This window comes from Schistocerca serialis, chromosome 1 (genome assembly GCF_023864345.2).
Source record: "Schistocerca serialis cubense isolate TAMUIC-IGC-003099 chromosome 1, iqSchSeri2.2, whole genome shotgun sequence".
Classification (NCBI taxonomy): domain Eukaryota; kingdom Metazoa; phylum Arthropoda; class Insecta; order Orthoptera; family Acrididae; genus Schistocerca; species Schistocerca serialis.
This window is the reverse complement of record NC_064638.1, coordinates 350,122,520-350,194,608: the sequence shown is the minus strand read 5'-3', so window position 1 is coordinate 350,194,608 and position 72,089 is coordinate 350,122,520.

The window sequence follows — 72,089 nt, the reverse complement described above, 5'->3', positions numbered from 1 at the left end:
CCATGTGAAGTTTATTTTTCTCCGCTATGCCGAAATACAGTGGAGATTTTAAATGGTTCCAGGACAAAAACAAAATTCGGGTGGAAAGCTGTGTTCGAAACCGTCATCCATCGAGGAAACAGAGCATCGCATTCGTAGGAGATGAGGCCTTTCTATGCAGTAGGTGATCTTCTCCGCTGGTGATCGTGGTGATCAGTCGCGATCACTGAATACTGAATAACAAACTACACTGCGAGACGTTCCCCTACGGTCCGTTTGCTGCCGAAGGGGTGCTCTAGTGTCAGGCACCGGCCCTATAACGTCGACACTCTGTAGCGTCGTTGGATGACGCTTCCAGACACTGGTTCCTATCCTCGATTTGTTCCTCGAGACTCCCTCTAAAGCCCCCCGAAGTTTGTGGCAGCATTTGTGGGACACCTTGTAAATTCATGTTCGCATTTTGTGCTTTTGTTCCCAGAAAAGAGTGCCATAGCTAAGAACCGAGTGTTCTTATGGATAATACGTAACTCAACGGCACTATTTCTTTCTTACTCACACGTCTAGTTTGAAAAGGACGGGACAGGAACTATCCTGGCATATGTCAGAAGTAATTTCGGAAAACAACGAAAAATCAAAATAAAGAGGCCCAGATAAAGATTGGAGCGTCCATCCCCATGAACACAAGGCCAGTCTCTTTAAAACGGGGCTGCCACATTCTCTTTATCCCTATTCTACACTACTGTTTTACAAAGAACTTATTGAATACTACAAAAGGTTAATGGAACACTGTTCATTCATTTCTCACTCCCAGTCACTGCACGTATTACACACATTTTTTTTTCATAACATAACGCTACACACATTGAAGATGATGTCAGGACCATAGCGACTAAGTCTGGTTCCAAATTGTGTACCTGCCTTCGCCTTTGATAGTCTGAAGTAACTGAATCAGCATCCCTCTATAGCTACTGAGCTGTTGAGTTCAGAAAGAGGATAAATTGTTAGTATAAAAATTGCGCAGCCTTAGGAATAAGTAATTCCGGTAATTGAATGGAAATGAATGAAAAATGTGGGCCGGACGGGGGTGGCCGAGCGGTTCTAGGCGCTACAGTCTGGAACCGAGTGACCACTACGGTCGCAGGTTCGAATCCTGCCTCGGGCATTGATGTGTGTGATGTCCTTAGGTTAGTTAGGTTTAAGTAGTTCTAAGTTCTAGGGGACTGATACACCTCAGAAGTTAAGTACCATAATGCTGAGAGCCACTTGAACCATTTTTTGAAAAATGTGGTATGCTGTGAAAGTAATGTGTGAAAGTTTGTACGTCTTACTATCGCTATTATTATTTATAGGTGACTTTTCTTACAAAACCTGTCGTCTGGGGTATCTAAGCAATCATTCAGTAAATACAATGTACTGCTTAACAGGTATTTTTTAGCTTATCTTTTGAATTAGATTGTTTTAACAATCTCTGTGATCTCCTTGGGCAGTTTATCGTACAGTATTATTGTTAGCAGGAAAACTATTTTTAGTGTTATGTTTATTCTTTTTTGATTAGCGTAAGTTCTGTCAAGCTATCTTCCCATGATCATGGACAAAGCTGTCCGTGCGTAATTATCAATGTTATTTTTGATGCGTAAGACTGACTCGCAAATGTACTCGCATGCTGTAGTTAAAATCTCTAGGATCTTGGACAGATGTTTCAGTGAGCTTGACTACTATATTTGGTTATTATTGTTATGGCCTTTTTCTCTATTTTGAATACTGTTTTCATAGTTTTTGGATTTGTTCCACAGAATAAAATGCCAGAGCTAAGAGCTAAGTATAATTATGAACAGCATGTAACTAACAGACACTGGACATTGCACGCTGATGGAAGGACTCTAAGGACATGATACGCTGACGACATTCTGTCTGCAAGTATCTTCGTATGTTCACTACCTGCTCACAGAAAAGGTCGAATGGGCATCTGTTGTTTAAAATTATTAGTTCAAGAAGTCACCACAATAAGTGCACTGATATCGCTTATGCGACGACGATGAAATCTGTCTCAGATTTTATTGGAGTTCTGGTGTCACCGCCAGACACCACACTTGCTAGGTGGTAGCCTTTAAATCGGCCGCGGTCCGTTAGTATACGTCGGACCCGCGTGTCGCCACTGTCAGTGATTGCAGACAGATCGCCACCACACGGCAGGTCTAGAGGGACTTACTAGCACTCGCCCCAGTTGTACAGCCGACGTTAATAGCAATGGTTCACTGACAAATACGCTCTCATTTGCCGAGACGATAGTTAGCTTAGCCTTCAGCTACGTCATTTGCTACGACCTAGCAAGGCGCCATTACCAGTTTATATTCAGTGTAATAATGTCTAACAAGAGCGATGTTCTCCAGTTGTGGATTAAAGTTAAGTATTCCAAGAACTACGTTCTTTTCTTTATAGGATAATTACTTTACCTTGTTCCAGACCTCACGCCAATCTGCGTGAGCTTAACGCGTGCCTTTCGGCTACCTCCGAGTGGCTTGGCTGTCTTGCCACGCCACTACAGGAGTGATGGTGTATTATTTCCACTGAAAAACCAAAATATTAAACCACTGTAAACAGTTCGATGGATGTCATTTTGCGGCGTTAAGGGCACGTGAAATGGTGAGGGAAGTATATAAACGGGGCAGATGCAAATGGAGAATCATTGTAACAACGATACAGGTGGCAAATGCTGAAATCCAGTGGCATAAACGACTTTGACAAAGGACAGATTATTATGGCGGAGTGTCTAAGAAAGTACGAAAATCAGAAACGGCGAAGCTGGTCAGCTGTTCTCATGCTGCTGACAACATCTGCGAAAAATAGTTACAGACGGTGAAACCAAGAGCAGGCCACAAGATGGTGTACGTCCACGTTTTGTACAAAACGTGTAGATCAGATGCTTGTCCTCTCTGTGTAGCAGGTTATGCGGAGGTTAACAGATATGGCGACAGAGTACAATGCGGTGGAGGTAAAAGTGCTTCGGAACACGCTGTTTAATGCACATTGTTGAACGTGGTCTCGCGGCAGCGTTCTCGCTTCTCGAGCGCTGGGTCCCGGGTTCGATTCCGGGCGGAGTCATGGATTTTCATCTGCCTCGAGATGACTGGATGTTGTGTCACCTTCGTCATCGTCATTTATCCCCATTACGGTCGGAGGAAATCAATGGCAAACCACCACAGCTGGGACCTTGCCTAGTACGGTGGTGCGGGTCTCCCGCATCGTCCCCTACGCTCTGTCAAGGAGTATGGGACATCATCATTGTTGAACGTGGTGCTCTGCAGCAGGCGACTCCTGCGTGTTCCCACGATGCCCAAAGATATCATCAGTTCCGTTAGAGGAGCATAATTGTGAACTCACATCTTAGTCATCAAATTAGCTTGATACGAACGCAATGCAGTACGTCCGCAATGCCGTAGGAAACATTCTAGCGGCCTGTAATTTACTGCAATTGGCTGAGCTATGCGCAGACTTATGGTGCCAGATATCTCCGGAAACCTATCTTAGAGCTGTCGAATTCGCGACACGTCGAATCTCTCCTTTGTTACTTAGAGGTGTAGGTGGACTAACCGTCTATTAAGCACGTAGTCGCAATATTTTGGCCGATCAGTCTATGATGTGGCAGGCCAGAAGCCTTCAGGAAAGTGGCGTGGCTGCCTCCAGACGCCAGAGAGCTCGTGTTGAGAGTTCAGACATTTTTCTGTCGCGGGCAAGTAGCTGCAGTAGACGGCCAGGGTGACGTCACTCATTTTGAGCGGGAGTAACGGCAACGGGCCGGAGAAATGTCAGGGAGGCTGGCCGGGCAGCCAGGAAGTCCTTCACCGCCGAGATTAATGTTTTCGCGCACAGCCAAAAGAAAGTCGTTACAGTGTTGCTCCAAGGAGTCGATTAACGCGCCTGGTGTAAAGTTCAGCGACGCCTTTTGTGGAAGCTTGCTGACACGTGTCCTCTGGTGTACACTCGTTCATTCCAGGCCGAAGTAGCCGACAGATCGAGGACAGACTGGGGTAGGAAAGAATAGATAATCGTCGCCCAGTCACTTGCTAACGTATGGCTGTGATGATGGGGATGAGTTTCCTAATGTGAAATATTGATGTTTATGTCGGTATCTGCTAGACAAAGGAATTAAATACATATTACACTTATTACACACGAGACAAAGGAGAATTTTATCACTGGAAAAGAGCTGATAGTAAAACAATGTGAAAGGTACAGTAACTCAAACTCCCATACAGAGCTGATAAAAAATTAGTTGCAGAGTGTGGTATCAAAGTTCGATACCACAGTTGTTAGGAGTTGTAGATATCAATCGCGGTCCGTAGTAGATATTGCTGGACCCGCGAGTCGCAGACTAGCGCCGTTAACGCCGCTCCGTGGCTTGAGACAAGTATCTAGCGAGCTCTCGTCCACTCTCGCTCCGGACGTCAATTAGAAATATAGCGTAGCCTTCAGCTTATAGGAAGCAACCTCTAATAAGACGCTTAGGCAAGTATGCCGTAAGTAATACCTCTCTAGATATGTTGTAATTATAGTCTGTATCTGCACCGACTGAAATAATTAGTAGTCGTAGGTAAAAAATAATATATATTGCCCTTAACATGTGTTACCGACTTCTTCATATGCTGCATACACATAATGACAAAGGAAACCAAAAGTAATATATCGTCAGGAACAAGAAGTGAAGAAGACAAAACATCCAGATGAATAATCAATAGACTTAGAAACAACAGGGTTCTCATCACAAAAGTCGACAAAGATTGGAGAACATTACTGTGTATTGGAAACCTGCTTTCAGAACAAGAAAGTGTTGCAGTACTTAATGAACTCTCCTGATACATAGTTACATTTGTCTCCGAAGAACGCTCACTGTTCAGGACAATGTACAGGGTTCGATTTCTTAAAAAGTCTTCGATCCAATCGCATATTACCTGAGAACCCATTTCGTACACCGGTACACCCTTTAACTGTCTATAGTGTGACACTGTGTCAAACGCTTTCCGGAAATCTAGCAATGTGGAATCTTCTTGGTGCCCTTTAACCATATCCATGGGTAATACACTCCTGGAAATGGAAAAAAGAACACATTGACACCGGTGTGTCAGACCCACCATACTTGCTCCGGACACTGCCAGTGGGCTGTACAAGCAATGATCACACGCACGGCACAGCGGACACACCAGGAACCGCGGTGTTGGCCGCCGAATGGCGCTAGCTGCGCAGCATTTGTGCACCGCCGCCGTCAGTGTCAGCCAGTTTGCCGTGGCATACGGAGCTCCATCGCAGTCTTTAACACTGGTAGCATGCCGCGACAGCGTGGACGCGAACCGTATGTGCAGTTGACGGACTTTGAGCGAGGGCGTATAGTGGGCATGCGGGAGGCCGGGTGGACGTACCGCCGAATTGCTCAACACGTGGGGCGTGAGGTCTCCACAGTACATCGATGTTGTCGCCAGTGGTCGGCGGAAGGTGCACGTGCCCGTCGACCTGGGACCGGACAGCAGCGACGCACGGATGCACGCCAAGACCGTAGGATCCTACGCAGTGCCGTAGGGGACCGCACCGCCACTTCACAGCAAATTAGGGACACTGTTGCTCCTGGGGTATCGGCGAGGACCATTCGCAACCGTCTCCATGAAGCTGGGCTACGGTCCCGCACACCGTTAGGCCGTCTTCCGCTAACGCCCCAACATCGTGCAGCCCGCCTCCAGTAGTGTCGCGACAGGCGTGAATGGAGGGACGAATGGAGACGTGTCGTCTTCAGCGATGAGAGTCGCTTCTGCCTTGGTGCCAATGATGGTCGTATGCGTGTTTGGCACCGTGCAGGTGAGCGCCACAATCAGGACTGCATACGACCGAGGCACACAGGGCCAACACCCGGCATCATGGTGTGGGGAGCGATCTCCTACACTGGCCGTACACCACTGGTGATCGTCGAGGGGACACTGAATAGTGCACGGTACATCCAAACCGTCATCGAACCCATCGTTCTACCATTCCTAGACCGGCAAGGGAACTTGCTGTTCCAACAGGACAATGCACGTCCGCATGTATCCCGTGCCACCCAACGTGCTCTAGAAGGTGTAAGTCAACTACCCTGGCCAGCAAGATCTCCGGATCTGTCCCCCATTGAGCATGTTTGGGACTGGATGCAGCGTCGTCTCACGCGGTCTGCACGTCCAGCACGAACGCTGGTCCAACTGAGGCGCCAGGTGGAAATGGCATGGCAAGCCGTTCCACAGGACTACATCCAGCATCTCTACGATCGTCTCCATGGGAGAATAGCAGCCTGCATTGCTGCGAAAGGTGGATAAACACTGTACTAGTGCCGACATTGTGCATGCTCTGTTGCCTGTCTATGTGCCTGGGTTCTGTCAGTGTGATCATGTGATGTATCTGACCCCAGGAATGTGTCAATAAAGTTTCCCCTTCCTGGGACAATGAATTCACGGTGTTCTTATTTCAATTTCCAGGAGTATATATATATATATATATATATATATATATATATATATATATATATATATATATATATGCGTATATCGAATATACTTAATTTTTAGCCGCACTTAAAATCTAGTACATTTTTTAAGAAAAGGAATACCAATTTTCAAATAAAAATTCTTCCATGGAATTGAATGAGTCATCCGAGAAGAAATGATTGGAGGTTAGAATTAAAACTTGCTTTGCTACCTGTCAGGTTTTTATGTTGTTGGGCAAATGAAAATGTTATGTTTCTGTGCATCGAGCTCCTATCTGAGCTACTGACAGTTTTAATCACAGTGAATAAAGTCTTTTCTTAACCCTAGTGTTGTACGTATGCTTTATTTACTCCAAAATTCATTAGTGAAAATTCGTTTTGTGTCGGTGCAGTTGAAACGCCTATATCCGTGTGAACCTCACGTATTATTCTTATAGCTCGCTTTTGCAGCCTATAGAAGTATGGTATATACACGGTGAGTCACCTAACATTACCGCTGGATATATTTCGTAAACCACATCAAATACTGACGAATCAATTCCACAGACCGAACGTGAGGAGAGGGGCTAGTGTAATTGGTTAATACAAACCATAAAAAAATGCACGGAACTATGTTTTTTAACACAAACCTACGTTTTTTAAAATGGAACCCCGTTAGTTTTGTTAGCACATCTGAACATATACACAAATACGTAATCAGTGCCGTTTGTTGCATTGTAAAATGTTAATTACATCCGGAGATATTGTAACCTAAAGTTGACGCTTGAGTACCACTCCTCCGCTGTTCGATCGTGTGTATCGGAGAGCACCGAATTACGTAGGGATCCAAAGGGAACGGTGATGGACCTTAGGTACAGAAGAGACTGGAACAGCACATTACGTCCACATGCTAACACCTTTTTATTGGTCTTTTTCACTGACGCACTTGTACATTACCATGAGGGGTGAGGTACACGTATACACGTGGTTTCCGTTTTCAATTACGGAGTGGAATAGAGTGTGTCCCGACATGTCAGGCCAATAGATGTTCAATGTGGTGGCCAACATTAGTTGCGCACAATTGCAATCTCTGGCGTAATGAATGTCGTACACGTCGCAGTAAATCTGGTGTAATGTCGCCGCAGGCTGCCACAATACGTTGTTTCATATCCTCTGGAGTTGTAGGCACATCACGGTACACATTCTCCTTTAACGTACCCCACAGAAAGAAGTCCAGAGGTGTAAGATCAGGAGAACGGGCTGGCCAATTTATGCGTCCTCCACGTCCTATGAAACGCCCGTCGAGCATCCTGTCAAGGGTAAGCCTAGTGTTAATTGCGGAATGCGCAGGTGCACCATCATGCTGATACCACATACGTCGACGCGTTTCCAGTGGGACACTTTCGAGCAACGTTGGCAGATCATTCTGTAGAAACGCGATGTATGTTGCAGCTGTTTGGGCCCCTGCAATGAAGTGAGGACCAATGAGGTGGTCGCCAATGATTCCGCACCATACATTTACGGTCCACGGTCGCTGTCGCTCTCTCTACCTGTCTGAGCCAGCGAGGGTTGTCCACGGACCAGTAATGCATGTTCCGTAGATTCACTGCCCCGTGGTTTATGAAACCCGCTTCATCGGTAAACAGGTAGAACTGCAACGCATTCTCTGTTAATGCCCATTGACAGAATTGCACTCGATGATTAAAATCATCACCATGTAATTGCTGATGCAGCGACACATGAAACGGATGAAAGAGGTGACGATGCAGTATGCGCATGACACTACCATGACTCAGTCCACCGTCTCTCGCAATGTCCCGTGTACTCATGTGTGGGTTCATGGCAACAGCAGCTAACACACCAGCTGCACCCGCTTCTCCTGTGACGGGCCTGTTACGGACCCGTTTGCGTACTACGACCATACCTGTTGCATACAGTTGGCGGTAGATGTTATGCAATGTGCGGCACGTTGGATGCTCTCTGTCCGGGTACCGTTCTGCATATACCCTGCAGGCTTCAGCTGCATTTCGTCGACACTCGCCATAGATGAGTATCATCTCCGCCTTTTCAGAGTTCGAATACACCATGGTCACAGTTCCTACAACACTACACTATCACAGACGTCTGGTAACACGGTGTACTACAGTTGGTCAGCGTGCGGAGACGAATGCAGAATAACGATAGCAGCAAGCGCTACATGCGGACACTGCGACAGCTAGACCAGACCACAACAGTGAACTACAGCCACACTCGTAAACACGGTCGTCATCATAAACATGTCCCTGCAGATGCTGCTCGCCGACCGTGGCCCGTGTTGGTTACAACACGCAACTGAACGTCGGAGGTTTCAAGCGTCAACTTTAGGTTACAATATCTCCGGATGTAATTAACATTTTACAATGCAACAAACGGCACTGATTACGTATTTGTTTATATGTTCAGATGTGCTAACGAAACTAAGGGGGTTCCATTTTTAAAAAAGACGTTGGTTTGTGTTAAGAAACATATTTCCGTGCATTTTTGTATGGTTTGTACTAAACAATTACACTAGCTCCTCTCCTCACGTTCGGTCTGTGGAATCGGTTCGTCAGTATTTGATGTGGTTTACGAAATATATCCAGCGGTAACGTTAGGTGACTCATCCTGTATATACTTACGTGAAGTTGCTGCATTGGAGACGTACCGTACCTCGGTCTGTATGTGTGTACTGGATTATAACAATGCTGCGTCTTTAACAAGTTATAAAATTTGGGGCCACGCGTCTGCGAGTATAACTGGATAGAGCCTGACACTGATTCACGGATTCGTGTGCGATGTGCAGTTTGTCAGAGCGAATACTTGTGACACACATGGTAAGTACGATGCAGAGCCAAGTGGGTGCGAGACGATGGTACGGTCTTCATACATGACATATAAAATAAATAACAGCCGGAAATGCTAAGTTTATTTTGCAGGACGGCAATCTGGTTAGTTTTCTAGAGGAAACTACTCTCTGGCCGTGGATAGTTTCAGCGCTGTGTAGTATTGAAGTTTGCTTATTATTAACGTGTGCGGTGTCCGAATTAGTTATGCAACACACAACTTATCAGTGTAAAATGGACGCGTGTGCGGAGCCTGCGGTTTGCTTAGTATTTTGAACAGGATGGTAAAAATAATCATTTTGCAAGATTTAATCTGTGTGTGGAAATTCATTTGTGCACTGTGGGATGTGAAGTCGGAGAAAGGTTAAACAACTCGAGAGAAGTGTCGCACTTTGCAGTACATTACGAGACGTGTAGCAAACTTGCATCTCTAATGTGATTAGAGGGGGTCCATCGGCGGGTTAGAGGCTGACAGGCATTGTGAAGTGAGTGGTGTTATGCATTAATTATGTCAGTCGCGGGGTGGATTTGTGCAATAAGGTCTTCACCTTAAGTTAAAGGAGTAGAATACGCCGTAACCTTCACAGTAACCACAGGAATCAATCGAAGGATATAATTTCTGGTGACAATGGTGGCCATGGAACAAGTCTTCCTCAAACAAAGAATCGATATGTGCCGTCTTGGACGTTCAGCACGTTGCTGGAATCCCAGTCCATGTGTACAAACTAAACCTGTGTTTGATACGTCTAAAAATTTGCGAATGATCGATTTCCACCCAAATATTGTGTAGCGCAAATTCACAGCACCGTCTCCTGTGAGAATGCATTCGTCAGTAAGTAGCTTCAATATCATGAACTGTGGCAGGAGCATGCAACGCTGTATATACCGTCACAGACAGTATGCTAGTCGTGGGACTTGCAGCAGTAGTTTATTACTTGAACTTTCTACGGTTTGTACAGATGTTCGTTTGCAGCTCTTGTTCACAGACAACTGTCCACACGCGTACCTTGGCAAGTGCTGGTGGACGGTTCCATCTTCGAAGTGTTGCGGAACGTCAGCTTCAGAGGCAGACATTTGATCTGGGTGTGGATGGCTGATAATCGCTTTTAAAACTTAACACTGGACAAAAATGCAAAATAATAAGGGCACTTATCTATCTTTTCTTATACCTACTAAAGTACTTTGCAGTAGTAAGGAGGTGGCTCTGACCACTATAGGACTTAACATCTATAGTCATAAGTCCCCTAGAACTTAGAACTACTGAAACCTAACTAACCTAAGGACATCACACACATCCATGCCCGAGGCAGGATTCGAACCTGGGACCGTAGCAGTCGCACGGTTCCATACTGAAGCGCCTAGAACCGCTCGGCCACACCGGCCGGCGTAAGTTGTATAGTTCTTTGCTTCGCTTTACTGAGGTACTAAAAGAACATTCGTCACATGCTGGTGCTACCTTCAGTATTACATCACTGAAACTAAAAGTGTGTGTGTTATGCATATGAATGTGAAACAAGGATTTAATAGGTACAGAATGAATGGCACCTTCTGCCTTCAAAATGACGACGACAACAATTATTTTGGTGAAGATATAATGGAATTTATCAAACTGACCATGGGTGAGAACCAGAAACTATTCGTGGGAAACATAAAGCTATATTAAAAATTTCCTGGTTGCTATATTTCTTCGAGTAAGAAAATATTGCGTAACTATTTTGAGCTATTGTTTGACTATGCTTTCGTTAAGACGTCCGTAGCGTCGGTAATCACTAAGAAGGTAAGTTCTATAAACGAAGTGTTAATTGTTTGTGTCCTCAATGACAAACTTGTTCCTGTCAGAGTACATACTCATAATACTAACGTTTTACAGCGTAGCAATCAATACTGCGTTCTGATTGCCTACAGTGGTCGTGGTACTGGAGACTGACCCCAAACTGAGTGCTCCCACAGCTGTGTCACAGTCGCAAGGAATGTTAATAATCCCACCAGTACAGTACTAGTACCCTTGTTTCTCTGTTCGTGAAGGCAACGAAGGACAGACTACCTTAACAGTCGCGCGTGCTCCACATCTCGTCAACTCAGCTGCGAGCAGTTTCTGTAACGCATGTCTTGGCGCTCCGAAGTCCCTTCAGGGTGTTACTAAATAATGCAATCTTGTATGTGATCACGATTCAGCAGCATAGACATGGAGTAGTGAATTTAAGAAAATGTTATCTGAAATTATACAGTATACATTTGCGACAAGTTCTGAGATACAGTGGATCTCATCGAGAGAACCATTTCATGTCAAATAATCCTTATTATCCAAGCAATAGCGTTGATACAATGGTGTCTGGCACGCATGTTCCCAAAAAGTTTAGATTACATTATTAGGAACTGAATAAAACCGACAAAGTGTCTTGCCTTCAGATGTGTATGAACACTTCGGGCAAAGCACATACCTTGAGTGGCAGAGCTTTGCTTGCGAATAATGTGTTAAACACCACTTGAAATGTCACTGTAGTGTTTTGATGTGCTGCATCTTGAAAATAGCGTCCAAATTAACACTTCACCAGTCACACTACGGCTATTTACAGATATATAAAACGAAATCAGATGAAAACGAGACAGATGGAAAAAGTAAGTAAACTGTTGTTTCAAAAGTAATGGTTGTAACTGTTAATTCATTTACCACGCTGTGAGACGAGATAGTCAATGCCTTCATCGAAAAATCTTTTCAATTGTGTACGGAACCAAGATCGTACCCAGGAGTGCACCTCTTCGTCGGAGACAAGTAGGCGGCACGAATGTCTTTCCTCAAGGCTCCAAAATCATGGACATCTTAGGAGGAGAGATCAGAACTGTACGGAGATTGTGTAAGGGCCTCCCAGCGAAACTTCTGCAATGTAGTCGAAAAAAAACTTGACAAGATATCGTCGCGCCCAGTTTCGCCGGGAAGCCTTTACATAATCTCCCTGCATTTCCGATCTCTCCCCATGCGACTTCAATAGTTTTGGAGCCCCGAAAGAAGACATTCGTGTTCGGCTATTGGCTTCAGACTTAGAGGTGCACGCCTCGATAAAATAATGTTTGCATATGCAACTGCAGATATTTTTACATGAAGACACTGAACGTCTTGTCTCACAGAGGGATAAATGTATTAAGAGCTACGACGATTACTTTTGAAGTAATAAACAGTTTGCTTACTCTTTTTCCATCTGCCTCGTTTTCATTTGACTGCCCTTTATAGAATTAACTTTAAGCCACTGAAGACGAGAGCCTCTTTCGAAACAGACTTGGCACAGTACTCTGTGGAAATAAATGGGAGAATGGCTTAGATTTTTCTTCAGCACAAAAGCTTCAGACGGGGGCAAACTGCTACATTTCCATCATAGATGCGACTCTGCGAATTCAGGGAGGTCCGTGGCTTAAACCAGTGTCAGTACTGATTCAGCCAAGAAATTCAGTGAAAGACACCGTACCTCAAGCACTTCATATTATAGATAGTTCGTCGTAAAGGCATTTAACTACAGTAACTGAAGGTTGGAGTGGATATGAAGGGTCAGGTTGCCCATAATATTGCACCGTAGTCTACTGAAAATTTGAAATGTAGAAGTGACTGCGGCATCTGTCTATAATTACTGAAGTCTTGAGTTCAGAAAGGTGGTAAGGTGTTAGTACTACACATTGAATAGCTTCGGGAGAGCGGTTTCCCAGAAGAAAATAATGAAAGAAAAAAGAAGGAACATATCAAGGTATTATGTGGAGTGACAGATGTTTTATTTCTAATATCGCTGTTATTATTTACTCGAGTAACATTTTTTATACTGTATGTTACCTAAGTAATTCTTGGCTGTATCAATTTTTTTATCTTTCCTTTTTAACAGGCTTTTAAATTAATTTCGTTTTTGCAATCTCTTTAATTTTCCTGGGCAATTTATTCATTGGTAGACAGTATTGTTTTGTTTTCATGTTTATTCTTTGTTGTCTGTTGTAAGTGGAAACTTCCGTTGAGTGTCCACGCAGCTTCAACTGAAAACCAATATTCTTTACTAGAGATTTTGTGTTCGATAAGCAGTCTATGCAGTTACCAGTGTCATTTTACCTCCTCAGATTGAAATTCATTACATTTTTTTACTTCAATTTCAATATTACTTAACTGCATATTGATCATTTCTCTTCAAAGGATTTCTCTCGTTTTCGTAGTGATTATTGTATCAGCGAAGCGAATTTTTTCCACACTTAAGTGCCTGTCACAGGAGTCATCGAACCATATTCAGACTACTTGGCTACCATTCCTGGCAGCATGCGGGAAAAGCGAACGCTTAAATGTTTCCGTGCGAGCTGTGCTTTCTCTTTTCTAATTACGATGATCATTTCTCCCTGTGTAGCTGAGCACTAACAAAATATTTTCTGATTCGGAGAAGAAAGCTGGCGATTGAGATTTCGTGAAAAGATCTCGCTGAAGCGAAAATTGCCTTCGATTCAATGATTGCCACCCCAACTCGTCCATCATATCCACGAAACTCTCTCCCCTTTTTCGTTATAATAAAAAGCGAGCCGCCCTTCTTTGGTCTTCTCCGACATCGTCTGTCAACCCCCTCTGGTAAGGATCCCATACCGAACAGCAGTAGTGCAGAAGAGGACGAAGAAGTACAGTGCGGGCTAGTCTTGCTGCATCTTCTAAGTATACGGCTAATAAAACGCAGACTTTGGTTTGCTCTCCCCGCAACTAACTATGTTATCGTTCCTACATGAGACCTTCGTAGTTTCAATCACAGCATATTTAACTGAATTAACGTTCTTTATATACGTGTAATTTAAGTGTAACTCGCACTTTTCTTTATTTAAAGGCAGTTCCCACTCTTTGCACCAGATGTTGTTGTTGTGGTCTTCAGTCCTGAGACTGGTTTGATGCAGCTCTCCATGCTACTCTATACTGTGCAAGTTTCTTCATCTCCCAGTACCTACTGCAACCTACATCCTTCTGAATCTGTTTGGTGTATTCATCTCTTGGTCTCCCTCTACGATTTCTACCCTCCACGCTGCCCTCCAATTATAAATTTGTGATCCCTTGATGCCTCAGAACATGTCCGACCAACCGAGCCCTTCTTCTAGTCAAGTTGTGCCACAAACTTCTCTTCCCCACAATCCTATTCAGTACTTCCTCATTAGTTATAATCCAATTCCCTCAGCATCACCCGACTTAATTCGACTACATTCCATTATCCTCGTTTTGCTTTTGTTGATGTTCATCTTATATCCCCCTTTCAAGACACTATCCATACCGTTCAACTGCTCTTCCAAGTCCTTTGCTGTCTCTGAAAGAATTACAATGTCATCGGCAAACTTCAAAGTTTTTATTTCTTCTCCATGGAATATAATACCTACTTTTGTTTCCTTCACTACTTGCTCAATATAGAGATTGAATAACATCGGGGAGAGGCTACTACAACCCTGTCTCACTCCCTTCCCAACCACTGCTTCCCTCTGATGTCCCTCGACTCTTATAACTGCCATCTGCTTTCTATACAAATTGTAAATAGCTTTTCGCTCCCTGTATTTTACCCCAGCCACCTTCAGAATTTGAAAGAGAGTATTCCAGTCAACGTTGTCAAAAGCTTTCTCTAAGTCTACAAATGCCAGAAACGTAGGTTTGCCTTTCCTTAATCTAGCTTCTAAGGTAAGTCGTAGGGCCAGTATTGGCTCACGTGTTCCGATATTTCTACGGAATCCAAACTGATCTTCCCCGAGGTTGGCTTCTACTAGTTTTTCCATTCGTCTGTAAAGAATTCGCGTTAGTATTTTGCAGCCGTGACTTATTAAACTGATAGTTCGGTAATTTTCACATCTGTCAACACCTGCTTTCTTTGAGATTGGAATTATTATATTCCTCTTGAAGTCTGAGGGTATTTCGCCTGTCTCATGCATCTTGCTCACCAGATAGTAGAGTTTTGTCAGGACTGGCTCTCCCAAGGCTGTCAGTAGTTCTAATGGAATGTTGTCTACTCCCGGGGCCTTGTTTCGACTCAGGTCTTTCAGTGCTCTGTCACACTCTTGGCGCAGTATCGGATCTCCCATTTAATCTTCATCTACATCCTCTTCCATTTCCATAATATTGTCCTCAAGTACACCGCCCTTATATAGACCCTCTATATACTCCTTCCACCTTTCTGCTTTCCCTTCTTTGCTTAGAACTGGGTTTCCATCTGAGCTCTTGATATTCATACAAGTGGTTCTCTTTTCTCCAAACGTCTCTTTAATTTTCCTGCAGGCAGTATCTGTCTTACCCCTAGTGATATAAGTCTCTACATCCTTACATTTATCCTCTAGCCATCCCTGCTTAGCCATTTTGCACTTCCTGTCGATCTCATTTTTGAGACGTTTGTATTCCTTTTTGCCTGCTTCATTCACTGCATTTTTATATTTTCTCCTTTCATCAATTAAATTCAATATTTCTTCTGCTACCCAAGGATTTCTACTAGCCCTCGTCTTTATACCCACATGATCCTCTCCTGCCTTCACTACTTCATCCCTCAAGGCTACCCATTCTTCTTCTACTGTATTTCTTTCCCCCATTCTTGTCAATTGTTCCCTTATGCTCTCCCTGAAACTCTGTACGACCTCTGTTTTAGTCAGTTTATCAAGGTCCCATCTCCTTAAATTACCACCTTTTTGTAGTTTCTTCAGTATTAATCTACAGTTCATAACCAATAGATGGTGGTCAGAGTCCACATCTGCCCCTGGAAATGTCTTACAACTTAAAACCTGGTTCCTAAATCTCTGTCTTACCATTATATAATCTATCTGAAACCTTTTAGTATCTCCAGGGTTCTTCCATGTATACAACTTTCTTTTATGATTCTTGAACCAAGTGTTAGCTATGATTAAGTTGTGTTCTCTGCAAAATTCTACCAGGCGGCTTCCTCTTTCATTTCTTAGCCCCAATCCATATTCACCTACTACGTTTCCTTCTCTCCCTTTTCCTACTGACGAATTCCAGTCACCCATGACTATTAAATTTTCGTCTCCCTTCACTATCTGAATGTCCGCCCCAGTAGCTGAGTGGTCAGCGTGACGGATTGCCGTCCTCTGGGCCCGGGTTCGATTCCCGGCTGGGTCGGAGATTTTCTCCGCTCAGGGACTGGGTGTTGTGTTGTGTTCATCATCATTTCATCCCCATCCGGCGTGCAGGTCGCCCAATGTGGCGCCGAATGTAATAAGACCTGCGATATGGCGGCCGGACCTGCCCCGCGAGGGGCCTCCCGGCCAATGACGCCAAACGCTCATCATCATCATCACTATCTGAATAGTTTCTTTTATTTCGTCATACATTTCTTCAATTTCTTCGTCATCTGCAGAGCTAGTTGGCATATAAACTTGTACTACTGTGGTAGGGGTGGGCTTCGTATCTATCTTGGCCACAATAATGCGATCACTATGCTGTTTGTAGTAGCTTACCCGCATTCCTATTTTCCTGAATTACCCCTATTTGATTTTGTGTTTATAACCCTGTAGTCACCTGACCAGAAGTCTTGTTCCTCCTGCCACCGAACTTCACTAATTCCCACTATATCTAACTTACCCCTATTTGATTTTGTGGTTATAACCCTGTAGTCACCTGACCAGAAGTCTTGTTCCTCCTGCCACCGAACTTCACTAATTCCCACTATATCTAACTTTAACCTATCCATTTCCCTTTTTAAATTTTCTAACCTACCTGCCCGATTAAGGGATCTGACATTCCACGCTCCGATCCGTAGAACGCCAGTATTCTTTCTTCTGATAACGTCATCCTCTTGAGTAATCCCGCCCGGAGATCCGAATGGGGGATTATTTTACCTCCGGAATATTTTACCCAAGAGGATGCCATCATCATTTAACTATACGGTAAAGCTGCATGCCATCGGGAAAAATTACGGCTGTAGTTTCCCCTTGCTTTCAGCCGTTCGCAGTACCAGCACAGCAGGGCCGTTTTGGTTAGTGTTACAAGGCCAGATCAGTCAATCATCCAGACTGTTGCCCCTGCAACTACTGAAAAGGCTGCTGCCCCTCTTCAGGAACCACACGTTTATCTGGCCTCTCAACAGATACCCCTCCGTTGTGGTTGCACCTACGGTATGGCTATCTGTATCGCTGAGGCACGCAAGCGTTCCCACCAACGGCAAAACGGCAAGGTCCATGGTTCATGGGGAGGGTTTGCACCAGATATCGTGTCTAAATCACTTTGTAAACAGTTTCTATCTTCTCATTACTTTACTCGGCGGTGAAGGACAGCATTACCACCAAAGAATCTATGTGAGCTATTCATATTATCTCCCAAATCATTTATACAGATTAGGAACAGCAGAAGACCTATAACATTGCCTTGGGGAGCACCAGACATCGATTCTGTTTTACTCAGTGACTATTCGTCCATTTCTATGAACTGTGTGACTTTTCTGATAGAAATCATCAATCCAGTAGAACAACTGTTATGATACACCATAGCTACTCAATTTTATTTCTAGCTGCTTGTGAGGAACAGCATCAAAAACCTTCTGGAAATATTTAAATATAATATCAATATGGAATCCGATGTCAACACCACTTGCTTGTGGCAGTTTCTTTCCAAACTGTTTCATAATCTCTTTCTGGATTTAATATGCAGGTCCCAGTAGTCTGTCGTGTCTAATCCAAAATGCTGCGTTAAAACTGCAGTCAATATTCACTACTGTATATTAGTGCAATTTTAATTGTATCTGTTACTGTTTTCTTCTCGGTATGGTGTGGGAGTCTTGCAGTTATGTCAGTATTGGGGCTTTCAGCGGGATCGGCAAGTGGAAGTTTCATTAAGTGGAAGGGAATAGTCATAAAATTGATTTCTGCTGAAAGTCATTCTCCATGTAGTAATTTGGTGAAAAAGCAACAGTCTATATCGCAATGGAATTTAATTATTATGATCAGTTTCGATTTTAAGTTAGTCATCTTCAGATGTGAGACCAGAGTTACATCGAGTACTAAATGTATGGCGTGATTATGCAGTATTTACCCCTGTGGCTGTTATTGGAGGCTCCTCGACTTTTCTCGCGGCAGCACGACCGTAACTGAGACTCATGGCCGTAGAACCCCGGGCTAAATGGTGTGCAGTTTCCACGCCGAATACAGGTTACTTCAAAAACAGTCAATTGCACACGCTTCAAAAATGGTTCAAATGGCTCTAAGCACATCTGATGTCATCAGTCCCCTAGACTCATAATTACTTAAACCTAACCTAAGGGCATCACATACATCCATTCGAACCTGCTACCGTAGCAGCAACGCCGTTGCGGACTGAAGCGGCCGGCGCACACGCTTCACACGCAGTGAAATGTTAATACTGTGTGAAACTTACATCGTTCTCGTAGACCAGGTAAGAATATGCATATATGAAAAAAAGTTTTGCATCACTTCGGTTCCGAGAGTTCCGGAACCTGTATAAAAATTGGAATAGAGGTCAACATAAATATCATTTCCGCCCTTTTTATTACCCATGAAAACCACACATTGAATGTTGTCCCACCACACAGCGAGACCTTCAGAGTTGGTGGTCCAGATTGCTGTACACGCGGTGACTTCTAATACTCAGCAGCACATCCTCTTGCATTGATGCATGCCTGTATTCGTCGTGCCATTCTATCAAGTTCATCAAGGCAGTGTTGGTCCAGATTGTCCCACTCCTCAAGGCGATTCGGCGTAGATACCTCAGAGTGGTTGGTTAGTCACGTCGCCCATGAACAGCTCTGTTCAATCTATCCCAGACATGTTCGATAGGGTTCATGTCTGGAGAAATGCTGGCCACTTTAGTCGAGCGATGAGGTTATCCTGAAGGAAGTCATTCACAATATGTGCACGAGGGGGGCGCGAATTGTCGTCCATGAAGACGAATGCCTCGCCAATACGTTGCCGATATGCTTGCACTATCGGTCGGAGGATAGCATTCACGTATCGTACAGCCGTTACGGTACCTTTCATGGCCACCAGCTTCCTTCGTCTGACCCACATAATGTCACCCCAAACTGAAGAGAACATCCACCTTGCTGCACTCGCTGTGCAGTGTGTCTACAGCGTTCAGCCTGACCGGGTTTCTTCCAAACACGTCTGCGACGATTGTCTGGTTGAAATGACTCAAATGGCTCTGAGCACTATGCGACTTAACTTCTGAGGTCAACAGTCGCCTAGAACTTAGAACTAATTAAACTTAATTAACCTAAAGACATCACACACATCCATGCCCGAGGCACGATTCGAACCTGCGACCATAGCGGTCGCTCGGCTCTCGACTGTAGCGCCCAGAACCGCATGGCCACTCCGGCCGGCGTCTGGTTGAAGGCATATGTGACACTCATCGGTGAAGAGAACGTGATGCCAATCACGAGCGGTCCATTCGGCATGTTGTTGGGCCCATCTGTACCGCGCTGCATGGTGTCGTGGTTGCAAAGATGGACCTCGCCATGGACGTCAGGACTGAATTTGCGCATCATGCAGCCTATCGCGCACAGTTTGAGTCGTAACATGACGTCCTGTGGCTGCACGAAAAGCGAAGCGTTATTCAACATGGTAGCTTTGCTGTCAGGGTTACTCCGAGCCATAATCCGTAGCTAGCGGTCATCCACTACAGCTGTAGCCCTTGGGCGGCCTGAGTGAGGCATGTCATCGACCGTTCCTGTCTCTCTCTATCTCTTCCATGTCGGAACAACATCGCTTTAGTTCATTCCGAACACCTGGACACTTCTCTTGTTGAGAGACCTTCCTGGCACAAAGTGACAATGAAGACGCGATCAAACCGCGGTATTGACCGTCTAGGCATGGTTGAACTACAGACAACACAAGCCATATACGTCTTTCCTGGTGAAATGACAGGAACTGATCGGCTGTCGGACCCCCTCTGTCTAATAGGCGCTGCACATGCATGGTTGTTTACATCTTTGGGCGGGTTTAGTGACATGTCTGAACAGTCAGAGGGACTGTGTCTGTGATACAATATCCACAGTCAACGTCTATCATCAGGAGTTATGGGAACCGGGGTGCTGCAAAACTTTTTTTGATGTATGTATAAGGAGTTGAACCATTAGAAATCATCAGACAAGTATGTTTTTACGTTAAAAATAGACGAACTTACAGAATTAACAACGAAGCACTCTAATCTAATGACATTGGCGTGAATGAGGAAAACATCGTCCTACTCTATATTTTGCTGATAAACAAATGAACCAGAGAACAGTAATTATGTGCTCATGCAGATATAACATGAAAATATAATTAGGAAATAGATTACATTAAATTCAAAGGCCAAACTGGCCTTAATAGAATTAAGATACACCGATGGTATTTTTTTGTTTTTGTTTCTTTTTTGTTTTTGTTTTTGTTGATTTACAGGAATGGCAAGATGAAGGGCTAACTAAAAAGGGAGGGAAATATATGCTCCAGCTTAGGGACGTATGTTTTAATGCAATCTTCCTTAATATATTCTCACCTTATATCTGCACTTGCACATAATTAATTTTCTCTGATTCATTTGTTTCGCTGCAGAATATTGATGAGAACGATGTTCTTATCATTCACACCATTGTCGCTAGGGGACACTGAAAGACAGGAGAGAAAACGTGACTACAAAGTGCGGGAGTAGTCGTTACACCCAAGAGAGACAACTGGAATATTTTTTCAAATTTTAGTAAGGGTTTCTTTCATTGGCTCATAGCATCAAGTTCAGTAAAGGGAGTTCCCACATGTGTGTGCATGTATGTGTTTTGCTGAACGATAACTGGTAATTTCTAACGTTATGGGAGTGATTTTTGGCCTTATGCTGTTCACCATAAAAGAAATATACCTGATTCGGTAAACACGACAAGATTAACAAGAGTAGGAAATAACTGAGTTTGTTTATTACATATCAAAAAAAGGTTCAAATGGCTCTGAGCACTACGGGACTTAACTTCTGAGGTCATGAGTCCCCTAGACCTTAGAACTACTTGAACCTAACTAACCTGAACATCACACACATCCATGCCCGAGGCAGGATTCAAACCGGCGACCGTAGCGGTCGTGCGGTTCCAGACTGTAGCGCCTAGAACCGCTCGGCCACTTCGGCCGGCTTATTACATTTCCTTAGTCGGAACTTGCGAAGTCTGTTGCAATTCACTGGTGAAATTCCGATGCTGGCAGAACCAGCAAAGTTTCATAGAGGAAAGTTAGAAGACACTCGCTTCATGGAGACCGAAGAGAAGAGATTTATCCTTAGGCTGTTGCAGATGACACTTGTCCCTGCACTTGATGCAGTACACAGGGTCTTAGAGCTGCAGAGCGAGATGTCTCCAAATTCGAGCAGAATACAGAGGGCGAGCTAACTTAAAATTTTCATCCACCACTGCAGCCATCCTATATTCTTGTACAGTTTAGAGTGGTAAGCATGCGCCGTCATTGAAGCCACTGCGACGAGACGAGTACTAATTCAGTTAATTTACATCAGGATAACTGCATCTCATTAAATATATATATATATATATATATATATATATATATATACAGGGTTAGTCACCTAACACTACCGCTGGATATATTTCGTAAACCACATCAAATACTGACGAATCGATTCCACAGACCGAACGTGAGGAGAGGGGCTAGTGTAATTGGTTAATACAAACCATAAAAAAATGCACGGAAGTATGTTTTTTAACACAAACCTACGCTTTTTAAAATGGAACCCCGTTAGTTTTGTTAGCACATCTGAACATATAAACAAATACGTAATCAGTGCCGTTTGTTGCATTGTAAAATGTTAATTACATCCGGAGATATTGTAAACTAAAGTTGACGCTTGAGTACCACTCCTCCGCTGTTCGATCGTGTGTATCGGAGAGCACCGAATTACGTAGGGATCCAAAGGGAACGGTGATGGACCTTAGGTACAGAAGAGACTGGAACAGCACATTACGTCCACATGCTAACACCTTTTTATTAGTCTTTTTCACTGACGCACTTATACATTACCATGAGGGGTGAGGTACACGTACACACGTGGTTTCCGTTTTCAATTGCGGAGTGGAATAGAGTGTGTCCCGACATGTCAGGCCAATAGATGTTCAACGTGGTGCCCATCATTAGTTGCACACAATTGCAATCTCTGGCGTAATGAATGTCGTACATGCCGCAGTACATCTGGTGTAATGTCGCCGCAGGCTGCGACAATACGTTGTTTCATATCCTCTGGGGTTGTAGGCACATCACGGTACACATTCTCCTTTAACGTACCCCACAGAAAGAACCCCAGAGGTGTAAGATGAGGAGAACGGGCTGGCCAATTTATGCGTCCTCCACGTCCTATGAAACGCCCGTCGAACATCCTGTCAAGGGTCAGCCTAGTGTTAATTGCGGAATGCGCAGGTGCACCATCATGCTGATATCACATACGTCGACGCGTTTCCAGTGGGACACTTTCGAGCAACGTTGGCACATCATTCTGTAGAAACGCGATGTATGTTGCAGCTGTTTGGGCCCCTGCACTGAAGTGAGGACCAATGAGGTGGTCGCCAATGATTCACTGCCCCGTGGTTTGTGAATCCCGCTTCATCGGTAAACAGGTAGAACTGCAACGCATTCTCTGTTAATGCCCATTGACAGAATTGCACTCGATGATTTAAGTCATCACCATGTAATTGCTGATGTAGCGACACATGAAACGGGTGAAAGCGGTGACGATGCAGTATGCGCATGACACTACTTTGACTCAGTCCACCGGCTCTCACTATGTCCAGTGTACTCATGTGTGGGTTCATGGCAACAGCAACTAACACCCTGCAGGCTTCAGCTGCATTTCGTCGACACTCGCCATAGATGAGTATCATCTCCGCCTTTTCAGAGTTCGAATACACCATGGTCACAGTTCCTACAACACTACATTATCACAGACGTCTGGTAACACGATGTACTACAGTTGGTCTGCGTGCGGAGACGAATGCAGAATAACAATAGCAGCAAGCGCTACATGCGGACACTGTGACAGCTAGACCAAACCACAACAGTGCACTACAGCCACACTCGTAAACACGGTCGTCATCGTAAACATGTCCCTGCAGATGCTGCTCGCCGACCGTGGCCCGTGTTTGTTACAACACGCAACTGAACGTCGGAGGTTTCAAGCGTCAACTTTAGGTTACAATATCTCCGGATGTAGTTAACATTTTACAATGCAACAAACGGCACTGATTACGTATTTGTTTATATGTTCAGATGTGCTAACAAAACTAACGTGGTTCCATTTAGAAAAACGTAGATTTGTGTGAAAAAACGTGCTTCCGTGCATTTTTGTATGGTTTGTATTAAACAATTACACTAGCCCCTCTCCTCACGTTCGGTCTGTGGAATCGATTCGTCAGTATTTGATGTGGTTTACGAAATATATCCAGCGGTAACGTTAGGTGACTCACCCTATATATATATATATATATATATATATATATATATATATATATATATATATATATATTGTTGCATCATAATGGCGCAGCAGGTTTATGTCTCCGGGCAGTAAACCAGACTGTTACAGCGACCATTAGTTTGCTTTCCTAGTTAGATGAACTCCATTGTCATTATGTACGTTTTAGGTGAAGTAAATGGGCCACCACTAGTAGTAACTATCACTTAATAAGCTTTTATTCATCGTGCAATATTTTTGTTTTTAAATTCGTTGATATTGTGGGAAGCTTTCCAACTCTGTAGATAATTAATTATATGATCTATAGTATATTAGCGGTGTGAAAAACAAACAGCTTAACCGACACCTCACACATATCACATACTTCATTAGAATGAAGAGATAGTTGTATGTCACGAGAAAGATATTCTTGAATCCCCACTAACTATTTTTCAGTGGGATTTTTTCTTCAAAGTAATCCATCATGTTCTAACACAGTATATGTTCCAGCATCCTACTGCAAAACACTGTCACTGATATAGTTCTGTAAATCATCGGATTATTCGCGTTTCCTTTTCGAGTACTTGTAAGACCTGTGCAACTTTCCAGTCTGAGTATAACACTCATTTGTCAAGCGAGTGGTTCAACATGACTGCTCAGTATGAAACTATTGCTTCAGGATACTGATAATGGAACCTATTTGGTGTACAATATGGACCGCAGGATTTGTCTTTATTGTCTCAAGATCCTTCCCTACACTGTGGATGTCTGTTTCTAAGTACTCACGTTAGCAGCAGCTGTTTTTAAATTCTGAAATATTTACTTCGCCTTCTTTGGTGAAGGAGTTACGGAAAACAGTGCTAACTCCCCTTTATGGGTACTGTTATTGATAATGTTACCATTGCTATCGTGCAGTGAAGATACTGATTGTGTCTGGCTGCTGATGCACTTTACATATGAGCTGAATCTCGTTGCATGATAGGCTAGATTTCGAGACAAGACTTTATTGTGGTAACTGTTAAAAGAATCTCGCACTGAAGTCCGCAATAATTACGAGCTTCTGTAAATCATTGTTAAACCTGGGGATCTTACGTTCTTTTAAATTGTGTATGTTGTTTTCGTTGATTCTGTAATAGTGTCCTGTCTTTTTTTTGTACCATGGGTAATTTTCATCCCCTTTTTTAAATAGATGTATTTTGCTTTTGCTTTTCGTGGATTTGTGTGTTAAAGCATTCGGTCTGACCACCATGACCTTGTGGTCACTAATCCCTGTAGCCTTCTTAATGCTCCTAATTTGCTCAAGATTATTTGTTGCTGTGAGGCTAAGTTCATTTTCGCAACCGTTTACACCTCGAGTGGGCTGCTAAACTGACTGCTGAAAATTATTTTCAAAGAAACCATCTACTAGATTTGATTTATTCCTAATGATCCTATCTTTTTAGTAGAATCTGAACAGTTAACGATTCCAAATGATTCTAGCTGAACAGTTAACCACTGGAAGGGCTGAAAGACATTTGGCTGTGGCTGTGGATGTGAGCCGTCAGCAGAGTTCAGTAAGTGTTTTGAGGTCCTTCTGTATCACTGTAATCTTGATCTAGTTTAGTCTGAGCTTTAAGTACTCTACAGCCATTTGCGTGATTCGAGTAGTGTTGTACTGTAGTTTCAGTTGTGTTGATATATATTATTGCAAAGTATGCTTTATATGTAGCCTAGGACATCAACGCACTCATGTGCTGTGGCTTTCGGACGTAGGTTGTCCGAATCCTGGTGATGGAGGAAATTTTTCCTGACAGCAAGAGTAGGAGAAGTGGTGGCGTAAGGCTGCTGACCGACAGACTTGATGCAAATGTCCTAGATTAAATACCAAACCTCTGGGCAGTGTCCCGTGGAGTTATACAGCATGTGAGACTCTTGAAGGTGAACGGTCCCTTGGATGGCAACGATAAGATGGGATATGTTCTAGTCCAGAGCAGTAGGCTGAGCGCCAAACTCTCCCTTCTCTCATCATGATACTACATGAATGTGACATCGGAATATACACACAACCATTACTATCACCAACACTCAGTAGATTCACGAGCGTCAAACCTTGACACACCACGAGGAAAGCGGACATGGTGCACGAAGGAAGAAAACCGTATCGGATTAGGCCGCGGAACCCACCCTTCAAGGTCTCCCAAAACAGTGCCATAGATTCTTTCTTTCTTTATTATCCAGTACCAATAAAACACTCTCGGTTCTCATTATGTATCGTAGCAAATTACTTAACCACGCAAAGGAATTCACTTTTGTGTTCATCGTTGTTGTGATGTTCGTAATTACGAATTATTCAGTACGTTTAGTTCCTTCTTTCCGCCCACTTGTGAGCAATGGATGTCTTTTTACTTTACAAGAAATATCAGAAAGATGAGTGGTGGCTATTCTGTTGAGGACCGCTACTCAGTAATGACTGAAAGGAACGCATAGTCCAAAGAACTGCAGGGAATTTGAAATTAATTAATGGAGTTTCTTTTACCACTGCTTCGTATTAGCCGTTAAACTCGTTTGCCTTTCATTCATTGCATAGCTGCGTTATTGCTACGCTCTGAGCTTTGAATACCATAGACATTTCTTGGCGATCTCTACTGGCTTCGGTAAATCTCACAACTTCATTTCAGAGGACAGTTTATCAAGGAACATTCTACTACAACCTCAGCCTGTACGAGGTCTTTACTAGCAGCATGCGGCTATCTTTGTCTTCCTTCGGGATTTTAGCAAATGAATGAATGTGCTTTGATCCTAAATCATTGTAGACAATCGTCCGCCCCCGGTAGCTGAATGGTCAAAGTGACGGATTGTGAGTTATCTGGGCTCAGGTTCGATTCCCGACTGTGTCGGGGCATTTTCTCCGCCCAGGGAATGGGTGTTGTGCTGTCGTCATCATCATCCTATCATCCTCATCGACTGCAGGCGTCAAATCGAAAGACCGGCACCCGACGAACGACCTGCCCGACGGGCAGCCCTAGCAATACGATTAAAATAAATTATAGACAAACTTGTGGCTTTCCTCCTGCTAGGAGGGTAGTAATCTTCTGCGTAGCATCCTTCCGGTAACATCCCAGCTGGACATCTGGTATCAGCTTCAACTACTGGAGGCATTTACGTTGCTCCTTTCTCCAAAAGTAGATTTCTTAGAATAAGCACACTATCACTTACATGTTCACTTTAAATGACACTGGCAGTAGATAGAGTATAGTTCACGTTTCTCTCGTGCAGAAGGCAATCAGACATTAGACTTTGGGTGTGGTTGTGGGTGTTTTCCGTACTGCATTTTCATTAGTTGTTATATATGTCCATAACGAGATCCAGTATTTTCTGTAATAGTGTCGAATGCATACCTGGAAGCGTCTCCCTCACAATGGTTGCTAAGTGCAGATTAAGGTGTTGCGTCCTCCATAACCTCGCCAGACCTGAACTTAGATTTTATGAATGGAAACTGTGAATTGGTGATCAATGCGTTACTCTAGGAAAAACAACCTTCAACACTGAATTTAAATAATTATTGTGATTCACCAAAATATTAGGGTATTGAGCATACGTGATACATCGGGAGCCAAAGACTTTTTATCCAAGTACTAAAGGTTTTCGGGGTTTCCTTTGATGGAATTTATTTATAAACTGATAAATGAAATAAATGAAAATATTTATGTAAGTAACACTAAATGTTATTTTATTACTATACCTCAAAACACAAACAGAAAATTTTCCTTTGGAGGGGACTTCAAAAATCATGTTGTAACTTCCAATCTTATAAAATGTCTGTAAACAATGCTCGATGACGCTGAAACAATCACGACTCGCAAGTCACATTTTACGTTATATGAAACGAACCGATGGGCACGTTTCAAGACGTACATTTGAAGACTCATTTCAGCATATCCGTCTTCGCTTTTCTACCTTCGGCTATTATTTCCGTATCGTCTGTAAGTGTATGGACACAAACTTTATATCGCTGACAGCCTTTACATATGACCATAATTTCTTTGTGTTTTTTTAGAAATCTTTCGACAATATTGTAATAGTGTAGTCGTTGAAGGCATCATGGAATATTCTCTTGACAGCCAAACGAGTTGTATTCAGCACCCATACCAATAGCCCAAAGCTCTGTTCTTCACCTGTTATGCCGCAGCCTCTCTTTCTTTACATTGCTTTATACGAGGGCTGTTCAATAAAGAATGGTCATAATTTTTGTATGGTCATAATTTCTCGCGCTAAAATTTAATCTTATGGTATTCTGTTAGCTTACTGTGCAACAAAAACACCGTAGTAGTTTTATTGTTGGGACTCCTGGTTCCCGCCTGTGAGACGGAGGCAAGGTCAGACTTGTTCAGTATAGCCTACCGCTGCAATGGAGGTAACACGCGAGAAACAATATGAGGCTTTGAAATTCTGCTTTCGTCTGAACCGATCCTCAGCTGAGGCCTATAGAATGTTACAGGAGGCCTAAGGAGAATCTGTTCTTCCCTATAGCACAGCTCGAAGACTCTTTAAAATGTTTAAAAAGGGAAGACAATCAATTTCAAAGAAAGGTGGACCCGGTTCTCTAGTTACTGCTGCTGTCATTGGCAGAGAGGATCGACGAATTACCTTAAGATCACTTTCTGAAATACTGAATATTTCATTGGGTGTCGCCCACATGTTGGTAACAGAAAAATTACACATGACAAGTCTTTGTGCGTGATGAGTTCCCTGGCTATTGATACCCGAACAAAAGGACATTTGCTTGTAGGTCTGCATGCAGCTAAAGTTGATGTTGCAGGAAGATCCGGGGTTTCTTTCAAATGCAATCACAGCTGATGAAACTTGGCTACATCATTTTGATGTGCCAACAGCAAAGTTCAATGTGGAAATCTCCTTCATCACCAACCTCCAAAAAAGCAGAAGTGGATGCTTCTGCTGGGAAAGTTATGGCCATCTCATTCTGTGATATTCATGAAATGGTTTATCAGCATGTTGTACCTGCACACATATCAGTAACTGGACAACACTTCAGAGATGTCCTGAAAACATTACAAGTCTGTATCAGGCGAAAAAGAGTATATTTCCGGGAAGAAAGGCTGGATGCTACAACACGATAATGCGCGGCCGAATATTGTCAATGTTGTTGCTGAGTATCTTGCAAAAATCAACGTGAAGTGCATCCCTCACCCTCCCTATAGTCTGGATTTAGCCCCATGTGACTTATTTCTATTCCCTAACATGACGAAACGCCTTCCTGGGAGGTATTATCAATCATCAGAAGGAGTGGTGAAGGCTGCAGAGGCGATTTTCAAGGATCTCTCAAAAATGGTTTCAGCATGTATTTGAAGACTGGCCGAAACGCTGGGACAAGTGCATCGCAATCATGGGAGACTACTTTGAGAGGGACCATCAAAATGATGAGGATGAGTAAAGGTATGTTGTAAAAGAAAATTATGGTCATTCTTTATTGAACAGCCCTTGTACTACTGAGGGTCCGATCCACCATCAACTGTTGTATTGAGACCATTTCTCTCAAATGTAGTCAGCTGTTTCTTAAACTTGTGCCGAAATCCCTCTATATGATCCTTTTCTGAGCTGAAAGTTTCAGTTACCTCAATGAGATACGACACTGATGTCTGTTTGTTCAGTTTGCTGAACATGTAAATCATTCTACTTGTTTTAGTTACCCCGTGTACTTAGGTTCATACCACTGCCTATTTTAACATAGACTGCTATGTAACTAGTAGTCTATAATACTTTGAAGTGCAATTATTGCAGTGATGGTCACCGGGGCTCAGTTCAAAGCGGGACCCATCGCTGAAGAGAATTCTACCCCAGTAAACGAGATTCCAGGCCGAAGAAGTATCTGGAGACTCCTCAGACCTGTGGGATACCAATATGACTGTGGTTCGCCGCACGGCTCGACAAGCAGGAGTGATTATGCGCGGTGCCATTTCGTTTCATAGCAGGAGATCTTTGGTGTCAACCGCAGCACCCTTAGAGCACAGTGGTACATCGACGATATTCTACGCTCCGTTTTGTTGCCCTTCATGGCAAGCCATCCTGGGCCCATGTTCCAGCAAGATAATGCCCGCTCACTACTGTTCGTCTTCGTGCTTCCCGAACATCATCCTAGGCAGCAAGGTCGCTAGATCTCTGCCCAACTGAGAACGTTTGGAGCATTATGGTCAGGATCCTCCAACCAGCTCAGGATTTTGACAATCCAGCACAACAGTTGCACAGAATTTGTCACGATATCCTTAAGCAGGGCGTCCAACAACTCTGTACGTCAATTCCAAGCCAAATAACTGCTTGCATAAGAGACAAAGGTGGATCAACAGTTTATCGACTGGCTGAATTTGTGAAGCTCATTCTCTTAAATAAATCATCTAGCTTTTATGGAACTGCAATCATTTCTTTATCTGTTCACGCAAATGACATCTACTGATTTCCGTTCCCTACGGATGGGTCCTTCGTAGTGCGCCGCTTTTTTTTGTGTATATAGGAATTGTACACATATCTTAAACTGTACGTCTTCCGCCCCTTCTCTCTGCCGCCGTCCATCTCCTCCTCCCCTACTCTTTGGCAAGTTTCCCCTCCCTCCTACTCCGTCACCCCATTCACCACCACCCCTTTCCCATCTCACAGTCTGCCCCTTCTTTCCCCCTCTCCACGCCCATTTCCTCTCCAGCTTCTGTGTCTTCTTACCTCTCTCTCTGATCTGAAAAATGGTTCAAATGGCTCTGAGCACTATGGGACTTAACTACTGTGCTCATCAGTCCCCTAGAACTTAGAACTACTTAAACCTAACTAACCTAAGGACATCACACACATCCATGCCCGAGGCAGGATTCGAACCTGCGACAGTAGCAGTCGCGCGGTTCCGGACTGCGCGCCCAGAACCGCTAGACCACCGCGGCCGGCCTCTGATCTGAACTTGAGCCTTGTTTGTTGTAGTAAACGAAACCTTGACTGGAAACTGAGATCTAAATGGATGACGAAATCGGTTGGGATCATTCGTATACAGGTTACGGGAGACACCTTCCAGCTGCTGGAACTGTGGAGATAGTAGCTTCAGTGAAAGTATTTCACACACTTTTAGCCAGTTACCATGTTTCAGATGATTCAGATTCTGTATTAATATTCTAATCGAAAGCCGATAATCCGTAAATACAACTTTCCTGTTTTGTGTAAAACCGATGGTGACGAAGAAAACAAAGCAGCACATCGTAGTGGGTAAAATTTTTGTTTCAGAATATATATAACGAGAAAGAATATATATGAGACGATTTCTGTAATGGTTGGAATGTCTTCCTATCGTAGTTGAAGCTGATAACGAGGAAAAAAAACTACAACGCACTTAAACACAGCAATGCTAAGCTTCTTTTTTGCAATGGATTTTAACAAAAATGTTCTACATTGTCTTTTATAAATATATGAATATATGTCCATCTGAATGATTATTAGAGTATCGTGTAAAAATCTGAAGTAAATTGGTCAAGAGCTTATCAAGATTTTGGGAAACAAAGCTCCCCCTATTATATATTACATACATATTAGTCTATTATATGTTGTAAAAAATATACAGAGTATGCTCGTGCGAATATTCATTGAGTTTAGTGTAAAAATTTGGAGTATATCCGAATGTTCATTAGCGTATCATACACAAATTTGATGTAAATCGGTCAAGAACGTTTTGTGTTTTTTTGGAACAATATTTCATATCTCGCTCAAAATGCTACTATAGAACTCGGATTTAGTTGTGACCAGTCAATTTAACGCTGTCTATTTAAACGCCACCAGTTTTTTGGTGGTTTAGCAGGGAGTGAGAGTTTCACGTTCCTACCACTATGCATACTACAACAGCCCATATTTGTTTCCCAGCGAACGTTGGAATACCCCAGGGAGCCGCAACCTGTTTTCGCTCGCAGTGTGCCATTTATTTCTCAGTCAGAGCGGCGCTCCTCTTGGCTGTTATTTTCGCTGCTGGAGTATCATTATTACGCTCGCCCTAACTCTGCCGCTCGTTGAGGAAATAGTCTTTATACCCAGAACTGAAATATAGACAACTTATTGCAAACGTTCAAAAATAAAGGACGATCAAAAAGTTTCCATTCGAAGGCTGCACAGTTCAGAACCGGTGAGCCAACAAGGCAAAATCATCGTGAGATTTGAGGTAATCATTCCACCAACCCACAAGGTTGAAGACACCCGTTCGGTAAAACACAGTGTACTTCTGCATGGAGAACTACGCAACTGCCTGCTGCACCTCTTCGTTCGACAGGAATCGTCGACCTTTCAAGGACTTTCTTAAGGGACTGAAGGCGTGATAATCGCACGGGAATACATCATGACTTGAGGACGATGTGGTCGAGTTCTCCCACTTGAGTTGTAACTTTTGCGTTACGGCGCTTGCGATAAGGGAATGTGCGTTATTAAGAAGCAGCAGCCCATCGTCGCATTATTCCCGGACTTTTCGCCTTTAGACTGCTCTTATATACCAGCATCACGCTGGCTTGCATACACGTTGCAGCAACGCCCTCAAACGGAAACCTTTTAGTTGCCCTTAATGCACCAACCAGTCGCACTGAAACTACCTCTTTAATTATTTTTTACTAACTACTGATTTACAGAATTTTATTATCCACAATATAAAAGCCCAACGCAATCGGACTGCTATACATTGACAAGATGTCTTCCAATAATTATCACAAAATAATGGCCCTGAATTACAAGAAATCCTGACAATAACACAGAAACAAAAAATATGAAATTAAAGAAATATTAAACTACCTCCAACTCTGTTAATTGCCTAAACTCATTTTAATCAAGAATCCTGATAGTGCAAGCCCCATTCTTTTTCATAAGTCACTAAACTCACAGAAAATCCTCATAACACGAACTATAACAATTACAGCAAGTCGCTACAGCGGCCAGCTAAATAAAAAGATTCTAAGTACTATAGACTCCATTACTAGGCGGCGTTTGGTTAGCAAAAAGAAAGATTTTGTTGAAGAGCAAAAATTGTACTTAGCAAATTTTACCTTATTCATGTGACATCCAGATCCAAAAATTATATAGTTGTCAATAATTCCATTATCAACCATACAACCATCTGCAGACATTTCCTTGCGTATTTTCTTATAAACACGTCATTTCGTCTCACTTTACAATGCATGTTCTACCAACACAGAGTCTCCACTAAGCAAATCATGTCCAAAAACTTCCCTATTCACTCGCTTACTGCTAGTCCGTCCAACTACAGAATCTCTTGCCGAGGGCACAGAGCTCTGTCAGCGATATTAACACAGTCTATAGCGCTGCCAACATACAAACAAGTTACTTACATAGCCCTCCCACTCCCCACAAAAAATTTTACAACATTTTTTGGGCAGTGGCCAAGACTAAGTTGTTAAAATTTTTATATTAACCATATCAAATAGAGCAGGTTTACACAAAGGCTAAGTAATACGCTGTGAGTCAATAAAGTAAAATTTCTCCTCACAGTCCCTAAAGACAGTCCTAATAATTCATCAGAAGAGAAGTCTACGCCGGTTTTAAGCACAAAGGCTGAGCAGTATATGAAAATGCACAAGTAAACAATGCACAACCATGCAGTCTTGAAGAAGTACTGTAGTCCTCCCCCAGTTTTGAAATGGTAACGTAAGATTGGTAATGAGTCACAACAGAGCAGACCCACAGCAGTATCGGTCAAAGTGCTGAAGAATGTTGGTAGGATTGGTAGGTCACCACAGAGCAGACCCGCTGTGCTATCAAGCGAAGTCCTGAAGAATACTGGTAGTGTAGGTGGATCACCACAGAGCAGCACTATTGTAGTCCTTGTAGATATGGCCAGCAGCCATCCTTTGCGACTGTGTGGGTGCACATTCACAACTGAGGAGTCTTGAAGATAATATAGCAAGTCCATCAGCAACAGTTGTGTAGTCAGTATTGATGCTTACTTAGTGCAAGTCCCTGAGCCACTACTTGTGCCCTCACTTTTTTTTTACAACGTCCTTACAATCAGCGATTCTTTTAACCAGTCCCTTGCTGAATTATCGACATACATGCAAGCACTAACACAGTCGTATAATCTCTGGGATTTGATACGTATAGAATCACCAACACACAAATGTGTACAGTAAAACTTGGAGAACTGGTGTCTGTACGATTACAATTTTGCAGCGTAAGAATACAATTACAAATGTATAGAAATCGTCATTAAAGTAAAGAATAAGATAATACAAATAACATTTGTAGTAATACATGCTTTACAAAAAGAACAGAAATAAACGTATGTATGACTATTACAGGAATTATGACATGAGTAAATAAATGAAAAATGAGAATATCAGTAAAAACGTTAACTCGACACATGAACGTTAACAGAAAATATAACATAGTAAGTAATATCTTAACATCTTCCTAAAGCCAAGAACATGGTACAAAAACAGAGATTAAATTTAAGGATAACAGTATTCCTAATCACAGTGAATGTAGCCTAGTAGCAGAAGGAAAAAAAATTCTACTAATTTTATCTTATAAGGTAAATACAAAGAGATGGGAAGAACACAGAGTCAGAAGGGTACACATAAACATTTTGGAATAATGGAAAAGGAAAGGACAGGATCTGTTTTCAAGTGTAAATGCGTCAAAGTGTAAGTGTAACATTTGATAGTGCAATACTTGTGGTGTGCGTTTCATAGCCCTGTTTCATTTTTCTCTTTTCAGTAACATCCTTCATGCTTATGCCTCATTTACTTTCAACCAAAATTACTTCATTTCCAACCAGAACTACATTTAATTCTCGCAGACCTCTCTTACTTCAACATTTGTTTCCACAAATATCCTACCTAAGCATGCTATCTGTATTTACACTTTCAACCAGTACTTATACTTCCATATTTTTCTTGCCTCATTATTTGTTTCCAAGAAAATGCTACCTAAGCATGTTGTCACTATACCCTTCTCATACCTGTTCATTTCCTCTTTCAAAATAATTGTTCCTTATTATACAATACTCTTTGACCAGACTTTTTCCTTATAGCTTCTCAATGCATTTCTTCCCAACTCATCACAACTCATTTTCCTATATACAAACCCCCTCTTAAGCTAACTTAAATCTACTGAGCTCAGATACATAAACTAGAGAAGGAAACAACGCAGCAGCACAAAAATACCAACACAAACAATGAAATAATGCAAATTTCTCAAGATTAGCTTCTGTGTTACTTTTCTCAAGGCCAGCCGGTGCACGTGAAAGTGCGTCCTCAGCGATGTTTTCCGTGCTAGGAATGTTGAATATTGAGAAGCGGAATTCTTGCAGAAATAATGCCCAACGTTTCAACCTGTCATGATTTAATTTTGAAGAAATTGCAGTGCACGATGATCACTATAAACTTTTACAAGTTTGCCAGAAAGAAAGAAAAGAAAGTTGTCAAATGCCCAGATAATAGCTAAAACTTCCAGTTCAGTACGGGATAATTTTTCTCAGATTTAGTTAGCGTACGGGTAGCAACAGCGATGGTTTTCTGAACAGTAAGGTCACTTTCCATAACTGCTTGAAATAAATGGGCACCTAGACCTACTTTAGAAGAGTCCGTGCTAAGTCAGAAATCCTGAGGCAGATCTGGGTGACCTAAGATTGGCGCGTTAAGTAGCGCTTCTTTCAAAGAATCAAATTCCAATTGTACCTGTTCGTCCCAGTTCCAAATAGTATTTCTGCCAGTGAGAGAACAAAGTTTAGGAGTTGCTAGTATTTGCACACTCAGGAAACGACGGTAGAAATTCACGAGACCTAGATACTTGTGAACTTGTCATTTTGTGGATGTAACGGGAATAGCTTTGATTGCTTCCAACTTTTCAGGATCCGGCTGAATGCCCTCACAAGAAATAACGTGATCCAAAAACCTCACCTTTGTCCTACCGAATTAAGTTTTTTCCAAGTTAACTATAATTCCAGATTCAGCAAAAACACGTAACGAACTGTTGATGATACGATTATGTTGTTCCCAAGAGACTTCTGCTATTAAAATATCGTTCACGTACGAAGTGATGTATTGTTCAAAAATATAGGTAATATGGAATTTATCCCACGAATGATTTCTGTCGAAGAAATGTTCAAACCAAAAGCAAGTTACCGAAATTGATGACAAACGCCGAAACAAATAAAAGCCGTATATTTTCTACATTCTGGATGAAGGCCGATTTGCCGAAAGCTGAATCTGAGATCAGTAGAAGACAACATTTGTACGGCACAGAAATTTTGAAGAATTTCTTCCAACGTTTGCGACCTTACTGTTTCAGGAATTATTATGGTATTTATTTGTCTGGAATCTAATACAAGCCTGATCGATAAGTTTTTCTTCTCAATAACATGTAATGGACTATTGTATTAGCTTACCGCTGGTTCAATAATGCCCTCGTCAAGAATAGACTGTATTTCCGTTGTAACACGCTCCGTGTAATGTGCCGGAACTACGTATGGTCTGATGCAAAACTTTCTATGCTCACGAATACGAAATTTGTACTGAAATCCTTTAATTGTTCCTGTTTTGGGAGTAAAAACTGTGGAATGTGATTGTAAGATATCAAAAAGTCCTGTCTATCAGTATGATTGCAGTTCTCAATGGTGTGAATTTTTCCTGAATTAAAGCGTTAGTACCTAATACGTCATCAATATCATCCCAGTCAGTACTTGCAAAGTGATCATTAGTGTCAAATTCCGGCGAAAGTTCCAAACTGTGATCTGACCAAAGGTAAAGCTGATTGATTTCCACGTCATGGTTTGAAATACAATCTTCAAATTTCAAAGCTATTGACTTACCTTCTTTCTCTAAATATATTTCACGTCTTGAAAGTTTAAAATTGCTTTATACTCATTCAAAATATCTACACCTAATATAATCTACGTCGACAATAATGGAACAATAAGAAAATTCATGATAAATCTGTGGCTTTGACAAAAGAATTTTAAGTTAGTTTGTTAGCGTACATCTACACTTTTTCCAAAAATTTCACCTTGTAATTTAATTTTACGTAAAGGAAGTGTGGGGCAATCATTCGATTTGTTGCATTTATTGAAAACTGTTTCACTAATTACCGAAACAGTACTGCAGAAGTCAAGTAATGCCATAAATTTTATATCACTTGGTGTGATGTGAATTACAGGATATGCTCTATTGTTCTGTTACATGTCATGTTCGTGGAGTAAAATGTCCCTAATGTCTTCCATTTTCACATAATTGATAGTCATGGTAGTTACGTCGTCAGCCCCATAAGTACGTTTTGTAGCTGCCTACAGTGCGACTCATTGTCTATTATCTCTTTGCTGTCGTGCGTCGTTGCTGGGGTTTGGAGATCTAATTTCTACAATTTCAACTTGTCGAAAGGGCCCTGCCCTAATAGAATCATCCCAATTCTGATTAAATTCAGGTCTTTAGTCATAACTATAGCATCTGTCATCTTGTCGGTAGTGTCTGTAGTTTCTTTCCAGTCGATTAAGTGGTGGAGGATTTCTTCCGGAATCGTCTGAAGTCATTTTCTCTTCTTTGATAATATTTTTTCTGATTCCCGTATTGTCTATTTCTACAGTTGTCTCTGTCATAGTCATTACCACGGAAATGAGATCAGTCTCTGTAATTATTGCTATTCTGCTAATAGTTGTCATACGGGTAGTGTCTGATTTCGTCACGATTTGCGTTATAACAGTAGACTTGTCGTGTACAGTTGTTGGTTCTGTTGTCACGAGATTGCGATGGATGTGAACTGTAGTAGTTGTTGTTTTCATGTTTACGCATTATGTGATTGTCTGTGTCGATTTCCAGTTATTGCAAAAGTCCTGAAAAGCTTCCATATCATCTTTACAACGTCCAGCCAAAGTAATATGTCTCAAGTGTTCAGGCAATTTAATTAGGCAAATACGAATAAGTTCCGAGGAGCTGTACGTGTTTGTAATATACTGATTCTTGTGTAACATATCTTAAAGATATTTTACAGCGCTGGAAAATTCAGACTGTTCGAAATGCTTCATCATTATAATATTGTGTTTTACTCTATCTTGTGTAGCCTGAGACCAACACGCAGAAGGGAAGGCATGATAAAAATCACTTTCACCGCGACAGCCGCGAATAACCGATCGCATTCTTACAGCTGGTTCAATTTCTAAACAGCCATACATAGATTCTAATCTATACTCTAGTGACCAATTAAGAGGAAAACAATGATAAAATTGATGAAGTCAAGCTTCTGGATGTATGTCTTTACTACAATTCTTGAATGTTTTAAATCGAAGGAAATTGACGGAGATCCGAAATGTGAAATGATTTGGGTGAAGGTCACGGTTAAAGCAGGCTCAGACATGGTAATTGGATGTCTCTATAGGCCCCCTGGCTCAGCAGCTGTTGTGGCTGAGCACCTGAAGGATAATTTGGAAAAATTTCGAGTAGATTTCCCCACCATGTTATAGTTCTTGGTGGAGATTTTAATTTGCCGAATATAGACTGGGAGACTCAGACGTTCATAAAGGGTGGCAGGGACAAAGAATCCAGTGAAATTTTTTTTAGTGCTTTATCTGAAAACTACCTTGAGCAGTTAAACAGAGAACCGACTCCTGGGTGAAGGTCACGGTTAAAGCAGGCTCAGACATGGTAATTGGATGTCTCTATAGGCCCCCTGGCTCAGCAGCTGTTGTGGCTGAGCACCTGAAGGATAATTTGGAAAAATTTCGAGTAGATTTCCCCACCATGTTATAGTTCTTGGTGGAGATTTTAATTTGCCGAATATAGACTGGGAGACTCAGACGTTCATAAAGGGTGGCAGGGACAAAGAATCCAGTGAAATTTTTTTTAGTGCTTTATCTGAAAACTACCTTGAGCAGTTAAACAGAGAACCGACTCCTGGCGATAACATATTAGACCTTCGGGTGACAAACAGACCCGAACTATTTAAAAAAGTTAACGCAGAACAGGGAATCAGCGATCATAAAGCGGTTACGGGATCGATGATTTCAGCCGTAAATAGGAATATTAAAAAGGGTAGGAAGATTTTTCTGTTTAGAAAAAGTGAAAAAAAGCAGATTTCAGAGTACCTGTTGGCTCAACACAAAAGTTTTGTCTCAAGTACAGATAGTGTTGAGGATCAGTGCACAAAGTTCAAAACCGTCGTACATAATGCGTTAGATGAGTATGTGCCAAGCAAGATCGTAAGAGATGGAAAAGAGCCACCGTGGTACAACAACCGAGTTAGAAAACTGCTGCAGAAGCAAAGGGAACTTCACAGCAAACATAAACATAGCCAAAGCCTTGCAGACAAACAAAAATTACGCGAAGCGAAATGTAGTGTGAGGAGGGCTATTCGAGAGGCGTTCAATGAATTCGAAAGTAAAGTTCTATGTACTGACTTGGCAGAAAATCCTAAGAAATTTTGGTCTTATGTCAAAGCGGTAGGTGGATCAAAACAAAATGTCCAGACACTCTGTGACCAAAATGGTACTGAAACAGAGGATGACAGACTAAAGGCCGAAATACTAAATGTCTTTTTCCAAAGTTGTTTCACAGAGGAAGATTGCACTGTAGTTCCTTCTCTAGATTGTCGCACAGATGACAAAATGGTAGATATCGAAATAGACGACAGAGGGATAGAGAAACAATTAAAATCGCTCAAAAGAGGAAAGGCCTCTGGACCTGATGGGATACCAGTTCAATTTTACACAGAGTACGCGAAGGAACTTGCCCCCCTTCTTGCAGCGGTGTACCGTAGGTCTCTAGAAGAGCGTTGCGTTCCAAAGGATTGGAAAAGGGCACAGGTCATCCCCGTTTTCAAGAAGGGACGTCGAGAAGATGTGCAGAACTATAGACCTATATCTCTAACGTCGATCGGTTGTAGAATTTTGGAACACGTATTGTGTTCGAGTATAATGACTTTTCTGGAGTCTAGAAATCTACTCTGTAGGAATCAGCATGGGTTTCGAAAAAGACGGTCATGTGAAACCCAGCTCGCGCTATTCGTCCACGAGACTCAGAGGGCCATAGATACGGGTTCACAGGTAGATGCCGTGTTTCTTGACTTCCGCAAGGCGTTCGATACAGTTCCCCACAGTCGTTTAATGAACAAAGTAAGAGCATATGGACTATCAGACCAATTGTGTGATTGGATTGAGGAGTTCCTAGATAACAGGACGCAGCATGTCATTCTCAATGGAGAGAAGTCTTCCGAAGTAAGAGTGATTACAGGTGTGCCACAGGGGAGTGTCATAGGACCGTTGCTATTCACAATATACATAAATGACCTTGTGGATGACATCGGAAGTTCACTGAGGCTTTTTGCGGATGATGCTGTGGTGTATCGAGAGGTTGCAACAATGGAAAATTGTACTGAAATGCAGGAGGATCTGCAGCGAATTGACGCATGGTGCAGGGAATGGCAATTGAATCTCAATGTAGACAAGTGTAATGTGCTGCGAATACACAGAAAGATAGATCCCTTATCATTTAGCTACAAAATAGCAGGTCAGCAACTGGAAGCAGTTAATACCATAAATTATCTGGGAGTACGCATTAGGAGTGATTTAAAATGGAATGATCATATAATGTTGATCGTCGGTAAAGCAGATGCCAGACTGAGATTCATTGGAAGAATCCTAAGGAAATGCAATCCGAAAACAAAGGAAGTAGGTTACAGTACGCTTTTTCGCCCACTGCTTGAATACTGCTCAGCAGTGTGGGATCCGTACCAGATAGGGCTGATAGAAGAAATAGAGAAGATCCAACGGAGAGCAGCGCGCTTCGTTACAGGATCATTTAGTAATCGCGAAAGCGTTACGGAGATGATAGATAAACTCCAGTGGAAGACTCAGCAGGAGAGACGCTCAGTAGCTCGGTACGGGCTTTTGTCAAAGTTTCGAGAAGATACCTTCACCGAAGAGTCAAGCAGTACATTGCTCCCTCCTACGTATATCTCGCGAAGAGACCATGAGGATAAAATCAGAGAGATTAGAGCCCACACAGAGGCATACCGACAATCCTTCTTTCCACGAACAATACGAGAATGGAATGGAAGGGAGAACCGATAGATGTACTCAAGGTACCCTCCGCCACACACCGTCAGGTGGCTTGCGGAGTATGGATGTAGATGTAGATGTAGATGTTGTGATGAAGAGCTTATCGCCAAAGTCATCGCGTCAGCGATGCGCAGATCGGTCACTGTTACGCCGTGCCAGCGGTTCCATCTCAAGGCTCGGTGCAGAATACCGACTACTTCCAAGATCTTCGATATACCATGTGTTATTACCATGTGACTTTTCTGTATTTCTAAATCCCTCTTTCTGCGTCTGAAATATGTAACTCTTGTATCACCTTTGCCAACTGATCTGGTACTTCCCTTATTTCTCTTTTATGTTGCGTATTAATTTGCTTCTTACTGTGTTTAAATTTCCTAATTTCCCCATACTCCTCTGTGTCATCTACCTTCCTAGATAAATTTGTCAATTGATCCGTAAGTTCGGCTACTTTTTCCGATAATGTGCTGATTTCCACCCTACGTTTTTCTGAGGCAATTTTATTATCCATTTGTGTCTTGATCGTATCTACTGTTTCCTTTCAGTTTTCCTGATTTTTCACAAGTCGTGCAACCGTATCAGTAGATGCAACGGAGTCAATTTTAGTCTTCAAGGCGTCGTGATTTTCGTGTACAATGGTCTGCAATTTTTTATTGTCGCTTCATGGTTCTGTAATGTGCCGTCATGTCGCTAAAACATAGCCTGAAAACGCTCACAAACGTGTTTTTACGTCTTCAGAAATGTAATGATATTTCGATTCGATTTTGCGTATCTCAGCGGTTAAATCTTCACGTATTTGTTCAGGTATTTGTTTAATTTCGTCAGTTGTGTCTAACTTTTGAAGATGTTGCAGTGTTTGTTTCTGATTTTGTTCCACTGTGTCTAACTTTTGAAGCTTTTGGTCTGTTTGATCAAATTTTTGAATTAATTGCAATAACAATGCATTAGTCACTGAAACATGTTCTTTGTGAATTCTTCAGTGCGACTGCACCGGCAATATTCAAATTTTGAAAAGCATAGAGTGTGTCTTGACTTAACTGAGAAAAGTGTATTGATGGAAAACCTGAATCTACACTATTTGCAAGATATTTTTCTGTTATTGCGTATTCGTGGAGTGAACTGTTACCGAACGATTGATCGTCAACTGTTCGCTGTTCACTGATTGTTTCAATTTCTACCCCATTATGCACCGTCTGGTACACGTCCCTATGCACCACTACCAAATTATTGTCTTGAACTTTTGTCAGTTCGTTACTAGGTGCCGGCCGCTAAGCGCTTCAGTCCGGAACCGCACTGCTGCTACGGTTGCAGGTTCGAATCCTGCCTCGGGCAAGGATGTGTGTGATGTCCTTAGGTTAGTTAGGTTTACGTAGTGCTAAGTCTAGGGGACTGATGACCTCAGATATTAAGTCCCATAGCGCTTAGAGCCATTTGAACCATTTTTGTTACTAGGTTGTGCTACCAAACTACACTCGTCGCCACTGTCATTTCTCATTTCGCTTTGCAGCCTAGCGTTACGCTTTTCACTTGGCATGATTATCACACTATTTTACACAGTAACACAGAAAAAACAATTTGAAGGGCAAAAATAAGAAGAAACACAGTGCACAGTGGACCGGGCTACGAAAGGTGGTATTCATTGCTTTTGGAATGTGACAGGGTAGTGTAGTTCGATAGTAAGGCTGAATCCCTGTTGCCACATACCACCATCAACGATTTATCGTGGTAAACCCATATAGCCTCAATTACCCGAACTTACACTACATCGTTAAAACATTACGTATCTCTGAACAAATATTTTCAAGCATTATCATTAAAAATTATTGGGTCACAGCGCCTTATACTTCTGAGGATTGTCGTCACTTACCTACACTATTTTCCAGATACTTAACATTTTTCTCCACCTTCTCCATGACGCCGTGATTGCCGCGTCCGTCTCCGCCGAGGTCCCACAGCGTTCTTCTTCTCTGTTGCGCGCTTACAACTGCCTCATGGTCCTTCTTTGGGTAAGCCTAGCCCTTAACTGTCTAAGCCCATTCGCCTCTAAGTTTAATTATAAATTAATTGACACGGCCTGTTTTGCTCATGATCTTTTCTAAATACAGACGAAAATAAAAAATATTACTCATTGAAGCAACATACCGATATCTATCAAACTCAGTGTAGACGTTCATCAAATAACGGGTATGAAATTAAACTTTATTCCTTTCGAAACTGATGATCATTATCAAAATTTTTGTGATACTATCCATAATGGCACAAATACACTCTTATATTCATTGTGGCACGGACGCAGGCAGCTTCGGATTGTTTTCCTTAGAAATTTCTTGGCAAGCCTTTTAAGTTCATGAAGTTGTCTGCCTGGAGGCCGATACGAAAATCTGCATCTCCCCGTCACATCCCATGAGTGAATAATGAGGTGAATGGACAGGCTACTCAGGCATCCGAACATTCTTCGACGCGTTTCCGGTGTGAAGTGCAGTGTGGGGTCTTGCATTACTCTACTGGAATAAGCCGCTTGTACCCTGGTCAATAAGGAAGTGACAATACCGTTTACCATTGTTGACAGATACCGGTGAGCATTCAGATTGTCTTTAACAACTGTCGGGTCAGTCCTGTTATTATACTGTGATACATTGACCACAAATGTCTCGTGAGACACACTGAATTCCCCCAGACGCTAAAAGGTGAAGGGGATCCGTATAGCTGGAGAAATGAGGAACGTTTAGTAGATTTTGAAGCCATCTTCCCCATTCCTGTTGGAATATGCATCTGGCAACAATAGTTTAGTTCCTCTCTTAACCACTTGTAGTAATCCAGCCCACTTTCAATCGAAACTGTGCAGGATAAGTTTATGTCTGTGGGTGCATGCGCAAGTCTTTGACCAGAGAAGTTCTGTGAAGCTATACAACGCTCTATTCGCAGAAGCTGGTAATAACACTGTAGAAGTAAAGTCAAGCGACGCGGGAACCACTAGACGGGAACAACTGCTTCGCCAACAGTCAAAGGAGACCCATTCTTTTGCGACACTTGATAGGGGACAAAGATGCAGCTCGTCCGCACAGATAAACCTTGGTCCAACACGAGGGGCTGGTACGTCTCCACTTCATAGAATTCTCAGTGATATTTAACTGCTTAAAGCTTTTGAGAATGTGTTTCAATTATCGTTTTCGTATAGATTGCGATTTAATTACATAACCTGAGAGTGTTTGTTTTGTGTATTGAACCACATGGCCTTGGGTCACCCAATTCTCCTGTAATACCAGACAATGTATCGAAACTGTTTTCATTAGTTATTTAAAACAATTCTGGAGTGTTTTGCTTAGTGACTTCAAGTACATTGTGATTTAACTAGATGAGTGTATGTTTCCTTTCTTTGTGTATTGAAACATGTGGCAACAGTTCCGTTGGGCTATCTTAGGATACGAGTGCAGGTTTCATAAGGCTTGTGTGTGGCAGTACGATGTGCTCTCCAACAACTTTTGTTACTGGTAATATGTTTTCTTTCGTCTGAGGTGACAAAAGTCATGGGTTTTTTTCCCAATATCGTGTCAGACGCCCTTTTGTCCCGCGTTGTGCAGCACCTCGACATAGCGTGGTCTCAGCAAGTATTTGAAAGAAATATTGAGCCATGCTGCCTCTAAAACGCCCATAACTGCGGAAGAGTTGCCGGTGTAGGATGTTGTGCACGAACTGACATCTCGATTATGTCTTATAAACGTTGGGTGATCTGTGTGGAGAGAGCGTTCGCTTGGATTCTCCAGAATGTTCTTCAAACCGATCGCGAAGAATTGTCGCCCTGTGACATGACTTAAGTATTTGGGAATATGAAGACCATGTATGGAACCAAATGGTCTCCAGGTAGCCGAACATAACAATTTTCAGTCAATGATCGGTTCAGTTGGACCAGAGGATAGAGTTCATTCCATGGAAACATAACCCGCCATTACGGAACCACCACCAGCTTGTACAGTCCATGTTGACAACTTTGGACCAAGGCTTCGTTGGGTCTGCAGCAGACTCGAACCCTACCATTAGCTCAGGACGCACTGTCACTGGCTGCTTGCGGGCAACTCCTATTAATAAAATATATCGTCTTATGGGCATCGCACCTCCACATTTCAGAAGAAGAACAGCAGCAGAAAAAGAGAAGCGGAAACAGCAGACAGATCCAAGACACTCCTTGTTTGTATGTGAATACCAGCATCCAAGATTAAGATCAAGAAGGTGAACACTCCGTTCAACACAACCACTTTCAACGTCACCTGCAAATCGTCGAATACAGCTTTGGCGTAACTCACCATCAGAGAAGTACTAGAACAACCCTAAAGAAGAGCTTGATAAAGGACATCACCTCCCATATAAAACATGGAAGGTCCTCAACAGACTGAGAACTGGTGTATCCCGATGCAAGGTCAATTATAAGAGATGGGGTTTCTCCCCAGGAGGTGAACTATGCGAATGTGGCGAACAGCAAGATCATCAAGACCTGCTCAACTGTAGAAACCTACCAGACCCATGCCCGATGGACGATCTGGTTATCGCCAGTGGTACAGCAGTTCAAACGGCAGAATTTTGGATGTCATATTGAATTAAATCATGTACTTATACTGTTTGTAAATTGATGTCATATGGAATTTAATCATGTACTTATATTTTTTTGTAAATTGCTGTCTATCGGCTATATATGTATGTTATGTTCTGCACACGAGTAAATAAAATTAGCTGTTACCAATTTAAATCTGGCCCATCTGACCAGCCTATGGTTTTCCATTAGTCTACGGTGCAATAGATATGGTAAGGAGCACAGGAGAGGCGCTGCAGGCAATGTCGTGCTGTTAGCAAAGGCACTCGAGTCGGTCGTCTGCTACCATAGCCCATTAACGCCAAATTTCGCCGCACGTTACTAACAGATACTTTCGTCGTACATGCCTCATTGATTTCTGCTGTTATTTTAAGCAGCGTTCTTGTCTGTTAGCAATGACAACTCTATGCAAACGCTATTTGTATCCAGGGTCGTTAAGTGAAGCCCTTTGGCCACTGCGTTGTCCGTGTTGAGAGGCAGTGCTCGAAATTTGGTATTCTCGGCACACTCTCGACACTGTGGGTCTCATAATATTGAATTCGCTAATGATTCCGAAATGGAGTTTCCCACGTGTTTTGCTCGTACTGTCATTCGCGCCGGCCGGAGTGGCCGAGCGGTTCTAGGCGCTATGGCCTCAGAAGTTAAGTCCCATAGTGCTCAGAGCCATTTTTTTGTCATTTGCGCTCGTTGTGCGGCCATAATCACCTTCTCACTTGAATCACCCGAGTACAAATAACAGCTTCACCTATAGACTGCCCTTTGATGCTTGTGTACGCCATGTTACCGCCATCTTTATATGTACGTATGGCTATCCCATGACTTTTGTTAGCTCAGAGTATAATGTCACTGAATTTATGTTTCTGGTACATTATATCTCTAATTCAAGTTGTGAGACTTCAGCTCCTAGTACAATAAATGCCACAAAATGTCAATATTCGAATCAACAACCAGTTCGTCAGGCCTACTTACGTCAAGAATTAATTAAAACTGAACTGCTAACTGGCTCGCTTATAAACCTTGCTTCTCACAAAGACAATCTATAAATCTTTTAAGTGGCCTCTTGTAATATTCAGTAGCTCTCCACAGGAGATATGTCACCTTAAATAAGAATTGATAAGTAAATGATAAAAGTTAGTGACCAGACGTTTCCCAAATCCATCTTGTGTGATCTTACAATCTAGGCAGAGCAATATGGAATCTGTGAGATTAAAAGTCTCAGGGAGCTCCATTAACGTTACGGGGCAAAACGGTATGACAGCAATCAACGAAAAAATTGGAATGGTCTAGAGAGAGAATGAGTAGGAATAACACCCTCTATTTCAAAAGTATTTCGTCAGATGACTTTCAGTTAACTCGTACGCTTGAACAATAGCTGGACGGAGCGTGACGCGCTTGTGCAAGGTGTCTAAATCATTCATGCCGGAGTACGGATGCCGCAGCGGTGAGCGTGGTGGGTGTGGGTGTGGGTGTGGGTGACAGCTGCTTTCTCAGTTGTTTTCCCACGAGGGACCCGGTGGCCCGCAGCGTTCGGGCCGTAGCAGCGAGCCGAGGTGTGGCAAGCGGCGCGTTACGCCAGAGCGACGGGCGCCGCCTTCACAATAGCCGTGACGCCAGCGCGCGATGCCGCGGGATGCGACGCGACGCGGTGGGCGTGGCTAGCCTATAAGCCCCGCGCCAGTGGCTGATTTTCCGTCGCGTCCCCTCGGCTTAGACCGAGTGTGGCCACGGTGGGAGGTCAATGCCTCCTCAGCGCTAATTTGGAATTCGCGAGGGAAGTGAACTTTGAGACAAACAGTAAGCTCACCTCAAATCCCGTACCTGAAAAAGAATGGTCTAAGTACTTCATTGCTCTCTGGACTAGCAACGATGGAAATTCCGTAGCAGTGGATAAAATTCCTATATACACTACTGGCCATAAAAATTGCTACACCAAGAAGAAATGCAGGTGATAAACGGGTATTCACTGGACAAGTATATTATAATAGAACTGACATGTGATTACATTTTCACGCAATTAGCGTGCATAGATCCTGAGAAATCAGCACCCAGAACAACCACCTCTGGCCGTAATAACGGCCTTGATACGCCTGGGCATTGAGTCAAACAGACCTTGGCTGGCGTGTACAGATATAGCTGCCCATGCAGCTTCAACACGATACCACAGCTCATCAAGTGTAGTCACTGGCGTGTTGTGACGAGCCAGTTGCTTGGCCACCATTGACACGACGTTTTCAATTGGTGACAGATCTGGAGAATGTGCTGGCCAGGGCAGCAGTCGAACACTTTCTGTATCCAGAAAGGCCCGTACAGGACCTGCAATATGCCGTCATGCATTATCCTGCTGAAACGAAGGGTTTCGCAGGGATCGGATGAAGGGTAGAGCCACGGGTCGTAACACATCTGAAATGTAACGTCCACTGTTCACAGTGCCGTCAATGCGAACAAGAGGTGACCGAGACGTGTAACCAATGGAACCCTATACAATCACGCCGGGTCATACGCCAGTACGGCGATGACGAATACACGCTTCCAATGTGAGTTCACCGTCACGTCGACAAACACGGATGCGACCATCATGATGCTGTAAACAGAACCTGGATTAATCCGAAAAATGACGTTTTGCCATTCGTGCACCCAGGTTCGTCGTTGAGTACACCATCGCAGGCGATCCTGTCTGTGATGCAGTGTCAAGGGTAACCGCAGCCGTGGTCTCCGAGCTGATAGTCAATGCTGCTGCAAACGTCGTCGAACTGTTCGTGCAGATGGTTGTTGTCTTGCAAACGTCACCATCTGTTGACTCAGGGATCGAGACGTGGCTGCACGATCCGTTACATCCATGCGGGTAAGATGCCTGTCATCTTGACTGCTAGTGATACGAGCCCGTTCGGATCCAGCACGGCGTTCCGTATTACCCTCCTGAACCCACCGATTCCATATTCTGCTAACAGTCATTGAATCTCGATCAACCCGAGCAGCAATGTCGCGATACGATAAACTGCAATCGCGATAGGCTACAATCCGATCTTTATCAAAGTCGGAAACGTGACGGTATGCATTTCTCCTCTTTACACGAGGTATCACAACAACGTTTCACCAGGCAACGCCGGTCAACTTCTGTTTGTGTATGAGTAATCGGTTAGAAACTTTCTTCATGTCAGCACGTTGTAGGTGTCGCCACCGGCGCCAACCTTGTGTGAATGCTCTGAAAAGCTAATCATTCGCATATCACAGCATCTTCTTCCTGTCGGTGAAATTTCGCGTCTGTAGCACGTAATCTTCGTGGTGTAGCAATTTTAATGGCCAATAGTGTAGATCCAATAAGGACATATGAGTTGCATACAGCTTACGCAATATCTACATCTACACTGAAGCGCCAAAGAAACTGGTATACGTGTGCATATTCAAATACAGATAAATATAAACAGGCAGAATACTGCGCTGCGGTCGGCAACGCCTATATAAGACAACAAGCGTCTGGCTCAATTTTTAGATCGGTTACTCCTGCTACGATGGCAGGTTACCAAGATTTAAGTCTGTTTGGAACGTGGTGTTATAGTCGGCACACGAGCGATGGGACACATCATCTCCTAGGTAACGATGATGTGGGGATTTTCGCATACGAGCATTTCACGAGTGTACCGTGAATATAAGGAATCCGGTAAAACATCAAATCTCCGACATCGCTGCAGCCGGAAAAAGATCCTGCAAGAACGGGACCAACGACGACTGAAGCAAATCCTTCAACGCGACAGAAGAGTAACCGTTCCGCAAACTGCTGCAGATTTCAGTACTGGGCCATCAACAAGTGGCAGCGTGCGAACCATACAACGAAACATCATCGATATGGTCTTTCGGAGCCGAAGGCCTACTCGTGTAGCTTTGATGATTACGCGACACAAAGCTTTACGCCACGCCTGGACCAGTCAACACCGACATTGGACAGTTGATGACAGGAAACATGTTGCCTGGTAGAACGAGACTGGCTCAAATGGCTCTGAGCACTATGTGACTTAACATCTGTGGTCATCATTCCCCTAGAACTTAGAACTACTTAAACCTAACTAACCCAATGACATCACGCACATCCATGCCCGAGACAGGATTCGAACCTGCTACCGTAGCAGTCACGCGGTTCCGGACAGAAAAGCCTAGAACTGCTCGGCCACCGCGGCCGGCTAGAACGAGTCTCGTTTCTAATTGTATCTAGCGGATGGACGTGTACGGGTATGGAGACAACGTCATGAATCCATGTACCCTGAGTGTCAGAAGCTGCCTGTTGCAGTTGATGGAGGCTCTGTAATGGCGTGGGGCGTGTGCAGTTGGATGATACGGGACCCCTGATACGTCTGTATACTAGTCAGCACGTACATAAGCAACCTGTCTGATCACCTGCATCCATTCATGTCGATTGCGAATTCCGACGACTTGGGCAATTCCAGCAGGACAATGTTACATCCTACACGTCCATAAATGCTACAGAGTGGCTCCCCGGAACACCGTCCTTTGTTTGAACACTTCTGCTGCCCACCATACTATACAGGCATCAATATTATTGAGCATATCTGGGATGCTTTGTAACGTGCTGTTTAGAAGAGATCTCCACCCGCTCGTACTCCTACGGATTTATGGACACCCCTGAAGAATTCATGGTGTCAGTTCCCTCTAGCAGTGCCTCATAAACACGTCGACTCCATGCCTCGTCGTAGTTCAGCACTTCTGCGTGCTCACGGGCGCCCTACATGATATTAGGCAGGTGTACCAGTTTCTATGGATCTCCAGTGTATATTACTTTACATCTGCAGTATACACGGTGATTCAACTACCCCTTCCACTATCGTTTTCTGCAGCTCACAGTGTTGTAGCTGGCATTCATGCACCACATGCGAGATTTTCAGATTCTCTCGTTCGCTAAGCCCGAATTGTTAGACCTACAGAAAAAAAATCAAGAGGAATTTTTGTAGGAAATTTGGCGTAGCTAAATTTTGTTTTCGCTAGATGCCGTTGTTTTCGAGTTATTCAAGAAAAACCCACAAACATGACCTTCAGACGAACCTCCACCCTCATACTCATCCCTCTGGTATGTTTTTCGTGGCACTCCTTCCTACCACTATACAACTATTTGCGATCTCAAGAATTATTTCCCACATTCAACCGGTTTTGTTTTTATTGACTGGCATTATAATGCAACCAGCTTCGCCGAGCATTTACAAATTGTAAAATTGATGTTTGTGTAAGTTTTACCGAACAACTTCGAAAATTTTTACAGCATATAAAATAAACAACTGCATCTTCAATAAGGATAGATGCTAAAGAAGTGAATTAACCTCTGTGCTACAGCCGAGAATCGAACTCGGGTCTTCTGCTTACTAGGCAAATGGGCTAATCACTACAGCACCCTTGCACTGTGTTTACGACAGACACGTGAACTACTGTAGTCGAATGTTCACCCTACCACAAGCTACGGTAGTCCATGCAGCTGGGCCAGCCATACTCCTGCAGTGGTACAGTGGTTAGCATATCTGCGCCATAAGCAGGAGACTTCGTGTAGGTCCAAGCCGTGGCGCAAATTTTAATTCAATTCTTCAGCTTCTGTCCTTATCAAGGTTAGGTATGAGGCTTGGAAAACGCAGTTTCATTAGATCATCAATTACGTCGTTGTATTTGTCACGCCTTTTTACTCCGAAACTAGCGTGCTTACAAGGGTTAAATTCGGATCGAATTGTCAACATAACTAACTCTAGCGTAACATTTACAGGAGTCCTTTTTTGTTCATTTCCCACAAGATCACATTTAAATCAATAATGTTAGTGAAGAAGCCGACCACGCTGGTGGTGTAATAGCCCAGTCAGGAGAGACCAGAAAGGTCGAACATCGGTAATAGCTCGTGCAGTCGGAGATTCCTGTTCAGTGATAGGAGGAAATGCCACGAATAACATACTAGAACTACTGACCGGTGAGAGATGTTTGTGGGATGGACATGCTTTTGAATGTCGTTTCTGTCTAATGGGGGTGGTTGCGAGAGTACTTTTGTGGCGTTCACCGAGGTTTGACGGAAACTGAGGAGATGAAAACCTTTGTCTTCTGATTCAGACTCAGGTCTGGAGAGGATTCTGCCCTTAACTTTCGTTATGAGTGGGTTGCACTTGGGACAGCGATAGTGTGAGCGTCACTTCACACTATCACTTGTCTTGATTGGGGATCGTGCCGGCCTGAGTGGACGAGCGGTTCTAGGCGCTACAGTCTGGAACCGCGCGACCGCTACGGTCGCAGATTCGAATCCTGCCTCGGGCATGGATGTGTGTGCTGTCCTTAGGTTAGTTAGGTTTAAGTAGTTCTAAGTTCTAGGGGACTGATGACCTAAGAAATTTAGTCCCATAGTGCTCAGAGCCATTTGAACCATTGACTGGGGATCCCGTAGTGAAGAGTTAGCTGTAAAGACAGTTTAGACCTCAGTCATCTTAGACAACTTGCTGTGTTGAGGGCAATCTTATTCGTCACAGGTCTGTCGCCTCGATGTTTGATTTCCTTGTGCGTAGTGAGTGAAATTAGTCCACAGTGCGACCGGCGAACGGGAGTGTCACATGCTGGAATCTGCTGAGTTTTCAGGTGTCCATCAGAGATTAATTGCGATCCGTCTATGAGATCGCCAGCCGCAGCTCTGCTTATTTCGTGCCCACGATAGCGATATACAGGCGCTGTACATTGCAGCTCTACAGATGCTTGCAGCACGACCGTCTGCTGTGACAGTCGAGAAAAGGGGTAAAGTATTACTGTTTTGCCTTGTTAGAGCAAACGGATCGTAGTCTCGCCACTTGGTCTCAGCTGCACCAACGTGCTGCGTGGAATAAACCCACCAAAGTCTGTTCAGTGTCAGAATTTCAGATTGTATTATCCATGTGTTGAGCCAGAGTAAATAGTTCAAACAGACAAATCGTAGTCCTTGCCAACCAACCGCCACTCAGGGTAGTGTTAACTGTTTGCGGAATATTTGTACTGCCACCAGTTCATGTTTATTTGTCATCATACTTAATACTTACAATTTGTCCCATTTTAAACAGTAAACTTGTGACAATTTTTATAAAAAATTAATCTCGTATTGATGTATTAATTACCCAACAAGAATTGAATAAAGCAAGGACAGAGCTACTATTTCATTAATATTATTTCACATTCAAGTTCATTTAGAATCTAATAAATGGGACGATCTCTAATGCAGGATATCAACAACAACTATAGTCAAAGAGAAAAATCAATTTTAGCGGACGCATGGACCAGGTAGGAAAGTGGAATTTTTAATAGTTAAAGTGACGGCTATCAGCTGTTGAGAGTTCCTGACGGAGAACGGCATTGTGTTAACGTGTGGATTGGTAGATCATCTGTGGCTCTTGCATTTTAGCATAGATTAGGGTTTTTTTTGTTTGATGTGCATTGTCAAGGAGTTAAAATTAGTGGTTTCCAGAGCAAATTTCAGACTAGAAATCTGTAGCATCGCGACGAGTAGCAACTGAAGTCTGTCGGCGGTAGGAAACTGAGTGCATGCTCACTAGAAGCAAGGCACGTTTGCTCAAAAAGTAGTGGGAATCTTCAAATCTCGTCTCAAATAGGTTAGTGTCAGACCGGTAACATTAAGCAGGAGAAAGATTTGGAAAATTCTCAGTCGAATGTAATAGTTGAGCTTGCAGATACGTCGAACGCAGAATTGTCTTATTATGGGAGGTACTTCAGTCAGACAAAGAGCGCGAAGGTGAAACCGCAGCAGAACGCCAGGTAAAATTTGCAGTCATGGCAGGACATACCGGTAGTGACAGTGCCAGATCAGATGCACACTACTTAATCTACCTTAAACTAACTTACGCTAATGACATTACACGCACCCATGCCCGAGGGAGGACCCAAACATCCGACGGGGGGCGTCGCGTGAACCGTGGTAAGGCGCCCAAAGCGCAGCTACCCCGCGCGATCTCAATTTGAGGTCCTCATGCAGCTCACGCAGGAAGTGGAGATGAAGAGGCAGGTGAGAGAGGAGACAGCCGTGAAAGAGATGAAGGAGTTAGTCACTAAGGAGACGAAGAGTTACGGACGGTATCTGAACAGGTTATCGAAAGAATAGAGTACATTAAGAAGGAAGTCCTGGGTGTTGAAGAAGAGGTAGAAAGCGTCAAGAAAACATCGACAGAGACGCAAGAGGTCATGAACCAGGTAAACGCGATGCCAGGACAGCAACATTAATAGCCCAACGTGCACGCAAAACACATTGAAAAAATGGCTCTGAGCATTATGGGACTTAACTTCTGAGGTCATCAGTCCCCTAGAACTTAGAACTACTTAAACCTAACTAACCTAAGGACATCACACACATCCCGCCCGAGGCAGGAATCGAACCTGCGACCGTAGCGGTCACGCGGTTCCAGACTGACGCACCTAGAACCGCACGGCCACACTGGCCGGCCAAAACACATTGAAAGCTAAAGAATAGGCAAGAAAGGTCAAAACTAAAATGTGCTACACCAGACAGGTTCTTGCCACGATCCAAACCAGAGGAGGAGGATTGTCCAGGAAACGCAAGAAAAAATTAGCAAGAACCTGAGGCACATCGAACAGATCAACAACGAACAGGCAGAAATATCGGAGGTTAAAGAAGCACAGACTCGGATCACCTCACAGCAAAACAAAGGAGCAAAAGACGGCCAGCAAGCACGTCAGCAGGTTGCGCAATTACGGTCATGGTGGCAGTACTCGCCCATGATCAAGATAGGACAGAAGAGCATGTATTACACACGTGCAATATGAGGCTGCATATCGGCACAAAGGCGAATGCCGCAAGAGAACATAAAAGGCGCGACAGAGCGCGCGCCGTCGGAGACGCAAAGTATGGCAGATACCGAACCAGAGCGCAATTGTGTACGTCTTTGACGAACGGAAACATTTCTCCACGAATCTGACGACACAAGAGGATGCCCTAACAATGCACAAGGATCATTTGGACACCGATTTATGGAGATTATGGAGACGTGTGCTGCAGAAACGAAGGAAAATTCGTTCGCAGGAAATATCGAACCACTTGACCACAAACATTTCGTATCCATTCAACATTTCCAAGTCCACAAAGACAATAATACAATTCATACAAAACGTTGGAGAGCCCAATACGATAAAGTGCTACCGGAATGGTGGTAACTGAAATGCAATCTAGCATTTGTTTGCCGATTTTTAGAGGGATCGATTGCGGAACATATGCGCAGTGTTGATGAGAGCTGTCGCTCATATAAACAGTTCAGGGACGTGTTCTTTAACACATATTGGTCACAAGACATGCAAGAGAAAATCAAGCAGGCGATTATGCTGGGCAAAGATCTAGAAGCGTCAGGATTCCGTAGTATGATGATGTTCTTTGAGTCGCTAATTAAGAAGAATCGGTTTCTGAACTAGCCTTACAGTGCCATGGAAATTATGAGGCACTGTTATATCAAATTACCTCTGCACTATCAAACAACACCTCATCGGAAGGTGCAACGATTCCGCTGAATCCTTCAAGAGAACGCTGAGCGAATTAGACTACGCCATAGAGATACAAAACGCAAGAGGTAGGAACGGAAACAATGACCACAGTTAGCAAGGCTCATCAGAGAGGTACAGCAACAGACGTAATGGGAGTAATTATCGGGGAAAACAACAACAAGAACTATAGAAGGTTTAAAAGCCATCTTGGGAAAACAGAAGTAGACGAGGCAGTTACCACAATGATTAAAACGAACGGCGAAAAGGAAATTGGGGACAACAAGTAAATCCAAACAAGTTCCAGCGGGATTCTGGAGAACCACAGCAGCAAAGAAACAACTGGGAGAACAACAGTCTCTGCCACCAAGAAAACCGATAAGATCAAATTAGGCCACCCAACCCTTCGCAGGGGAAACGAAGCAGAATTCCAAATAGAAGCTGGTGCTCAGCTGATGCGGTCACAGCTCGAAACAAGTCCGCACGAACAATCTGAACGAGCAACATCAGCATGCTTGAATGAAAAAAAAATTTAATGATCGTGTGGCATTATTGGCCGTGTTGCTAGTGTTATTTCAGGTGACGCCACGTCGGCGACTTGTCTTCGGTGATAATGAGAACAAAGCAATACCCAGTATATGGGCGGAGAAAACCTCCAACCCGGCTGGGAATCGAACCAGGGCCCATTGCATGGTAGGCAAGCACATTACCACTCAGGTATGCAAGCGGACTAACATGCTAGCATATGAGCTTTTGAGTGAGGGAAAGAAAGTCATGACACGACCGGACTTACATCCTATTATTCACCGTAAGCAACATCAGTCTGATCGGAATTGTGGACAGTGGAAGCCACGTTGCGGCGATCTCGGAATCTGCGTACAGGAGATGCATTGTAGATCACACATCGCTAGCATTCACGCTGCAGGAAACGAAAATCATTAGCGCAGTAAGAGGAAAACGCACGGAGGTGCAGATACAAACCAAGTTGATGTTCAGCTGCCAAGGCACAACTTGAAAGCGAACTTTCGAGCCTTAGCTGCCCTGGCAATTGAAATAATATTACGCATGGATAACCTGAACCAATAACAGGCCTTACTGAATGTGGGACGAAGACAGCTCACACTGCAAAACTATGTCGTCATGAAAATTACTTTTGCTGATCACGCAATACTTGAGCAAATTCCTGCCGAATGACTGAATCGAAATTACACCAAAAACGAGAGAAAGATAGAAGTCAACAGTGGCGTGAGGCGCGTTGTCACGCCTCAGACGATGAACAAATTCCTAGGGAGGCAAGCGTACGACTGATAACATGTTAGCAAACCTGGAAAATATTCCAATGAATCACAAGGAAGACATGGAAGAAATTTTACTTGAAAACGTTTTCTACCGAAAACGGGAGCTATCTGTAATTCTGAATATGCATTCCGAGTGCGCGAGCATCTAGAATTCTTCGTGCAATCTTACCAGATCCCCCTGGCCTACCGTCACAAAGTTTTCTTAGAGATCAGGAGGACTTTAGACGATGATATCATTGAACTAGTAACCTCCGCGAACAACAACCCCTTCACAGTAGCTGAAAAGTCCGACGGTTCGATTCGTTTGGTGCTGAATTCACGCCAGATTAATACCATCTTAGGACCAGAAACAGATCGTCCCGAGAAGTTGTATGAACTCCTTCAAACCTTCCATGGCGGAACAGTATTCTCCTCCCTCGACTTTCGATCTACTTTCTGGCAAATTACTCTGCACCCAGACTGTAGGAAATACACTGCATTCATCTCCTTCGATAGATGTTACTAATTTGAACGGCTACTTTTCGGGTTACAGGTGTCCTCAGCTGCCTTCATTAGGGTACTGAATGGTATCTTAAAGTATTCCGAGAAACAAAGACTCACTACTTACACAGATGATCTCTTAACTGCGGAACAGACATTGAAAGCGCACAATGTGATTTTAAGAGAAATTCTACAGACTTTCAAGGAATGTGGCGTAGTTACGAACATCACGAAGTCACGTACTGGGACCTCACGAGTAAAATTTCTCGACAATGTCATCACTGCAGAAGGAATCTCACCAAACACGGACAAGATCGAAGGGATAGCAAAATTTGAAACGCCAACAACTAAGAAACAACTCTCCGACTTTCTCGATGTCGCAAATTCCCACAAGAGTTTCATTGACGTGAAGAAACTAGATACACCGTGTATGTGCCAGCTCACCGGGAAGAAGGCGCTGTGGGACTCTGACGATGTGGGAGAAGATGAATTTCAGAACCTCAAAATCGCGCTGGTTAATGCACCGATTTTGTCGCACCCCAGTATGGTGGAGAAATTTTGCATGGCAACTGAAGCTCATATTCTCATCTGGGTGCAGTCACCTTCCTGAGATAACAGCAAGGGGAGACATGGTGCATGAGACCATCGCGCCATGTTCCCAGTAAATGCGAGAGAAACTATTCCATACCCGAGTTGGAAGCTTTGGGGGATTGGTTTGGCGTCGAAAAAAATTCGATTATTCCTGTATGAGAGGAAAATAAAAGTCTTCCCCGACTACTAAGTCTTCGAGTTGCTACTCATGGCGTAGTTCCGTAGTAAGATTCACGAGGTGAGCAATCGTGCTACAGGCTTATGATTTTATTATTACACAGGACACCATCATCACAGATCTACTGTCACGTTCATCTGAGGGACTGGAAAGAAGTAGTACAAACCTGCAGGAGACTGTATCATGTTAAGGGGGCGTTTGAGAATTACATCGCCACGAGCCTAAAGGACATCAGCTGGGAAAAAGGCAAGGACCCAGCTCTGCTTGCTCTAAAGAAAAGGTTAAAAGTCAAGAAGGAAACTAAGCTCATGCAGTTATACCTACTGCAGAAGGGAATCTTGTTCTTTTGCAGTGAAGGGGAACGAACACCCTGGCGTGTTTGCATTCCAAATGATCTTCTGAACAACGTTATCTGGCACACTCACTTTAGCTATGCACATTTTGGAGCCAGGAAATGATACCTGAAATCACGCACACTGTGCCACTTTAAAGAAATGGACGGACGCATTCGTAAGGTTTTTGTGGGTCGTAAAGCCTGTCATAAATCAAAGCGTGGTACGGTGACAATGCAGGAACCGCTACGTCTCGTGATTACATCCATACTAAAACACCTCGGCGCAACCGATTTAATGGGCCCTCTTTTGCTCACAGGTAGAGCATGTAGTTACATCCTGTGTACGGAGTCTTCTGCAAAGATTTCCTCACCGCGTCAGGTGGGGGTGAAGCTGACTCCTGCACGTGGTGCCCCTGCATAGGTACTGGACTAGATTCTCCAGTACTGAACTGAACGTCAGCATTCCAAAAGCATTGCATTATAGGTTTCACTATGAATGGAAACCAAAGGTCTTTATCAAGACCTCACCTTGTGATTGTATCAATCAACATAGAAGGATTGTCTGTTGCCAAAGAAGAACTCCTGCAACACATTGCCAAGGAACCCAGGTGTGATATTTTATGTATACAAGAAACCCATCGAGATGACACCATGAGAAGACCAAAAATCCTTGGGATGAAACTGGCAGTTGAGCGACCCCATAGACAATATGGCAGTGCTATCTTTGTGAGGAACGATATAGCTGTTCTCTCTACCTCACTTACAGAATTCAACAATATTGAAATACTGTCTGTAGAACTGAATGGTTGTATTGTGTCGTCAATTTACAAACCCCCAGGAGCAGATTTCCAATTTTCACCTACAGACAACTACACCAATCAACAAGCTCACTTTATTGTTGGAGATTTCAATAGTCATAGCAGTGTTTGGGGTTATGCTGAGGACGACAGTAATGGTGAAGCAGTTTTGACTTGGGCTGATACCAACCATCTTAATCTTGTCCATGATAATAAACTCCCACCATCTTTTAACAGTGGGCGTTGGAAACGTGGGTATAACCCCGACTTAATTTTTGTTAGCGAGAACATAGCTCACCAATGCAGAAAAACTGTTCTAAATCCGATACCAAATACTCAACACCGCCCCATAGGCTGCCAAGTGTTTGCAGCCATTACTCCTAGAATCACATCATTCCGAAGGCGATACAATTTCAAGAAAGCAGACTGGCAGAAGTTTGCTGATCTCCTTGACTCAGAAGTTTCACGCATAGAACCCTCAGTTTCCAACTATGATGAGTTTGTAGAAGCCGTGAAAAGATGCTCAAGACTCTCAACTCCCAGAGGCTGTCGAGTTAACTACATACCTGGCTTGACAGAAGAATCCGTGAAGCATCTACATAACTATATCCAACTTTTCAATGATAATCCTTACAGCATTGAAACCTTAACTGCTGGCCAAAATTTATCCTCAGCCTTAGCCAAATCCAAAAAAGAACGATGGATAGAGCTACTCGAGAACCTTGATATGTCTAAAAGCAGCCAGAAAGCCTGGCAGTTGCTGCGACGCCTGAACAACGACCCTGTCCACAATCATGGCCATGCAAACATTGCACCAGATCAAATTGCTCATCATCTAGTTCAGAATGGAAGGGTCAATTGTTCTAAAGATAGAACAAAACTCAAAAGAGAACCTGAACGTGAAAACAACCATATATCAAATGATTTCATCTTACAAGAACTCAGAACCGCAATTCAGAAATGCAAAAATGGTAAAGCGCCTGGTCTAGACGACCTAATGATTGAGCAAATTAAACATTTTGGTCCCATCACGGAAAGATGGCTTCTGCAATTCTATAATGGTTGTCTGAAGCGGAAACAGATCCCTGCCATCTGGAGGAAAACTAAAGTTATTCCCTTACTAAAACCTGGAAAGGGTGCAGCTGATCCCAAGAACTACCGACCGATTTCGCTCCTTTGCCATTTGTATAAAATCTATGAAAGAATGTTGCTAAATAGACTCACTCCCATTGTTGAAAAACAACTCATACCTCAACAAGCAGGTTTCCGACCTGGAAAGAATTGTACAGCACAAGTCCTTAATCTGACTGAACATATTGAAGAGGGATATGAGAAAGGATACATTTCCGGGGCTGTCTTCGTGGATCTCACAGCAGCATATGACACCATTCAACATCGACAATTATTGCACAAAGTCTATTACATCACTAGAGACATTAATTTCACCAGAACTGTGCAGACACTTTTGGAAAACCGGCGATTCTATGTGGAGTTCCAAGGAAGAAAGAGTAGATGGAGAAGTCAAAGGAATGGCTTGCCTCAGGGTAGTGTCCTTTCCCCCATATTGTTCAACATATTTACAAATGACCAGCCTCAACCTTCTCTTACAAAGAGTTTCATCTATGCAGATGATCTTGCCTTAGTCACACAAGCCAGAGATTTTGACACAGTAGAAAACCAGCTTACTGTTGCTCTCAAGGACCTATCTGAGTACTACAGAGTCAATAACTTAAGACCGAACCCTGCTAAAACTCAAGTTTGTGCTTTCCACCTACGCAATCGAGAGGCCTATAGAAAACTTACAGTGTTTTGGGAAGATCAAGAGCTTGAACATTGTTTCTACCCCAAATATCTGGGTGTCACCTTAGATCGAACGTTGACCTACAGAAAACACTGCACTAACACCAAGCAGAAAGTTGCTGCTCGTAACAACATCCTGCGGAAGCTCACTGGCAGCGTTTGGGGTGCAGATCCCAAACTACTAAGAACATCAGCCTTGGCCTTGTGTTATTCCGCAGCTGAATACGCATGTCCTGTATGGTACAAGTCATCTCATGCAAAGCAGGTTGATGTGGCCCTGAACGAAACCTGCAGGACAGTAACGGGATGCCTCAAAGCTACACCTATTGATAAACTCCATAAACTAGCAGGTATTGCTCCTCCAGACATAAGGCGTGAAGTCGCAGCCAAACTTGAGAGACATAAAGCAGATCATAACACCGATCACCTGCTACATGGATACCAGCTACCAATTAGTAGACTCAAATCTAGGAGGAGCTTCATGAGAACTACTACACCCCTCACCGGTCGGACTGGAGCAGCCAGACTATCTCAGTGGACAGCAAAATCTGACAGTAACGATTGGATGACTCCTTCTGAGACCCTTCCTCCTGGTGGAAATCAAGTCTGGACAGTGTGGAAGTCTCTAAATCGGCTCAGGAGTGGCGTCGGACGAACTAAGGACAATCTGTTTAAATGGGGCTTCATGAAGGAATCTTCCACCTTGTGTGACTGCGGAGAAGAACAGACAACCAAACATTTAATTAACTGTCCTAGATGTCCTGTATCATGTTCCACACAAGAGCTTGTTGATGTTTCAGACAATGCTGCTGCCGTTGCACAATTTTGGGCTAATACCGTTTAGTTTGTTCTTTTATGATTTGACCTGATTTGTTATATTGTATATATTGTAAATATTGTTGTAATGTTTTTGACTCGAAATAAATAAACCGCGTCAGGTCCGGTACATGTACCTCCGACAGCGGACCGTAGTTACGGTCAGAGAGATGGAAAGCTATGTTAAGTCAATAAAGGATTAAACCGATATATGCATCCATTCGGCATCCCCAACCGTCCCCGGCAGAGAGGATAATGAAAAGCCAGGGAACACTTCGCTGTATATACTGCGTGAAACGACGCACCACCTGGGATGTGTTCCTACATGACTTCGAGGACGTGATGCGCGATTTGCCACATGGAGTCACTAAGACAGCACCAGTGACTATTCTCAAACCAGGCAACCCAGAGATCTAATCCGTGAAGTCGTAGACTTCCCCTCGATAGCCCGAGTGCAACACAAGTACATTGTTGACCTGCACTCAGCAGCCTGCGTGAGGCGGGGGTGCAACGGAAAGATATCTGGAATAGAAAGACACGTGTCAGAGATTTCTGCATTGGTCAAAAGTGTTGGCCAACAGTTTCCGTCCGTCTCACATGCAGAAACAGCTGTGACACAGATTCTATCCTGTCTACAGTGGACCTGTCCGAATCCACAGGATCGCTCACATGAATACACTGAAACTCGAAACCTTGAAATCAAATAAATCTTTTTATATTCACCACATCTGCCATGTGAAACAATTTATAGACTAGGTGTTTATAGTAGATCAGTTAGGTTAGAATCAGTTGGTACATAGCTCTTCAATAGATTATCAAATTCTAGGTGATATCGTGTAGCGCGGTGTACATTATTGGGTTATTGAATTTCTGAAGTCGATGTATTTGTGATTGTCATTTATTAGCTTGTGGTATAACTCCTGCACGAACGCGATCAAATGAGTTGCGTGGTTGTTACATCACTGTATCAACGTGCTCACTGCCTGCTTGAAAATCAAAGCCAGGTTTGAACAGAAATTTGACGTAAGTGACGGCTCTTCATGGTATTAACTGACACCTTTCTGTGGCATGATAACTTCTGCATGTTGACTAAACTGAGACAAGGGTCCAGCCTGCATTTACCTTCATGAGAAACGGCCATTACGTCTTTGGACCGCACTTTTGTTGTCCAGTATCACGCTCCAAGGAGTATAAGAATGTTAATCAAGAGACGACAGCATTATGAGCATTCTACAGCATGATTTTCGTAGTAGCGTCTTCCATAGTGTCACTACGGTCTGTCATAGTATTTCTGTCACTTTTTCCGCGGTATCTCATGCACTGCCCAAGAGGTGAAAGTAAGTTGCTTTCCGCCGTTTAGCGATCACGAAATTGCGGCCATCCCATCGCGGATGTTTGTTTCGACTAGCTAACCACACATTAGGTGCGTGGATACGCTAAGTCTGCTGGGATTCTGGGCCATCGCCAGTCATGCTATGAAACATTTCTCGAGGTCTTTGAGTTCTGCTGGCGGCTAGAGAGCGCCGTAGGCAAAGCACACTATGAGGGATGAGCTCTTACAGTGCGAGTCACGATGGTGTGGCATACCTCATGTTCAGGAAAGGAGGGAATCAGTACGAGGGGGGCCATTGGTAAGGATGAGGACCTACCTACATCGGTGAACTAACATCTCTTTCAATTTTATTACAACGCCAGTTCAACAAGAGGAAACTGTATGCGCTTTTGTAACACGTAGACAAGTAAGCAGGAAGTAATAACATTTGTAAGTTTCAGATGTGCGAATGCAGAGGTGGGAGTCATCAGACAGAGCATCCATGCAGACAAATGGGCACATGTTTTCGGACCACTTCGACATTGGGTGACAACACTCTGGAAGTACCAAGAACAGCAGGATTATACGTAGTGCAGTCATAATCTAAGAATAGAGAGGACTTAGAGGTAAAGTTGACAGGTCTTGGGTTAAGAAAATACGTTAATACTAAGTGTTGTGTGGAAAGCCCATGTTGGGTGAAAAGTGGCTTTAGTGCCAGCTTGTCATAACGGTATTGCATGATGGGAAATGACACTAATTCAACTCTCACACACAGTTCAAGGACACTTCACACCATATACTTAAGACAAGGAAGAATGTCATGTTTAATCTGCATGATAACACATGCTTGTTCTTTTCATTTTTGTTATTCTAATCACTCAAGTAATCATATTTGTGCTGTCAATGTATTTATTCAAAGACATCATTTTTGGGTTGTTACTTTATTAATAAGGAAGTATGTTTGCATAACGTTGTAAAAATTGGCACTGAGGCATAGTACAAGGACTGTGCAGAGTTTCAGAGCTGTCAAACCCACTAACAACGAACACTGCAGGGCACTGTGAGGCAACACCCTGGCCCTTGGGACAACTACCATGTGTCAGCCTGAAGGAGAATGCCTGCAATGGCACAGCTCAGAGACCTGCCAAATGGAGGGCTGGTCATCAGCACCAAGTGAATGCTGGGATAGCTGGGGGATCTGTTCACATCCCAGCGAAAGTGAAAAAAGGAGGGGGAGCTATGGCATACACCTTGGCTGCCATAAACCTGCCAACCCCGGATGGCTGTTAATGTAGGCGACCCTCCAGACAATGGTCGCCTGCCATTGATGCCACGTCACTTCCTAGACAGCCTGGTGAATCGAATGGGCGCCGAGTAAATGACAGCCAATGGCAACTGCCCACTAAGTGGTTACGAATGAGACTACCAGACTGGAGGCACATACCTGACATCATGACACACTTTCAAAAAACCTACAGATGAGCTAGCGCTATAACAATGTACATATGGATTCCCCAGGCAGGCAGATCCCCTCTGCAGATGGCATGGAGAACCAAGTGGTCACAATCTGGATGAGTTAATCCTTCAGTCATGTACGAGAACACTGGTGAGCACTGGTGATGCTGGAGACATCACAAGCTACCCACTGGCTCTTGTAACGTTCCCTGGCAGCACACACACTATTAATAAAATGAAATGACACACAGAATTGCTGAACTCGGGCGTGCACATTTGCAAATGCTTAACAACAACTGTGGCACGCCTGTTAGGAACGTGTACGGTAATGAGAACACTACGTACAGTTCATACTAACAAAAAGCAATTCGTATGTACTGTAATTGTTTTTAACAAAAAATATTATTTAATTTTGTATAAAGGACGTTGGTTATTATTGTAATATTTTCTGTAATAATATTCTCGATGTATTTACGATTCTAATATTTCTATATTCATAATGTAATTACGAAATATGTTAATATCTGCGATGAAAAAATGTAAAATAAAGCCACAGAGGAAAATAATGTTGTAAGATTACAAAGAGATATTCATTATCAGCAATACTATAAAAAGCACTACATAATGTGCATTCTTTGTCGTCTCCCTCGAGAGCTGAGAGAGAGAGGAACCTGTGATGTAGCATTATATGAATGAGTAGACTTCTTTTGTCTGTATCTATCATTAGCCGCCATTAGAGGAGAAATTATAAAGGTGTGTAATTTTAATTATTGTTATGGTCTAAATACATTATAATTTATCAAAATTGTGTATTACTAAAGTCAATTAGCTTGCCTATGTCATCTATAATATTTCTTTAAAAAATTTTCAGCACTTTTAGCGATTATCGTTGGTGTTGCTGGGCTGTGCCGCGACCGAACGATTTGCAGCGGCGGCACATTTAAGAAATTGTTCCGCTGTAAAATGAACCAAACCCGTAAATCGGGAGCAGGTAAAATTAGCAGTGAATTACGAAATATTTTTCTTTTCCAGCGATCCTGAGGCTGACTGAATTTATTACTGGTTTTACATTTGTGCATTCATAGGCGGATAATTAACGTTGAAGTTGTTAATCTGTTGGTTCTTTCAATTTCTAAGGCAAATAACTTAAACGTATAGTGAAGTGTGTTTTGTCAACGATAATTAAACGTTCAGGTCGGCTTGGCAATATTTAACCATTTTATGCTAACAGAGACAGTCTTGTGTTCCATAGCTAACGCCGGGAAAGAATTCAGTAAGTATTTAAAAAACCACTGCATTTAGAAAATATGTGCCAAGGCCGAAATAGGTAAAAAATTTAATTTAAATAATTTTCAAAGTCATAAATGTTATTAATCAGTTAGTTTGAATTTATCAGCAGGAGAGCGTTGCTAAGGTTCAAGTAATTTTAAATGTGCTTAATTCTGTCTAAATGAATTTTTATTACCAAACGTAAATAAGGGGTTCTACAACAAAGTTCGTACCGAAAGAGTAAATAACAAAAATATTTAAAACAATTTCTTCCCCATTTTCATCAATTCATTTTTTACATAATACATTTTTCTTTTTCTCATTAAACTCTGTGAGAGAGAGGAAATCCTCGATAGGAGAAAGGTTGCACACCAAACACAGTCTCACGAACTAATACAATGAGAGACTGCACTCATTTTTGTACACCAAATGCAGTCTCAGCAACTAATGCAATGGGAGACTGTAGGCTTTCAGGCACTGAATCAAGAGACGAGACAGGAGCAGAGGTATCACTACCTGAGCTGGAGTAGCTGGCTGCCTGGCAACCACATCGGGATCTCATTCCCTCCCACCAGATGACATGTCCATCATGCTCGACGCCGCACCAGACTGCTAATTGCTGCCAGGTCGAGATGATGCCAACAGCCAGGCTGCCTCACTGCTGCCGCTATGAAGCGGAGGGGGAACCAGAGCCATCTGCTGCTGCTCCTACATCAGACGCTGAATGAAGGGCGATCCTCACTCTCGCATCATCCTGTTGCATCTTCATGCTCCTGCCAGTCCAGAAGCAATTTGTGTGTGTGTTTAGTGCCTTGTTCTATCTGTGTGTCTTTGTAAACGTAACATGTCCCCCCAGTGACCCTTGTGGAGGGACCAATAGGATGATCCATGTTTCAGATATTCATGTAACCCAGTAAATTTTTTGTAAAGTTAATTTTCTTATAGCAAATTTTTTTTTTTTTCATAAGTCTACTGACTGGTTTGATGCGGCCCGCCACGAATTCCTTTCCTGTGCTAACCCCATCATCTCAGAGTAGCACTTGCAACCTACGTCCTCAATTATTTGCTTGACGTATTCAAATGGCTCTGAGCACTATGGGACTCAACTGCTGTGGTCATAAGTCCCCTAGAACTTAGAACTACTTAAACCTAACTAACCTAAGGACAGCACACAACACCCAGCCATCACGAGGCAGAGAAAATCCCTGACCCCGCCGGGAATCGAACCCGGGAACTCGGGCGTGGGAAGCGAGAACGCTACCGCACGACCACGAGATGCGGGCACTTGACGTATTCCAATCTCTGTCTTCCTCTACAGTTTTTGCCCTCTACAGCTCCCTCTAGTACCGTGGAAGTCATTCCATCATGTCTTAGCAGATGTCCTATCATCCTGTCCCTTCTCGTTATCAGTGTTTTCCACATATTCCTTTCCTCTCCGATTCTGCGTAGAACCTCCTCATTCCTTACCTTACCAGTCCACCTAATTTTCAACATTCGTCTATAGCACCACATCTCAAATGCTTCGATTCTCTTCTGTTCCGGTTTTCCCACAGTCCATGTTTCACCACCATACAATGCTGTACTCCAGACGTACATCCTCAGAAATTTCTTCCTCAAATTAAGGCCGGTATTTGATATTAGTAGACTTCTCTTGGCCAGAAATGCCTTTTTTGCCATAGCGAGTCTGCTTTTGATGTCCTCCTTGCTCCGTCCGTGATTGTTTATTTTACTGCCTAGGTAAACTTCATTGACTTCGTGACCATCAATCCTGATGTTAAGTTTCTCGCTGTTCTCATTTCTACTACTTCTCATTACCTTCGTCTTTCTCCGATTTACTCTCAAACCATACTGTGTACTCACTAGACTGTTCATTCCATTCAGCAGATCATGTAATTCTTCTTCACTTTCACTCAGGATAGCAATGTCATCAGCGAATCGTATCATTGATATCCTTTCACCTTGTATTTTAATTCCACTCCTGAACCTTTCTTTTATTTCCATCATTGCTTCCTCGATGTACAGATTGAAGAGTAGGGGCGAAAGGCTACAGCCTTGTCTTACACCCTTCTTAATACGAGTACTTCGTTCTTGATCGTCCACTCTTATTATTCCCTCTTGGTTGTTGTACATATTGTATATGACCCGTCTCTCCCTATAGCTTACCCCTACTTTTTTCAGAATCTCGAACAGCTTGCACCATTTTATATTGTCGAACGCTTTTTCCAGGTCGACAAATCCTATGAATGTGTCTTGATTTTTCTTTAGCCTTGCTTCCATTATTAGCCGTAACGTCAGAATTGCCTCTCTCGTCCCTTTACTTTTCCGAAAGCCAAACTGCTCGTCCCCTAGCGCATTCTCAAATTTCTTTCCCATTCTTCTGTATATTATTCTTGTAAGCAGCTTCGATGCATGAGCTGTTAAGCTGATTGTGCGATAATTCTAGCACTTGTCAGCTCTTACCGTCTTCGGAATTGTGTGGATGATGCTTTTCCTAAAGTCAGATGGTATGTCGCCAGACTCATATATTCTACACACCAACGTGAATAATCGTTTTGTTGCCACTTCCCCCAATGATTTTAGAAATTCTGATGGAATGTTATCTATCCCTTCTGCCTTATTTGACCGCAAGTCCTCCAAAGCTCTTTTAAATTCCGATTCTAATACTGGATCCCCTATCTCTTCTAAATCGACTCCTGTTTCTTCTTCTATCACATCAGACAAACCTTCACCCTCATAGAGGCTTTCAATGTATTCTTTCCACCTATCTGCTCTCTCCTCTGCATTTAACAGTGGAATTCCCGTTGCACTCTTAATGTTACCACCGTTGCTTTTAATGTCACCAAAGGCTGTTTTGACTTTCCTGTATGCTGAGTCTGTCCTTCCGACCATCATATCTTTTTCGATGTCTTCACATTTTTCCTGCAGCCATTTCGTCTTAGCTTCCCTGCACTTCCTATTTATTTCATTCCTCAGCGACCTGTATTTCTGTATTCCTGATTTTCCCGGAACATGTTTGTACTTCCTCCTTTCATCAATCAACTGAAGTATTTCATTTGTTACCCATGGTTTCTTCTCAGCTACCTTCTTTGTACCTATGTTTTCCTTCCCAACTTCTGTGATGACCCTTTTTAGAGATGTCCATTCCTCTTCAACTGTACTGCCTACTGCGCTATTCCTTATTGCTGTATCTATAGCGTTAGAGAACTTCAAACGTATCTCGATATTCCTTAGTATTTCCGTATCCCACTTCTTTGCGTATTGATTCTTCCTGACTAATGTCTTGAACTTCAGCCTACTCTTCATCACTACTACATATTATGATCTGAGTCTATATCTGCTCCTGGGAACGCCTTACAATCCAGTATCTGATTTCGGAATCTCTGTCTGACCATGATGTAATCTAATTGAAATCTTCCCGTATCTCCCGGCCTTTTCCAAGTATACCTCCTCCTCTTGTGATTCTTGAACAGGGTATTCGCTATTACTAGCTGAAACTTTTTACAGAACTCAATTAGTCTTTCTCCTCTTTCATTCATTGTCCCAAGCCCATATTCTCCTGTAACCTTTTCTTTTACTCCTTCCCCTACAACTGCATTCCAGTCGCCCATGACTATTAGATTTTCGTCCCCCTTTACATACTGCATTACCCTTTCAATATCCTCATACACTTTCTCTATCTGTTCATCTTCAGCTTGTGACGTCGGCATGTATACCTGAATTATCGTTGTCGGTGTTGGTCTGCTGTCGATTCTGATTAGAACAACCCGGTCACTGAACTGTTCACGGTAACACACCCTCTGCACTACCTTCCTATTCATAACGAATCCTACACCTGTTATACCATTTTCTGCTGATGTTGATATTACCCGATACTCATCTGACCAGAAATCCTGGTCTTCCTTCCACTTCACTTCACTGACCCCTACTATATCTAGATTGAGCCTTTGCATTTCCCTTTTCAGATTTTCTAGTTTCCCTACCATCTTCAAGCTTCTGACATTCCACGCCCCGACTCGTAGAACGTTATCCTCTCGTTGATTATTCAATCTTTTTCTCATGGTAACCTCCCCCTTGGCAGTCCCCTCCCGGAGATCCGAATGGGGGCTATTCCGGAATCTTTTGCCAATGGAGAGATCATCATGACACTTCTTCAAATACAGGCCACATGTCCTGTGGATACACGTTACGTGTCTTTAATGCAGTGGTTTCCATTGCCTTCTGCATCCTCATGTCGTTGATCATTGCTGATTCTTCCGCCTTTAGGGGCAATTTCCCACCCTTAGGACAAGAGAGTGCCCTGAACCTCTATCCGCTACTCCGCCCTCTTTGACAAGGCCGTTGGCAGAATGAGGTTGACTTCTTATGCCGGAAGTCTTCGACCGCCAATGCTGATTATTTATCAAAATTTAGGCAGTGGCGGGGATCGAACCCGGGACCGAAGACGTTTTGATTATGAATCAAAGACGCTACCCCCGACCACGGGTACAATCCCTAATAGCTAATCTAGTGTACATAATTAGTCAAGTGCTTATGTTAACTCAATGAGAGTGATTTTCAAAAATCTTGGAGGTAAAAGAAACAATGTTACACCGCCCTAGGAAATAAGAACAACAAATGACACACGTTAGTTTTCGCTCGGATTTTAAGAATGTATTTCTTAAGTTATAATTTTTGTCCGTTTATGTGCCAAGAATGACTGAAAGCTAGTGAGTAGGAGTAAAATAATGAGGCAGAGAGTGGTGCCAATTTCACGGATTCGGGAAATCAGTCGTCTTTGATAGCATAAATTGTATGAGTGAGTAAAAAATACTGCTACAAAGCCTTTTAACTGCTTATTAATTGTCTATATGAAAACTAGTGTGTAGCAGCGATCCTTGGGTCCATATGAATCATACTACACTAAGCACTGTTCATCTATGTCTTACAGGAATGCGGCTTTGTGTGAGTGAATTACCCCTGTGGTGAATGAGATCATGTTAGGATGTTTTCTTTTATGTGTAGTCCTGGTTGGCAAAGTCGCTCCCAACTCTCATGTCATCGTTGTAAGGTCTCAGTTCTATTTCATCGTTTCCTCTGTTCCATGTCAAAATCAAATGGCTCTAAGCACTATGGGACTTAACATCTGTGGTCATCAGCCCCCTGAACTTAGAACTACAGAAACCTAACTTAACCTAAGGACATCACACACATTCATGCTCGAGGCAGGATTCGAACCTGCGACCGTAGCAGCCGCGTGGTTCCGAAATTAAGTGCCTAGAACCGCTCGGCCACCGCTGTCGGCTGTTCCATGTCACACTGTTCATTTTGAAGTGAGACACGACACATGTGGATATCAACCATTGTGGGCGGGGTTGCGGGTTGGGGGGAGGGGGCAGTGAGAGAGAACGAGCGACTCTTCTTTCACTATTCTTCATATTCAAGGAGATTTACACCTATGACATCATTTTTGTGAGACGACAGGAGATTATCAGAATGACCAGGCATTGATGGGAGCGTGCAAATTGTTAATGTATGCTGGATCTTCGTGAGGGCTCTCCTTCGAATAGAATTTTCTCTAGTTGTGATCAAGTAGGCAGTTTGGTCATCTAACAGTAAATGTTCCAGTGGATGTATAGGGCTTGAAACTCACATGCAGCCACTACAGAAAGGAACATCTGGGAACTCTTACCGGCGACAGAAAGCTGGGACCAAGAATTTCTCGTACCAGTCTGCAGACAATGCATGTAGTTAAAGAGGTGGAAAAACTGTCTATCTGGACTTACCTGAAACTTCCTGGGAGATTAAAACTGTGTGCCCGACCGAGACTCGAACTCGGGACCTTTGCCTTTCGCGGGCAAGTGCTCTACCATCTGAGCTACCGAAGCACGACTCACGCCCGGTACTCACAGCTTTACGAGATACTGGCAGAAGTAAAGCTTTACGAGATACTGGCAGAAGTAAAGCTGTGAGTACCGGGCGTGAGTCGTGCTTCGGTAGCTCAGATGGTAGAGCACTTGCCCGCGAAAGGCAAAGGTCCCGAGTTCGAGTCTCGGTCGGGCACACAGTTTTAATCTGCCAGGAAGTTTCATATCAGCGCACACTCCGCTGCAGGGTGAAAATCTCATTCTGGACTTACCTGCTTGGTACCTTTGGCCACAGCAGGTGCTATGTAGTGGTAGTTACAGCGTAGACCATATAAAACGAATTATTCAGGAGGTTTTTCAGTAGTCATATGAGAAACCACCTCAATATGAATAGAAACTTTGCAAGAAATTTCATACTGTGTATCTTCTTCTAATTGATAAAGTAGGTATGAAAATAAATAAATTGACAAGCATTTAATGTTGAAGGACCATGTAAGACAATTATAGTTTTGTGTTTCGCCGTTTTGAAATTTTTAAATTTTATTGTGTGAAACTGAGGGCTTATTCATTGAGCTGAAGCTTTCAAGTTCCCGCTCTGTTTTTATGGAGTTTATCTCGTCAGACAGGGTTCGCTGTTTTTGTAACTCAGCTTTTTTTTCTTCTTTTCTTTTTAGTTCTAAACCATGGTCAAATGTTCTTCCTGACGTCAGCTGTCTTTAAGGATTGTTGAGTGTATCATCTCACAGTGAATTGTTTTAACTGTTCGGATATCGTATGTACAGAGATGAATATTGAGCACCAGCCTTGATCTTGACTCTACGAGTGTGGAAAACTATCTAAAGGCGATATTAAGGTTACTGATGTACCAGACCATTAGTCATTAATCCGCTACACCAATTAGGGATTGGTCGGGTTCGTACCCCAAAGTCACAAATGAACTCTGTGCGATTCAGCTATATGAGTAATTTTTTTCAGTTATTTTGTTACCGTTCCAGACCACCACATAAGGTATTTAGTGTCTAATTGTTACGGCGTAAAGTCATGCGCCGGCA